Genomic DNA, 72,089 nt, shown 5'->3' on the forward strand with positions numbered 1-72,089 from the left:
TTATGATAATATATGAAGTTGGACATTTCTGTTGGACAGAAGAATAATAATCTCTTCGAACAGTCATTATCAATTCTAGAACTAATCCTTTATGGAATTTTTTTAATAAATATATCGAATTAAAAATAAAAACCCACCAATTCACCCACAGGTCCGACAAATTAATGGAATCGAAGGACCAATTAATTAAAGAGAATATTTTAATTCCATATGCAAAATTAATATATGTCAAAAATCGAATCATAATTGTAACAATGTTGTCAAGATTTTGATGAACATATTTATAAGAAAGGTTGAGGCCAAGTTGTTAAATGACGCTTAATTAACATTTAAGCTTTGTTTAGTTAATAATTAATCGAAATTAATAATTCCAAATATGGCTATTATTTGATAGCTCAAAGTCATACAAGTAAATTCGAGGATAATTAAGAAAATTAATTAGAGGTTAATTAATTGGTAAAATAAATTTAATTACGTGTCCTTGATCCTCCTTCACTTGTTTATATGGAATAATTAACAGTACAGCTGTCTAGAATTATCGTGTAATATAATTTAATTAAGAGGGAGAGGCATCCCTCAATTATTAGAGACTCATTAAATAAAAATAATAAATATCATATATTACTTAAAAATAATAGTAATTACAAGTGTTTGATTTATAAATAACATTACCCTTCACATTTAAAGCAACGAATATTTAATAAAATATTTCCTTCTTTAATTAATGTTATCAAATAAACAAACACTAATTTATAAAGAAATTGTAACTTTGGGGCAAACCATCAAGATAATCACCAAAGCAGGACCAAACATCATAAACTTTTCCACACACCATAAACTCCCCAAATCAGATTTCAAACAGTCATTTTCTTAATTAACCTGAAGTATTAAAAAGTTGAACCAAGCTGGATCTGGTGATGAGGGCTACTGACTTTTGGATATAGATCTTGTCTTTATGCTAGCATGATGGATCGTTATTTGTTGATAGATTATGAACAAATTAATGAATTAAATAATCAGTCGATTTAATTAGTTGATTTCGTCGTCATTAGAACACTACATCTTTCCAGGTAAAGGTCAAAATCGGTACACAATTATTGTATTTAGAAATGTTCTTGGCATTTTTTAAAACGTTAATTTTCAAAATGATTAAACATATTTTATTACAACACAACCTAGTAACATTCAACTACCCATATATAAAATAGTAACATTCAACTACCTATATATAAAATTGAAACTTGAAAGAATATAAAATAGTAACATTCAACTACCTATATATAAAATTGAAAATTGAAAGAATATAATGTTTTGTGTTTGTCACAACCAAACTGATTAATTATAACCACTATTGGGTGGTCTGATGATAAAAGAGCAAAGAATGATCTAATATGATTTCCTAAGTTCGAGTTCTTTTAATGGTAAAAAAGTGCAAGAAGATGATTTAACATTCTTTCTCTCTGTATATATATATATATATATATGGAGAGAGAGAGAGAGAATGTTAATATATATATATATATATATAAAATTGAATCGATGTAAACATTATGAATTGTCTCTAACCCAACTAATTTGACAAAGAATCAAAATTATTCCGTTTGAAAGCTATTCATCCTTCTTCACCACTGAATAACAACTCTCCTTTAATTTATCCTATACGTTCTCTAATTAAGCGTATTTGTTTTATTTATAAGTAATTTTTAATATATAAAATAAGTTTAAGGTTAGCTATTGTACTTTTTGTTCTTCTCTGGTTAATTAATAATAATGAAATAATGATAAATTTTGTCTTAAGTTTGACATTTAACAAAGAGATCAATAAATATGAAAGATTATACATCCTTCTTTCTAAAATCATATAGTTAAATTAATACCCTGATATATATATATATATATATATATAAGACACATGTTAATTTATGCTCCAAAAGCTCTTCTTCATCAAATTAAACAAGCTAATTAGTTACTACTCAAGAATAATTGAAGCACAAAGCATAATTAAAAGCAGAAGTATGTATGCAGGAGAAGAGTTAATTAAACCTCTCCCCAAACCCTAATTATAATAAATTACATATAATCAAGTAATTAAGTATATTATAATTAGATCAAATATAAGATTAAATAAACGGTAGAAGAAAAAGAAAATATATATATGATAGTTGTTGAATAAGCTCAGAAGTAAGGTAGCCCATAATTTAGTTAATTATGAGTTGGTGGTCTCTTTCTGGCTGGTGAATAATCCATGGAGACCAGATCTCCCTCTGCAAACTTTTCATCTTCTTTCTTGATGATAACAAAATGGTAGCCTTGAGCAGTACTCGAATCATCAGGAGCCTCCGCCCCGTAGATGCCTGTCGGCGTCCTCATGTTCCTTGCTGCTAATTTAAGCAAAAAGAATATGAGAAAATAGAATTGTAAATAATTACTATCTATCTAATCAATTTCTTCATAATTTAGCTACCTTTAGTGACAACTAAAAAGAAGCAGAAAAAGGAAAAAGCCAGCTGCAGAAGGATAAGCTTCAAAGGCACAGAATTATTAGCTTTCATTTTTGCTTCTCAGAAATAATTAGCCAACAATGGAAGCTGTATATGTTGGTTATAGATGTATGTTTTGTTTAAGATTCTTGTATTCTTATATATAGATGGAGAGGAATAGTGATGATGATTAGACGTGCAAACAAAATTTTTTGTAGTAATTTTACGTGAGTTAAAGACTCAAGAGGCATCATCAACTTTTTTTGTTCTAATTTTTTTTGCGTCATTTTAGCTTTCCAGAAGATATTTAAATATAAATTTTCATATTTGTTATGTACAGATATGCATATGATCATATTAAAAAAGTTAATATCATGAATATGAGATCATATTATAAAAGTTGATATTGTTTTGATAACTAAAAATGGTCTAATAAACTAATAAATTACCATAGAAATGTTATTTGAATTAATTGTACATATGTATGTATGGAATAATTATTTAATGATAATTAATAGATAAGTCTTGAATATAAGATGAAGAAAGGTTGATAAAAGGCCACGACATCGTAAAACAAGAGTCTGAAAGCATATATGGCATATAAAATTCAATAAAAAAAAAAAAAAAAAAATAGAGGAAACAAAGAAGAGGTTGAGGTTAGGTTGGTAGAAGTTATATATATATATATATATACAGATTGACAGTTAAGTAGAAGCATGAATGATTGATTTGGAATTAAATGAATCCAAAAGATTGAATAGAGAAGAAAACAGAGTTATGTCTATGGAAGCAGACATAATGGCTCCACTGAAGCAGAAGACTGTTGTGCATGGTGACCCAGTTGGGTGTGGCTAAGTCCCTCGTCGCCATGCATATATGCCTCATACATCCACCTCAGATGTTGTTATCTGGTAAGTCATCATCTATCGTGGCCATTAACTATATATTATCGGTTTATTATCGCTGGTAAACTATTAACTAATAATATTGATTTATTATCGCTGATTAATTATTGATGTTGGGGCGTCCCATTATAATCTCAATGACGGTTTTAAAACAACATAACTAATTAAATATATATTATCGGTTTGTGTCTTCCTCTTTATATATATATATACAAAAAAATCTAACAAATATCTTCGTATAAAGTGAGATGGCAAAAAATGAATAAAAGAATGAAACAAAAAGTTAAACTCACTGTATTCATTCTTTTATTTATTTTTTATCACATCATTTTGTATGAAAATTTTTATAAAATTTTTTTATAAATGTAGTATTACTCATATATATATATATATATATATATATATATAAACCAAAAATAAATAAATATTTTGTTGGTTATGTTACGCGGTTTTGAAGTGATTTAATGCAGGGAGGCAAGATAATAAATAATGGAAAGAGATGGGGAACAAGGCTTTGTTCTAGTTTTATTAATAGGACAGAACACGATGCGCAATCTCCGCACCAAGGCCCATTATATCTCTTCAAAGGAGTTGATTTAAGCCCAATTCTATTTCATATAACTAATAATATAACATTATTCTCAATACTTAAATAATTTCTTAAAATTTAATTTCACGATACTAATAATGGACAAACAACTATGGTTGTTATGAATAAAAACAAATGGGAAGGTCAAATGAGGCACATTTTAGGTGGTACGAAGATAGATTGTTCCACAAATTGCTTAAAATTTGAGACATAAAATCTTATCCAAATGCAAGCACAATGACCCACTTGGGAGCTTAATATTTCTTAGGCAATTAGAGATACCGACATCTCTATGATCTTCATTAATTTTCCATAACAAAATAATCCTCATTTTTTAGGGAATTAACTTAGAATAGATTCACAGAATTAAAGAAATTGTAAGATACCATTTTTTTTTCTTTTTTCTTTCTTTAAATAAAAATTCAAATCGCTGGTATATCTCATATTTTCGTTCAAAAATCTTGCCTGTTTGTAATGGCTGGATTCCTCCTTTTCTCACTTCATAAATATTGTAATGTTTAATTGAACTTAGTTTCCAACTCTGACTTATATAACCACGTAGGGAATTTCTGAATTTTAAAAGAAAGAGTGATGTTATTTAATTCTTATTCAAACTCTTTGTAATCATTTTTTATAATTTTGTATGTAATGGTTTTGGATCCTCTATTAATTTAATTTTACCTCATCTTTTAAAAAACTAAAGACATGTGACAATTCCATTATCTATCGTATATGATTTGTTTTTTTTTTTTTTTTTTAATCACTGTATGGGCAAAAAACCGTCTTGGGCTTTGCTAAACCCAAGTAACAAAGCACCTACTATATGGTTTAGGGTCATGGCCCAATTCTGGTTGGGTCTACACCAAGATCCATATTATGTGGTAGCCCATTTCACCAACCAGACGATTAACTAGAGGGATTCTCTAAACATTAAGGCCTTGCCACCAATTGGGCCTCATCACCAGTCCACTTGGGCCTAGGCCCATTGATCCAGGATCATTCTGAGAACCCAGAGTTCTACTTAAACCCTACTTCATCCACTTCTTGTTTTCATCTATATCCTAATTCATCTAAGATCCAGAATCTTGCATGAATTATGATTGTTACTCCTACGAAGGTAAGTAAATCAAGTCTTTTCTATTTACTAGCAATCAACTATTATGGACTTAGAATCCTACTAGGATTCGAAGATCCTATGTCCACTATACATGCAGAGGTCTTGCCTCTCATTAAGCATCCATTATTCAATACCACCTACTAACTCTAAGTTCTTGCTCCTAAGAACTATACATGCACCTTCGTCGTAGCTCTAGTCTCTGATCAGACTTTGGTAACCCTTCCTCCCCTTAGCCCTCACTAAATAGCCTCTTTTAGCGTTGTTGACTTAAGCGTTGGAGTGCCTACGACAGACATCACACCGGTGTTTTAAGTAAGCTTCATGCTTATTTCATTGTGTATGCAAGTTTAACAGATCGTCAGTGGTCTCAACCTCACAGATCAATCCTTTCCGTAACCGTAGATTTTTACCATCTACAATCACTAAAAAATATTGTTTTTAAACTCGTTTTTCGTAGTAATTTAATTAATTATTGTTCCTTTCGTATCGTGGTTGTGCATGTTTGGCTGGATCTAGCCTTACCAATTGTTGCACAACACCCCTTCTGTGAAACAACCACTGTGAAAATGCCCCTCCCTTGTGAGGGCTAACCACCGTGCAACACTCCCGCTCCCACCCTACTAAGCTAGCCGCTATGTAAACAATTATTATTATTATCATCATTATTATTATTATGTATTTAATCACTTGCAAAACAACAAATCTATTGTAACTACAACGTTTTAATAGACATGGATGTATGATCTTTCTTTTCTATTGTACAAATCATTCTCATCCTTTAATCTGAATTAAAGAAAATATTTTGACAAATTTATACTCCAATAAAATTCAAAATCCAAAACGTAGTTGAACTTGAATAGACGAAGAACAAGAAATCGCATATATGAACACAAGAACTGATCGACAACTAAATTAGAACCAGAGAGTTTTTTTTTTTTTTTTTTTTTAATCTTTTGTTTTATAGCCGGTAACATGTTCTTTGTTTATTAGATTTTGATGTTTGGATAGAAGTCTACAATTGTATGTTTTATATGAATTAATCTTTGCCGTTAGATATTGGAATTGCCACATGTTTTAGTCCTTCAATATATATATATAATCTTGAAGCACTTGCTATTTGAACACCACATAGGACTCTATAATTGTTGCAAGTGTCAACATGTTATTGGTTTAGGCTATTTTGTATTATTAATGTTGGGGATTGGTTAAACCACTTTGGTTTTGGATTACCCATTTTAAAGTGCAGCGAAATATTTACCAAGTAGATTAAGACATTTTTGGTTTTTAACCACATCAAACAAAGTAAAGAACACAACCATACACATGGTCCGGCTAAACCCACTTTTGGCCTACATCCATGGGACCTTGTCAAGATCGAAGCATTCTATTAAGTTAAAAACACATTACAAGATAACGTTCAAAGTTGATCTAAGTTACAGTAAAAAGAACTCCTCGTTCAACTTTACACTTAGCACCACACTCTAAATCCTCAACATGTAGCAACTTCTTCGGATCTTCTTCACTTTACATCGAGAACACACCCGAGAACAGCTTGTGAAACTCAAGCTTCAAGCAATGACGTCACGCACCAACATCATCAAAGGAACCACGTTCCAAGAGCCATTAAGTCTATATTTGATATGGTGAGGTTTTGGCAAAAAATAGAAAATGACCCTTTAACCTTGAACCTTAAGAGAAAGAATACTCTAAGAAATTCAGAGTAAGAATGAAATAAAAGATCAAAAGGTTAGATTCATTCATGCAAGAAAGAGTATTATATAATGAAAGGTTTCTTGCTCAACAATATAGTGCCACATCAGCCAACAACAGGCTGACCCATGTTTGTCCAAATAAGGAAAGTATTCATTCTTTTAGTTTGGACCACAAGGTAAATTGGGAAAGATAACTTTAATCCCTAAGACCACCTAAGCATATTGTGACATATGTAAAAAGGTCCTAAAAAGCAAGAGACAAAGATAACCAATATCTTTTTCCCTTTATTAGACATGCAACTCATGCTGGGTTGCAAACATCTGAAGCGAGAGTGTAAGCACAAACTGTTGTGCACACACACTCAAAACGAACCAAGCAAAGACAAAAGTCTGGCAAACTGTGTGCACGCAGAATTAATGTGCACACACACACAAATCATAAGTTTGACAAATATGAATATTTCACAATTAATAACAGATACATTCAATGTTTTGCGGATGTTAAATGTTTTATTATATTAGATTAGATCAAGAGAAACTTCACATTCATGATAAATGTTTTAATTGCTGCAAGTGTCTGCATGTTATTGATTTAAACTATTTTGTATTATTAATAATAGATACATTCAATATTTTGTGGATGTTAAATGTTTTATTATTATTAGATTAGATCAAGAGAAACTCTTCACATTCATGATAAATGTTTTATGATTATATGTTAGCTTCATTGCTTCTGTCTAATTGAATATGGAGGGGTGCAAAACGTGAAAGGCTAGATATATAGATAATATTCATGATAATTAATATGCATGAATAAATGTGAACATTAATGTATTGATAAGGTACTGTAATGTTGAATTTCGTGAATTTGAAGAGATGCGTTGTATCACTTAAAGGATTTGTTACTTTGAATCCTATATATATGCGGATATATTAACAGTTTGTTACATAATTTATCTGAAGAAAGAGAGGTAGTCAACTTTTAATTGTTATTTGTAATTGTTTTCTTTTGTTTGGCTAGTGAATTGTGTTAATGTAGGTATATACTTTTAGTTGAATCATAATATTTGTTGTCGTCGTTGTGAATTACGTGCTATTGAAGGTAATGTATTTTGTTACCTACGTCTCTGTAATTATGGTTTATTATTGCTATATATGTTTTGTTAGAAATGTAAAAATTTTAGGCGCTGTTGCAATTTGTTGACTATTGTGTTGTTATACTACTTTCCAATCGCTTATCATGTTTGCTATATAGTTTTTGTTAAAAGGTTATGTAAGTTATTATATGGTTTTCACTATTTGATTGCTTTAGTCCAGATAGTGAACCGTAAATTTTGCTACAGAATTGCCAGATCCATCTACCAAACCAGTAATTTTGTAATTCAATTATAAGAAGTTATAAGAAGACATAGGCGGACCATTCTGAACCATTTATTTGTCTACGTACTTAACAAATCCATGTGGCGAATTATGCGGATCAGTGGTTTTGGTGTTGTTTTCTTATGCCTTTGCCAAACCATTTTGATAACCAAGTTGTTGTCAATTGTATTACAGAATTGTAGGCAGTAGCCAAACCATATTGTTTTATCGTAAGAGGAAAGAGGTAACTCTATTTGGAATTTACTTTAGCATTACAAGAGTCCAGATGTCGAACCTTTATTCATTGTCCTGTAGCATTGTAGCAAGCAGCCGAAACATCTGTTTAATTGTAAGAGGAACGATGCAAATTGATTTAGATTGTACTATAGAATTACAAGAGACCAGATGTCGAACCATTATTCATTAACAATTGTAATTTTGTAATGTCTTTTTTAGTTAATACAATATCGTTTTGATCACAATTTCTTTATAGTTGTACTATAGAATTGTGGCCAGTAGCCAAATCATATTGTTTTATTGGGAGAGGAAAGATGTAACCCTATTTAGATTGTACTATAACATTACAAGAGACCAGATGTCGAACCATCATTCATTGTGCTATAGAATTGTAGCCAGTAGCTAAACCATATGTTTTGTAAATGTTAAATGTTTTATTGTTATTAGATTAGATTAGATCAAGAGAAACTCTTCACATTCCCGTTAATATGTCAGTTATAAGTCAAACGTTTCATGTACATCCCAATAATACAACCAAATGGCCTAATAGTTGCAATAAGTATGAATACTCATTCCACTGTACCTGGTATTATTGGAAAACACGTCCCACCAATACAACACAATGGCCGAACAATTAAAGTCTCCTCAACCATTACAACTACAAACACATCAATAATCGTTGATCTTACATCACATGTTAAAAAACCTGTTCCAAACAATAATTAATTGTAACAACCAACAGGTCGAATCATACCGTCGGGATAAAAAACTATGAACTTGGTAATGCAATAAATTTACTACTTATTTAGTATGATATTGCAAAAAAAAAAAAAAAAAGATTTCAATTTATTATAATGTCTTAAAAAAATTAACCTTTAACTTACTATTGATTGTTTAAAAAACATGCACACCAATGTTTAGTTGAAATAAAATTATCGCTGAACAAAAACTATGAATAAAATAAGAAAATTAATAAAACATAACAACACAAAATGCTGATGCTTCTTGATGTCATAAACATTACATTGTTCAACAAAAATATAACAATCATGTAATTACGACATGAGAAAAAATAATACTTCACCATAATTCGACATTCTTAAATCAATCAAATTATTCTAATTATTTTTTTATAATATAGATTTTATAACGTTTATAATTCACAATTAATAAGAAGTTATATATGACTAACTATATTGCATAAATTTTGTATACATATTCTTTAACAAACTGAAAAAAAAAAACTAAAAATTAAATATGGATAAATAGATAGACATAACTATAATAATTATGATATTAATTACAAAACAATTGCAATAAGTATTGGAAAACACGTCCCACCAATACAACACAACGGTCGAACAATTAAAGTCTCCACAACCATTACAACTACAAACACATCAGTAACAGTCGGTCTTACTTACGTGTTAAAAAACCCTTTCCGAACAATAATTAATTGTAACAAGCAATAGGCTGAACCATACTATTAGGGTAAAAAACTATGAATTTGGTAATGAAATAAATTTACTACTTATTTACTATAAGATTGCAAAAAAAAAAAAAAAAAAAAAGATTTCAAATTAGTATAATGTCTTAAAATAACTAACCTTTAACTTACTATTGATTGTTTAAAAAACATGATATATAGATAGACATAAATATAATAATTATGATATTAATTACGAATTTTAAACATGGCTAATACATTAGCATCCACATAACTACGAACTCTTCATATTCACTCCTACTTAAAATCACGTCTATTATAGTATATAGTTTTGATGTTTATTTTAACTTTTATATTAAATAAATAACTATTTTGATTCCCTTGCACAGTATCCAAAGAGTTGTTTTAAACATCATGAATAAGTGTGTTCTTTAATGAATAGTTGTTTGTTCGTATTTTGTCTGTTTATATTCTTTGGTTAGGGAAAGTTAGTTAATGATATTTATATCTATATAAGGATAACCAAATAGAATTTGTATTCCATTCAACAAGTCCTACACGTTCAAAAAAAATTCCTCCTTTCATTCACATATTCATTAACAATGGTAGACAGGAAACCAACTATGAACAATCCAGAAGTAAAGAAAGCAAGAGCATATGGTAGTTAACATTTAACAATTTCTGTTATATTCATTTCTATACATCTATTGTGATCTTCATTTATGTAACAGTTTAATAAATTAATACAATTTCATTATTTGTTTTCTACAGTTGAAGCGGCAATGTCGGATAGACAGGTGGATCTCAAAGATATTCTGAAAAATGTTAGCACCAATCTGAAAAATCTGAACACTGCTAGGAAAAAACCAAAAGATATTATCAATTATCAATTCAATACAAACAATATACATTTAACACCACAAGAAAAACAATAATAACGTAAAAAAAAAAAAAAAAATTGTATAAATATACCCGCACAACACATGGGCTTTAAGAATAGTATTAGATAAAATGATTTAAATTGTGTAAAATATGTTTTTAAAATTAAAATATTAATGATGGGGCTCAAACAAGTTAGGTTGGACTTAATTATTAGTTACCAAAAATAAAAAAAAAAAAAAAAAAAAAAAAAAAAAAAAAAAAAAAATTTAGCCCATAATCAATGATTTGGTTAAATTATTGGGCTCAATTGGTCTCTTAAAAAGATTGGGTCAGTTGTTCAGAATAAAAGGATTACACAAACCGAAATCAATTGTAACATTTTCACGCTTATAGTTGCCATCGCTGAAGTTCATAATTTTTTTTTTATTTTGTGTTAAATTTAAAAATTGCATCGGTTTAATTTGTTGGGGTCTAATATAACATAAGATTATTAGTAAAAACTTAAATCAATGAAATGTGTAAGATCAATAAAATAAAATCACTCAAAATCAATATGTATATGTTCATATCATTATTCATATGTATGTTCATACAACCATGGAGATTTGTGGAAGCGAAATAACTTAATCACTAACCTCCATCCATAGCAATTTGTTATTACTATCTTTTTCAAAGATTACAGACTCTTCCAATACGCTGCAATTCTCAGAACGATGGTTTTTGGGAAATCAGAATTAATTGTGTGTATTAGGGACCTGTAACTGTTCCCATTTTAAAGTATGTAGAAGTTTTTCCATCAAAGACAACTACTGGGGATAAGGCTAGGATTGACTAGGTCGAGTTGACCTATTGGGTCGTTAATCGAGCTTGACCGAGTCAACCCGACCCAATCAACGGGTTATTTAAACCCGATCTTGACCCGATGCATGTAGGCACATGGGGTTTTGTTTGGAGGTGTAGGAAACGTGTGAAAGCGCGTGGTGTCCTCTAGTGGCGCATGAGACGCTGTGTCGATGCGTGTTGGCGCGTGGAGGTGTTACAGTGGAGCTTGTAGGCGCGTGGGAGTCCGTGAGAGCGCGTGCGATGGTTTGTATGACATTTATTAGTCTGTTATGCATAAATTGTTAGTGTATGCCCTAGGAACCAATCGGGTCGTCGGTTCCAAGGCATTTTGTTTTGTATATATATGTTAATGTATATATATTTTGTATATACATTTTTATATTATCAATAAAAAAAAAAAATTCTTATTTCACATGTGGTTTATTGCTTCATTTATATATATGTGTTACATGTGAAATGTCCAAATGATACAAATCCTTAGAATATCAAAATCATCAAAGTATTCCCTACATAGGTAATATTAATTGGGCAATAATATTACATAGTATGCATGCTGAATGTCTCCATAGAATATCATGTGATGGTATTAGTGTGGGTGATTATAAAAGTTATATCACTAGGGCATTAGCATAGATAAGCGGTTAGTGAACTATTTATCGAATATGGTCATTTATGATGAATCACATGGACATTTAAAATGTGGTAAATGATTCATCATAAGATCATACTAGTGTATTATTAATCCTTAGACCTGAGATATCACGGTTGAATTCTACATAAACGCATATGATTCATACGGTGTATATACACAAGTCTAATGATGTCATGTGTTAATAAGCCGATTTAGCCATGTGTTGTTTATGTGTGAGGACAAGTGATAGTTAAGATGGGATCTGTTGACTTGGTATAGATTGATATCAAGTTCCTAGACAAATGTCAAGATACATTGGAAAAGGGAAATCTCCAGCCGGAGCTTATAAAATGTTACCTGAAAGGTTGTTTTATGGTGACACGTTCCATATGTATTGATTGTCAATTTGATACAAAATTAAGATAAAGATTTTGACATACCATGAATCCATTCTTAATTGGGATTAGACAACAGAAAGATTTGATTATACAATGCGTATGATTATAAAAAGGGTTCATTGGAGTATATCTTCATTATGACTCAGGGGTTATGGAGCATTGCTAGATGTCTGTCATAATCGGTGGGAGTTTTGTTCATAAAAAGTTATGACAAAACATATCAGAATAGACTATGATATTAGGCCCAGGTTAGGCCACAGTGAACCTAAAAGGTCACACATAAAAACTAAGGAGAATTGAGAAATAACCAAAGAGACATGATTATCCAATGTTGGCTAGTAGCTACCACGGGTAATAAAGTTATTTATATTATTATCATTGAAGTAGATTCAATGGAGGGTTATATTAGTTATTATAAATAATTTAAGAGTTAAACTGCTAATTGGAATTAAACGGAATTCCAATTCATAATTAATCATTTTATTTATATTAAATTGAATTTAACAATGGGTTGTAATTGTAAACATATGAACAATTTAAGGGTTAAATTGTTATGTAAACAATTTAAAAGTTAAATTGTTAACTGTGATTAAATGTTAATCCAATGTTATTATTTAAAGAAGTTTAACAACTTCATAATAATTATGGAATTATTTACAACTCCAAAACAATTATGGAATTGTTTAAGGAAGTCCAAAACAATTATTGAATTGTTTATAAGGCTACATATATAAAGAAAATGATATATCAATTTTGAGATAGAGATCAAAAAAATTTCTAAGAACCCTAAATGTCTCTCTTGGCCTAATTCTTCTTTTACCTTAGTGTGGATATTCTTTTGTTTAATTTCTCTTAAAATTAAAAGTCTTCAAGGTTGCTAAGGACTTAAGGTAACAAGTTATACCTTACTTGTTTTTAATTTGATTGAATTTTTTTGCAAAATATGAATATACATGTTATAGTATCACATGCATCATTCTCCATGCATTACATCTTTCAAATGGTATCAGAGTCAAGGATTTGATCCTTATTTGTCTAAAATTGGCCAAAAGGTTCATGTTCATATGTTGAATAATGTTGTATAATTTTACAAATTTTGATTTGTGAAGTTACATATTAACTTGCTTTGTAAGACTTGTAGATCCATGCATGTGTATCCTTTATATGCCATAAAAATTTGTTTTTGATTATGTTAGTTGACTTGCAAAATTCGGTCATGGCTTAAGTTTTTAAAATTTTTAATTACACTTTATGTTCTTATGATTTTTGTTTGAAAAACATGATGGTTATGGCACAAACATCAAGATTTATTTGAAATTTTAGTGTTTGATTGAAGTTTGCCAAATGAGTTTTAGGTTAAAATGTTGCTTGCTCAATATTTATGGCTTGAAGAATATGATTCTTGGTGATTAGGACATTGTATGGATGCTAATATGTCAATTTTGAATAAAATTGATGTTGTTCACATATTTTGATTATGTGAAATTTTGGCCATGGCAAGTTTGTAAATTAATTGTTGATTAATTAGCATACTTGTTTAGACAATTTAAAAGTTTTAATGTGTAACACTTGCTCTCAACTACTATTCTTATAGTTCATACTATGTAAAATATAGAGATGTATATCATACGAAAGATAGTGGGCTCAAATTTTTCTTTACTCATAAAATATAATTCTTTACAAATACAAAAGACTATGTATTTAAAAACTTTCTAATTAATACAAAATATCATGACTGGTAGACAGTGGTGCCAATACTCTTCGCTCCTCGACGTCCATCCGACCGTTGCTCCTATTTCCTGCAAAACAGAGAAGAACAACGGGGTGAGCACAACAATGCTCAGTAAGTAAATCCTCTACTACCTGTCCCCGCAACTCACTCTTTGGTTCTTTCCTCACTCTACTGTTCTTCTATTTCTATTTCTCACTGTCTTCCTTTTTCTTTCTAATACTGTTATTCTCCTTTAACTCTGCTCTGCTCTTTTTCTTTCTTTCTCTCTGTTCTTTTTCTCTTACTCTTACTCATCATGAAGGAAAATCATGGTTCTCTCTTATTCTCATCATACTCACCATGAAAGAAAAATCATGGTTCTCGCCTGTATAAGCTCTACATGCAATTAATACAAAAGAACTGCATGTTTCTTTCTTCTACTCTCTATTCTTATTAGCTCAAACTTCCGCATTCTTTCTCATACTCTCTCTCTCTTTCTATCTCATTCTTTCTCAAGCTTTCTCATTCCTTCTCATTCTTTAATTCTCTCTATTATCTCATTCTCATTTCTCATAATTCATTTATACTAACTCGCTCTTTAAATGTCACGGCCCCGTCTTATCGTAGTCACGGCCGGGACTTCTCTCGCTCTACGTGACTTCTACTGATTCTAGCCGATCGGACTCGGTTATGCATGGATTCGGAACCCTTGGCCACGTGAGTGTATAATCTCTCTCTCTGGTACTCGAGTATAGCCCTCATCCGCATGTACTCTCACGGGCTACACCACTTCTCTTTCTCATACTCATGCCGCTCTCTCAATGCGGCGTACATGCGAGAATACTCTACCCATTACTCACGGGTTCCCTATCGCATAACCTACTCTATGCTCTTATCTCTCTCTTATTCTTTCTCATGTTTCTCATCTCTTTCTCACGCTAGTACTCATACTCAAGCTAGTACTCATAATATAACTTAACTCTTAGCTTTTCTCATCTCTGTCCTTTCTATTTCTGTTCTTTCTCATTCTTACTCATTGGAATGTCACGACCTCATCTGACCGGAGGCACGGCTGGGCGCTACCACTCTACGGAACTTCCTCTCATTTCTCTACTGATCGGATTTAGTCATGTATGGATTCGGAACCTTTGGTCATGTGAGTGTACATGCTTTCTCTCTACCTCTCTCAAATGTCACGACCCCTTCTTACCGGAGGCACGGCTGGAATCTCATGTTCCACTCTACGTGACGGTCACGGCCTCATCTGACCGGAGGCACGGCTGGGGATCACAAAGCACCCACTCTCGTGACTCTACTCATCACTCACAGGTTCCCCATCGCACAACTTACTATATTCTCTTCTTTAGCACTTTTCTCTCTCTTATTCGCTAGTGCTCAATCTCTCTTTCTCTTTACTCTTAAGAATTGCTATTCTCAACATCCTTTACTCTTTCTCACTCAAACTATTACTCGAGATAGCTTATACTCAAAATTCTCTACTCTTAAGCTAGTACTCTAAGGTAGCTCATACTCAACATTCTCTATTCTTCCTCAAACTACTTCTCAATGCACAATTAATGCATATGGATGGTTTATACTCATTAATGCACTTATGAAATGCCAAATGCAATATTTCATCAAAACAGTCATCCTGCACAGGTCACACTAAAAAGGTCATAACTTGTGTTATATACCTCGGATTGCTACGGTATTAGTCTCGTTTTAAAGCTTAGAGACAGGGCTACAACTTTGATGTTTTGGTCTTAGCCCAGTTCAATCCGTAAATTCCCAAAAATCACTTAGAAAGTCACGGCTGTGACAGGGCAGATTTCACTTAGGTATTTCATCAAACAACTCATGTGCATACAAAAACTCTTCTCTAACTACCACTCTCCTTCTCTTTTTAACCATCCAAAATGGGAAGAAACTCCCTTCTATGGACATGGTTCCTATCATAAAAGAATACTCCAAATATCTACTCATCTCCTCCAACTTCATCTCAAACTCATCACACACTAACACTTCCCATAAAAGAAATATCCAACTCAAAACTCTCAAAAATCCCTTAGAAGATTGAGTGAGATTGAGAGAAATGGGAGATGAAGAGGCGGTGGAAATGGGTGCAATGAATGGGTTTAGAGACTCAACCCTTATTACTCATATAATATACACTCTTTCCCATTTTGCAATTCCTCTTTCTGAAAATTCCACCTTTATCCTTTAACTCTTATACAAACTCACCCCCATTTAACACTATTCTCCGAAATTTCCTTACATTTTACTCCCCACTTTTCCTGCTAATTAGGGGTAGAATGGTCATTTTACCCCTATGAAGAATTCTCTGAAAACTCAAGGAACTTTTCTGCGTCCTGTCGCCGCGGCAGAACTTCCTGTAGCCCCGGCGAAACATTCCAGAACCGACACTGCCAACACAGAACCAACGTCGCCGCGGCGAAGCTTCTTCCTCGCCCCGGCGAAGGCTGTAACTCCAAAATCCGCCAAGTCTTGATCAATTCCATGATACACACTCAATCAAACCCAAAACATCAACTCAACCAAAAGCCAACCAAACAACATGAGCAATATACAAACTCATTTAGGGGCAATTCAGTAATCCTTTAGGCCATACCATAAACAATGGCTACGTATTTCAAGTGGGGTGTTACATAATGTTTTGATAGTGATTAAAATGTTCATGGATGCATGGAGATGAATTTTGTTCATGTGAGAGATTATTGCATGTCTTTTAATTAGGTGCAAAAGGGTTGTTTGATCTTCTTTGGCGTAATTTGTCATACTACATTATGTTTGTTAAATATGTGATTTAATGGACATTAAAGGGTATTAAGATAATTTGCCTTAAAGAGTTAAGGGTAAAATGAACACAATTTAATTGTTCATTATGTCTTTGATAAGATTAATTGAATCAATCATTAATGTAAATTGATATTCCATGTGATAAGATAAGCATAAATTTACTGCACCAACTTTTCATTGCCAAATGTTGGTTGTATAATTGCTTATTTAATGTAAGTGTTACACTATCCCCTAAAGTTTCATTAATGATTATTAATGGGCAATTTATTATATATAATTGATATATGGGGTATATAGGTGTTATATTAATACAATGAATTTTTGTTATGTTTGATAACATGTGATGCCGTATTTAAGCATGTAATATGCTTGTATGATTTATGCATATTAATTATGCCATTGTTTATAGTTAAATTTTAATATTTATACGAAGTGTTGAAACTTAATTTTATGCCATGACATTTAGTTTTAGGTTTGCAGTTTGGGGTTTATGCTTTATATTTAGTAGATACATATGGTGGATATGTGTAGGATAGATATTAAAACATTATCCTAAAACAAAACCTAATCTTTAAATCTTCCCTACTTAAAATATTAAGTTTAAACCTTCCATTAAGAGTCAATTAATTCTTTGCCATAGAATTAGAGATCCTAGGATTTTTATTATGTGAGGGATGCTAATTTTATGACATAAAATTGATTGTCTTAGTTCTTAGATAGAAATTCTACATTGTACCCAAGATTTCTATTATGTGAGGATATAATAGGAATTCTATTTTAAGAAAGCCTAATGGGTCAGATTTAACTAGTCTAGAGTACCAAGATTTCTATTATGTGAGGTATCTGAAATTAGAGGCAAGGAAATGAATCATAAATTATGTGATGATATAAAGAAATAGTTTCCTACTTATTGAATTTAATGGACCAAGATTTCTATTATGTGAGGTTTATTAAATTTGATAAGAATTTGATCTTTATCCAGGGAAGTATACAATTTGAAATAGTGGGAACTAATTAGATTAGCTTAATAAAAGACATATGTGACAAAACACTCATAATTTTTAATTTCCTTGAAGCATCTCTCATAAAATATTAAACCGTAAAAGTTGAATAATCTACAGTTGAAAATCCTGAAAGAGAACAACAAGTTAGTTGGTCGTAGTAATTACAATGATTGGCTGAAGAAACTGATAATAATATTGAATTCAAAAAACGCAACCTACGTTTTAGAAACACCCATGCCTAAACCTCCTCCTTTTGATGCTCATTATGATGAGCATAATGAATATAAAAAATGGAAGAAAGATGAACTTAAAGCTCGCTCTTATATGATGGCATCGATGAGTGACGAGCTCCAGAGAAAGTGTGAAGAGATGAAAAGTGCTAATGAAATTTACCTCGCGTTACAAGAGTTGTACCGTGAAATTTCAAGGATAAGACAATATGAATTAAATTCAAATTTATTTGGAATGAAGTTGAAAGAGGGTGTGTCACCAGAAGAACATGTCATGAAAATGATTAATATTCTGAGGCAATTACACGCCATGAAAATTGAAATGCCAGACACCCTCAAGGTGGATTTAGTTCTCCAATCTCTACCTTCAAGTTTCACACCTTCATCAATAATTATAATCTCACTAGGATTGAGAGAAAACTTCATGATTTGTTGAATGAGATTCAATAGTTTTATGATCAGGAAAGAAAAGGGAAAAGGCAGAAGATTGTTAGTATGGTTTCTTCCAGTAAGACAAAGAAGAAAAAGTCGATGAAATCCCAAAAGAAATTGGGAACAAAACCCAGGGGAAAGGGGTTTAAGAAAAAGGTTGCACCTTAAGCCAATAAATCTAAAGAAAATGACCAATGATTTTGGTGCAAAGAAAAAGGGCATTGGAAGAGGGATTGTCCTCTCTATCTAGAAAGTCTTAAGAAGACTAAAGCTCTTCTCATTGAGACTACTGGATCAGGTATGTCCCAATGCTATGTCATTTAATTTGAATTAAATGTTAGTTCAAATAATTCATCCTGGATATTAGATTCAGCTGCTACTTCGCACATTTGTGTTTGTTTGCAGGATTTGCAGAATAGTTCTGCTCTAGCAAAAGATCTAGTCATGTTAAGAATGTCGAATGGAGCAAATGTTGCTGCCAAAGCCATGGGAACATGCAGTTTGATGCTTCCATCAGGACACCTTTTGTATTTGTACAATGTCTTGTATTTTGCTAAAGCCACTAGAAATATAATTTCTGTTTCTGTATTTATGTAAATATGGTTACAGTGTATAGTTCAATAGAAATGAATGTTTAGAGTTTATTTTGGAAATAAACTTGTTGGCAAAGCTATCAATACAAATGGTTTGTATGTGCTAGAATTAAATGGCCATAGCATATTGAATTCCATAAGTAATAAACGAACTCGAAGTGAAATTAATCATATATTACTTTGACATCATAGATTAGGTCATATAAGAGACAAAAGAGTAATCCAATTAAGAGAAAGAGAACTTTTAAGTTCATTGGGTTCAGAACCCTATCCGACCTATGAACCTTGTCTTTAAGGAAAAATGACCAAGTCACCCTTTAAGAGTAAAGGGGAAATGGCCAAAGAATTACTGGAATAAATACATATAGATGTATGTGGACCACTTAATGAAATGGCCAGAAGGGCTTTTCATTACTTCATTACCTTTACTGATGATTATTCAAGGTATGGGTATTTGTATTTAATGAAATACAAATTAGAATCTTTTGAAAAGTTCAAAGAATTCAAGAATGAAGTAGAGAAACAAACTGGAAAGAGTATTAAAATTCTATGATCAGATCGTGGAGGTGAATACCTAAGTATGGAATTTCAAGGTTTTTCTAAAAGAAAATGGAATTATATCACAATTAACTCTTCCATTTACACCACAACACAATGGTGTATCTGAAAGGAGAAATAGTACTATATTGGATATGGTACGATCGATGATGACTTTTACGGACTTGTCGATTTACTTGTGGGGGTATACCCTACAAACAACAGTGCATATTTTAAATAGAGCACTATCTAAATCAATTTAGAAAACACCATATTAAGTATGGTGTGGCAAACCACCTAGTCTTAACTATTTAAAGGTCTACGGTTGTCCAGCTTATGTCAAGACTGTCAAACAGATAAGTTGGACATAAGATCTAAAAAATGTCGGTTTATAGGGTATCCTAAAGAAAGTTTAGGATATTATTTTTACTTCCCTACTGATCAAAGAATCTCAATAAGTAGAAACGCACATTTCCTTGAGAAAGAATTCTTGGAAGAAGGAGGTGCAGGAAGAAAAATTGAACTCAAGGAATATTCCGAAGAGTCTCAAATCAATAATATTCAGATAGGTGAACCAGATCAAGAACTTTAACCCATGACACAACGGTTCTAGCCTGTAAATCTTCTAGAATATCTCGACCTCCAAAGAGATGTTATGGTTTCCACATGAAATTTTTTTTGAATCTTTTTCAGTTGGAGAAGTTGATCATGGAAATGATCCTAAAACTTATGAAGAAGCGATATTAGATATTGATTCTTAAAGATGGCTAGAAGCGATGAATTCTGAAATAGAATCCATGCACGCTAATCAAATTTGGACACTTGCTGACCCTCCAAAAGGAATAGTTCCTATTGGTTGTAAATGGGTCTTCAAGAGAAATGTTGGCAAAGATGGAAAGGTAGAGACCTATAAGGCTAGACTCGTCGCGAAAGGTTATACTAAAAAACAAGGGTTGGATTATGAGGAAACTTTTTCACTAATTGTAATGCTTAAATCCATCAAAATCTTGCTAGACATAGCAGCACACTATGATTATGAAATTTGGCAAATGGATGTCAAGACCGCGTTCCTCAATAGATTTGTTGAGGAAAACATATATATGCAACAACCTAAAGGTTTTGTATCCAGTACTAAAAGACATAAAGTGTGCAAATTACATAGATCAATTTATGGATTGAAGCAAGCTTCCAGAAGCTAGAATATCCGGTTTGATGAAACGATCAAGACTTTTGGTTTCATAAAGAATCCGGATGAACCGTGTGTATATAAGTGGGTAAAAGATCATGTCTCGATTTTCATCATATTATATGTAGATGACATATTGTTAATGGGAAATGATATTGGGATGATGATGATCGAAGTTAAGATGTGGTTGTCAAAGGCTTTCTCAATGAAAGATTTGGGAGAAGCAAATTACATTCTAGGAATTCGTATCTATGCAAATAGAGCGAAAGCATTGATAAGGTTATCTCAAAGCATGTATATAGAGAAAATGTTTAAAAAGTTTAACATGTAAGACTCCAAAAGAGGCTTTTTGCCTTGCGGTCATGGACTACATCTTTCTAAGGATACGAGTCCTAAGACTAATTAGAAGTGACAACGAATGCGTAATATACCTTACGCTTTAGCTGCAGGTAGTCTTATATACGCGATGCTATGTACAAGGCTTGATATAGCCTATGTTATAAGTGTTGCGAGCAGATATCAATCAAATCCAGGAAAGAAACACTGGTCAACAATTAAAACAATCTTTAAGTACTTGAGAAGGACTAAAGATTTAATACTGAGTTATGGAGGTTCAGAATTAAAAATCTAGGGATACTCAGATTCTTATTTTCAATCAGATTTGAATGATGAAAAGTCTACACCCGGATTCATCTTTACATGTAATGAAGAAGCAGTTAGTTGGAAAAGTTCCAAATAGTTGACCACTACCGACTCCACTACAGAAGCTGAATATATTGCCGCTTCAGAAGTAGCAAAAGAAGGTGTGTGGATACGCAAATTTGTAACTGAACTTGACGTGGTTCCGAACATGAGTTATCCAATAACCTTGTTTTGCAACAATAATGGTGCTATTGCGCAAGCAAAGGAACTAAGTGCACATAAAAAATCAAAACATATTCAGTGTAAATATCATATTTTGAGAGAGTTTGTTGAAGCTGGAGAAATTTTGGTATAGAAAACACCTTCAGCGGATAACGTAACTGACCCACTTACTAAAACGATGACACAAAAGCAATTAGATCATCATCTTGAGAAGATGGGTATTAGATACCACAACGATTGACTCTAGTGCAAGTGAGAGTTTTGTTAATGTACGCCCTAGGAACCAATCGTGTCATTGGTTCCAAGGCATTATGTTTTGTATATACATTTGTATATATATTTATGTATTACATGTGAAGTGTTCGAATGATACAAATCTTTAGAAGATCAAAATCATCAAAGTATTCCCTGCATAGGTAATATTAATTGGGCAATAATATTACATAGTAGGTATGCTGAATGCCTCCGTAAAATATCATGTGATGGTATTAGTGTGAGTGATTATAAAAGTTATATCACTAAGGCATTAGCATGGATAAGTGGCTAGTGAACTGTTTATCGAATATGACCATGTATGATGAATCACATGGACATTTAAAATGTAGTCAATGATTCATCATAAGATCGTACTAGTGTATTATTAATCCTTAAACCTGAGATATCACGGTTGGATTCTACATAAACGCATATGGTTCATACGGTGTATAAACACGAGGCTAATCATGTCATGTGTTAATAAGCCAATTTGGCCATGTGTTGTTTATGTGTGAGGACAAGTGATAGTCAAGATGGGATCCGTTGACTTAGTATAGATTGATATCAAGTTCCTAGACAAATATCAAGATACATTGGAAAATGGAAATCTCCAGCCGAGGTATATAAAATGTTACCTGAAAGGTTGTTTCATGGTGACACGTTCCATATGTATTGATTATCGGTATCCACACGAAGAAAGGACTACCGTCGTTGGGAGACTTCTAAGTGTTAGAATAGGTGCCCTAGAGCCAATCTATTATTGTGAGTTTGACTGTAATAAATGTTTATTCATAAATAAAAAAGCATATCCTTCTATATCGTGTAAATCGTAGTTATATGTGATGATATATGTCCTTAGAATGGTAGAACCATGACGAGAGTATCAAGAGTTTCAAATCTTGATAGTAAGAACCCTATGATCACATATGGTGGCCATTCTAAAAATGCTCATAGCCCTAGTATTATTCTGATCAAGGACACAAATAATATGGTAAGACTATCATAATGTTGAACGACCCTGTCGAAAGGCAGTGACTGATCTCACTTGTCAAAGTTGTTTGCCGACAACCTGGTGCAACTCATGGGTACTTGCTAAAGGCAAGTTTACTGGACAGACCCACCAGAGGATTCCATATGGATGGTAACAGTTCACTTGTCAAAGAATGAAAGTATTACTTCTCAAAATGACAAAGCAGGACGTAGTCCTATTTGAACTACATGATCTTTGAACGTCTTTGGTGGCATGCCTTTTGTTAGAGGATCAACAATCATCTGCTTGGTATGTATGTGTTCAATGAGCACTTCTTTGGCTTTAATGTGCTCCCTTATTGCTAAGTACTTAATGTCGATGTGTTTATTTTAAATTCCACTCTTATTATTCTTAGCAAAGAACACAACAACTGAATTGCCACAATACAACCTTATCGGTCTAGAGATAGACTCAACAACTCCAAGCCCTGAAATGAAACTTCTCAACCAAATACCCTATGTAGTAGCCTCAAAACAAGAAACAAACTCAGCTTCCATGGTAGAAGTGGCAACCAAATATTGTTTGGCACTTCTCCAAGATATAGCACCTCTGGCTAACATAAAAACATATCTGGATGTTGATTTCCAAGAATTAACATAGCCAACGAAGTCTGAGTCTGAATATCCGACGACCTCCAAAAAGTCGAACTGTCTATATGTAAGCATAAAACTTTTAGTTCATTGAAGATACCTCATGACCTTCTTTGTAGCTCTCTAATGATCTAAACCTAGATTACTTTGATATCTTCCTAACATGCCAACTACAAAAGCAATGTTAGGTCTAGTAAAGACTTGAGCATACATTAGGCCTCCAATAGCTGAAGCATAAGGAATGTTCTTCATTTCTTCCTTTTCAATCTCAAGCATGGGACATTGGCTCAGATTGAACTTGTCACCCTTAACAATGGGTGCAACACTAGGTGAACAATCCTTCATCCTAAATCTCTCAAGAATTTTATTAATATAGGCCTCTTGAGATAGTCCCAAAACATGTTGGGACCTATCCCTATGAATCTTAATGCCAATGACATAAGATGTCTCACCCATATCTTTCATACTAAAATGTTGAGAGAGAAATTCTTTCACCTCATACAACAAACCCAAATCATTGGTTGCAAGCAGAATATCATCTACATATAAGACAAGAAATATGATTTTGCTCCCACTAACCTTGTGGTATATACACTGATCCATGACATTATCTACAAAACCAAATGAAGAGATAATAGTGTGAAATCTTAAATACCACTGTCGGGAGGCTTGTTTAAGTCTATAAATGGACTTCTTAAGCTTGCAAACCAAATGTTCACCATCACTTGAAATGAATACATCAGGTTGTTTAATATAAACCTCCTCAATCTCCATTGAGGAAATCTATTTTCATATCCATTTGATGTAAATCTAAATTGAAATGGATTGAAATGGGCAACTAATGCCATGATGATGCATAAGGAATCCTTTTTAGAAACTGGAGAAAATGTTTCTTTTTACATAAGAAACACTTGGTGTTGTCCTTGTTTCCTTTGCTTGTAACCTCATGCAACTTGCCTTTTCCCTTCCACTTCTTATTCTTGTTTGAAGTGTGCTTGACATTTCCTATCACTAGATGTGTAGTTTCATTCACTTCCTAAAGCAATGTCTCCTCCTCTTGAACACACATGGTCAAAAGTTCATTAATTGACCATTTAGCCTTTTTGTGTATTATAGGATATCTTGAAAGTAGTATAATGAGATGAGAGAGAGTTCAGGGCATAATGCACCAAGAAATCATCATTAATCACCATCTGAAGAGATCTCAACTTAGCAGCAATGTTCCTCATTTTCATAATGTGCTCACGAACTCCTTTAATATCGGTGAACTTTATGGATGTCAATCTACTCATTAGGGTGCTGCCTTATCTGATGTTTCAAACTGAGTATGAATTGCATCCATTAGATCCTTGACATTCTCACACTTCGATATCGACCCACGAATACTACTCCTAATGTGAGATTTGATAAACATCATGCCTAAACGGTTGGATCGCTCCCACCATTCATAAAAAGCAATCTCAGCCTAAGTGCTAGTATCCGTAGGTATAGGTGGCTTTTCCTTATGAAGAGCATAGTCAAGATCAATGCATCCTAAATGAAGAAGGATAGCCTCCCCTCTTGTTTTTGTAGTTGTCATCATTTAAATAAGGAACTTTATCCTCAACCATCATCAAAGTTTGATCAATTGTAAGTATATCAACATATTTGCTTACTAAATAAATTATGAGGCACAAACCATCAACAACAATTATAAGTTTACCAATGTAAAACAAATAACAAATCATAAATGAATCGACATATCATAAAATCTCCCTATAGGTAAAGACATTACATATTATGATTCATTATCCTTTAATGATGAAATTAAAAATTATTAATATTTCATAATACCTGTGGCCTAATTAAGAAACAAGAATAATTTCTATTTCATCGTAATTAATCATGAAAATATAACTTTCTCTGTGGGTAAAATAATTATATTAACATGATTAACTACAAAATGATGTCATTAAATTTAATATGATCATAATTAATATTACTTAATGCATATATTATCATAACTTAGATGTTGTGACTACTCTAATTTAATCAAATATATATGATCATAAAACATCATATAGTTGTAACATGAAGTATTGCATATAACAAAACATAACATAAATCAAAACAAGAATATCACATTATTTATGCATAACAGACTAATAGATGTCATAAAAACCATCACATGCATTGTCACCGACTCCCATGCACCATTATGACTCAACCATGCGCAATCACATGTCTCCACATGCCATCACGTGCCTCCAGAAGACAACACAGGCTCGCACGCCCTGACATGGCCCTCCCTTGCACTACACGCACCAACACGGGCGCAAACACACCCCCACGAGCCGGCACGCGCTCACACGCACCTTCACGGGCGTACACGCGCCAACAATCAACGCAGGTCTATTTGACCCGTTTGACCAGGTCGGGTTGACCTTTTACCCAATTCGTTGGTTTTGACCCGCTAACCGGTTCGTTGACCCGGTTTGACCTGTTGACTGATTCGTTGACTTGGTTTGGCCTTTGGCCTATTTAATCGGATCGAGTTGACCTATTGGGTCATTGATAAGTTTGACCAGGTCAAAATGAACCAATTTGACCTTTGACTTTGACCAGGTCAGTTTGACCGGTTTAGCCTTGACCGGGTCGATTTGACCTGGTTTGACTAGTTCTTCTTAACCCGGTTTTTGCAAATCTTTAACCCATTTTTGGCAATTTTTAATAGCCCAATTGTAGCCATTTTTCCAGCATTTTAGAGGGGAAACTTGAACATGGACATATGGCCTATGTCGATGACATCCCAAATGATGTTTTCGTCCCAAATCGATGTCGTAAATGGCTGTCGAAATCACCCAAACGATAATTTTTACTGAAATTTTAAACTAGCATAACTTTGCAACCACAACTCGGTTTTTGACAAATAATATATCGTTGGAAAGCTCTTTCAACAAGGATTCCAATGATATCAAAATCGAAAACAAATATGATTTATAGAAGAAATTATGTCCTATTAAATTTACGGGTATTAATATAAAAAGTCCAAATTTTATGCAATATACTCTAATTTGCAACAAACAATTACATGTCAAGTAGAGATTAAAAGAAAGGCTCTGATACCACATGTAAGATCAATAAAATAAAATCACTCAGACTCAACATGTATATATTCATATCATTATTCATATACATGTTCATACAATCATGGAGATCTGCATAAGCGAAATAACTTAATCAGTAACCTCCAGCCATAGTAATCTGTTGTTGCGGTATTCTTCAAAGATTACAGACTCTTCCAATGCACTGCAATTCTCAGAAAGATGGTTTTTGAGAAATCAGAATTAATTGCATATATTGGGGACCTATAATTGTTCCCTTTTTAAAGTATGTAAAAGTTTTTCCATCAATGACAACTGTTTGGGATAACTGCTAAGAAACTTCTTAGCAGTTAAATTTTATTTAAAACTAATATATAAAAGTGAATGACCAAATAGTAATTTTAGGCAATAAATTTTAATTAATTAAATTCTAACAATATGTCTTTTAATATTTTGATGTTAATAAACATTTACTTATACTATTGGTTAATGAGATCCGTATTTTTAATAAGACGAGGATGTTCGCATCCGAGATTGAAAAGTGAGATAATGAATATGGAAGCATATCAACCGTAATTTATATATTTATCTGTGCTGAAATAATGGAGGAGATCCCATTTGCTTAATCTTTATGCATGAAAAATGTTGGGTAATACTAATGGGTTAAGATTCGGTCGTTGGACATTCTTTGAAAACTCCTGAACAAATCGAATTCTGCAAGCAGGAAGAATATGTTCTTATAAATGCATGTTGTCTCAAAGTTGTACAAGAATTTATTCATCTTATCTTCCTCCATAAACTCATCAATAAGATACCACTTAATTCCTCCCTTTTTTTTATGAATAATCAATCCTTTTAGCACATTCATTTATTTGTAAAGTGCCTTTTCATTCCATCATTTCTAAATTTTTTATCATAAATTTCTTGAATTTGTTTGAACCTTTTCGTTAACTCTTACATATAAGATTTTTGTATTTTATTATGTACGAGAGTTTTAATTTGTATATTAGTTTAATCCAATAATGTGTTAGGCTTGTCACTAGCCCCATAATATATTTAATTATCGAAACAATGAAATCTATGATAAAACTACCTCTGGGTGGCCTAGTGGTTCGATATGGACTTTTAGGTATACTACTCAAGAGGTCATGAGTTCAAGTCTCTCCTCGGTTGTTAATAGGGGTAGTCATTAGAGCTCTTACCCTGCTGATAGTTTCAGGTCCTAGGGGATTAGTTGAGGTGTGCGTAAGCTGGCCCAGACACCCCTGCTCATTAAAAAAAAAAAATCTATGATAAAGTGTTAGTTGCACATAAAACTTTTATTTTAAACTTGCCTTTAAATCTCCAAGGATTTTGAGACAATAATGGAGATATTGGAGGATGATATATTTCAATTATGCATGTGAGAGATTAGATGTTATGCATAAATGTTGTGGCAATCCTATGATCAATGCTAATAAAAATGTAAATATTCTGGAGATTCGAAAAGAATATTTGAGAGAGTACTGGAATTTATATTTGATGAACAGTTGTTAGTAGCTAGATCTTGTTTGTATTAATGATAGAGGATTAAATTAATTGTTATTGTTAGGCCTTGTTTTTATTGATAATAGCAACATAGTGGATTACCAAATGAATAATATATTTAGCACTTCTATTTGGTGGATAATTAATTGTTGAATCCTTACCAAAAACTTTAAATATTTTTACCATCACAATTAAAAAATTCGTGCTCAAATCCTTCACATATCACTAATAATTTATTCTCTTTTTTCTCTCTATGTAGTGGACCATAATTAATTCTGAATCTGAAAATTGTATCTTCTAATGTGAAATTATAAATCCAATTTTATAGAACTTGAAAACTTTGGTGAGTTTGGTGGGTGTCACCTAAAACTTGTCTTTTATAATAATCAATAGCCCCACCATAATCACCACTTGAGTGAGTTCTATTTGCATTATTAAGTATAGAACAAAAACATGCAATGAATCAATGATATTGCGAGGTCAGCAAGGAAACAAAAGCAAAACACCTGTCGACTCTTTGCATGCAATAATACACAAAATCGTGGTCTTCATTTAATGATATCAAACTTTAACCTCACTGGGTTTCTGCATGCATGCATGTATAATCATATTAGTGATTGGTTGGTGAGAAAATTTCATTTAGTGAAAATATATGGATTGTTTTATTTCTAAATATCTTTAATTATTAACAACAATAATATTATATTGTCTTGTACTATATAAAGGACCTTAAATTCCAAGCATTTTATATATCTTCAATAATTAACCATCATTATGAATTTTTTCATTATTATCAACTATTATTTTATTTTTTTTTAACCGAGGATGTCCTAGCCATCTTTCATACATCTCGATTATTCTCCTATGACTTTAGAATTATCGGTTGGTAACTATTAAATTAAATTAATATGCATGCTATTGAAAAATATTAATTTATTGTTGCGTGTAGAAATATATCGAAAACATACCTTTCTATTATCTCAAAAATGTTGAAGTTGTCTTAAACATGGTATACAGTCAACTTAACCTTAATATGCAATTGATTTTTCAATCCTTTGATCAAGATGATTAGGAATTCAATCCATGATGAAAAATCAAAGGGTTGTGAACCTTGGACAAAGATGTATGGTGTCACACTAGATGATGACTAACACAATTGGAGTTTGAAATCGGGAAAAGAAGATTTTATGATAAAGTGGGAATGAATGAGGGTCGTCAAGATAATAAACACAAAAGGCCCACAAAGCATTAACCCACCAACATTAGTATAAAGTGGAAGATGACTCCCATTAACTTTGCATAAAGTTAAGGTAAGGCTGCGTTTGGTTGAGCCTTTTAAAAATGACTAGACAATCATCATCACCTTTACCAAACAAACAGGCCCTAATTTTTTATTTTATTTATCAATTCTTAAAATTAAACCCTCATCTGGGTCCCCAATTCTATTGTTTGTAATTCACCATGTGATTTCATTTTAATGATGCCACCCTCGACTTGGCCCCATCACCATCACCACCACCCACACTCCCTCTCATCATTTTCCCCACCACACTCTCCAACATCACACATGCTCTGCCACCACACTCGATCATCCACTCCAAAATTCTCTACTTTTTCTTCTTTATTTTCAATAATCTCGTGATATATGATCCTTAAGATTATTATATATATTTGAAGATTGTTCCAAACTTAAACATAAATAAATAACTCTTTATCATAAAAAAAAATCCCATAACTGAAAAATAAATATTTTTTTTATTTGAATCGTTAAATAACATCTTCTCATTTTAGAAATAGTCACAAAACCTTTTACAATTACTCTTTTTTGTTTAAAATCACCGCTTTTTAATGTCATATTGTAAAGTAAAAACTTTCATTGATATACGATAGTAATTCTCTATATTAAGACTATACTTAAGTATGATCTTAACATAGTAACGTCCTAACTTAAATAAAATCCAAATATTCGCCAATTTTTTGCTAATATTGAATCACAACCGTCCATTCTTTGTCCAATCAAACATTTTAGAAGTGCATGTAGACTAAAACTCAACAGTTTCATCCCACTCCCAGCTATATAAATATATAAACAAAACCTAAATCCCATGAAGAGAAACAAAAGTTGGAGCTGCAAAGTTCAAGTTGTGATGGAGAAGAGCAAGTCATTTCCAGAATACTCATCGTCTTTTTCAGGCGAATTCGGGTTCCAAGATCGATCAAATTCATACACCTTCAACGGCCCATACAGCAAAGGAAATGGATTCGCCTCATCAACTGATCCAGAGCTTAAAAGGAAGAAAAGAATAGCCTCCTATAACGTTTTCACCATGGAAGGTAAGGTTAAATCCAGCGTCAGAAACAGCTTCAAGTGGATCAAGAACAAGGTCACTGATGTTCGTTATAGCAGTGTTTGATACTTTGATACTTCATTGTTTTGCCAGGTCATGAATTGTATACAGTTTTTTTTTTTTTTTTTGGTGTGTTTTCTTCTTGGTTTATTTTCTTGGAAAATTTTATTTTCTCAGGAAATCAACACAAAGAGATGTTTAAAGTTCTCTTCGCACGGATACTTATTGGGGTGTAAGTGTATTTGGGTTTAATGAAAATATAACTGATCACGAGTTTTTTCTTATTTCTCTGTCTACCCTTATCTTGTTTATTATTTCAGAGTATTTTTTTTTTCCTATTATTTTTCAAAAATCAAGCTCTGGATTAATTTTTTATGGTAAGGGTATGCTAAAAATCATCAAACTAATCAATCTCTCAACCTTTTGATTAAGATGATCATGTAATGGATTTGGAATTTCATCAAATAATACCAATTCAAATCCCATTCATTTCGACTTTTAATCTCTTACATCTCAAATCACTTAATCAATCATCTCAGTTTCTCAAATTCTGATCCATGTTTNTATTTTCTCGGGAAATCAACACAAAGAGATGTTTAAAGTTCTCTTCGCATGGATACTTATTGGGGTGTAAGTGTATTTGGGTTTAATGAAAATATAACTGATCATGAGTTTTTTCTTATTTCTCTATCTACCCTTATCTTGTTTATTATTTCAGGTTTTTTTTTTTTTTTTTCCCTATTATTTTTCAAAAATCAAGCTCTGGATTAATTTTTTATGGTAAGGGTATGCTAAAAATCATCAAACTAATCAATCTCTCAACCTTTTGATTAAGATGATCATGTAATGGATTTGGAATTTCATCAAACAATACCAATTCAAATCCCATTCGTTTCGACTTTTAATCTCTTACATCTTAATTCACTTAATCAATCATCTCAGTTTCTCAAATTTTGATCCATGTTTCACATGAAAAGACTTGTTTAAATAATCGATAGAAACTCTTGAGTGTATTACTCAAAATGTCACGAGTTTGAGTCTCTCCTCGATTGTTAATAGGAGTAGTCACTGGAGCTTTTACCTGATCAGTAATTCCAAGGTTTCAGAGATTAGCTGAGGTACGCGTAAACTGGCCCGAACATCTCCAGTCATCAAAAACAAAAAGAACCCTTAACAAGTAAGAACCATTCTAGGTTGCTTGTCTCGCTACCCAAATTCTATTTGATTAGTTGAAATTAATCCTAAATTTATGAGCTTACACTTGATCAAGTTCAATTAATTAGCATGAGGCTTAACTTAACATTAATAAGTTAGGTTTAGGCTTGACCGACCAACAAAGTCAGCTAATGAAGTGCATGCATTACTTAAATAATTATTGCAATATTGAACAATTAATTAGAAAGGAATATCAAAACCACAAATTTTGTTTAATTGTAATCCGCATGGAAAGAGAAGGAGATAATTCAAGATGATTATTGATTGAAATTGACACCCCACCTGAATCTAACCAAATCTTCTATTTTCTAATGCATAATTAATTAAGCTTTGAACAATAAAATATAGATTTATTTTCTTTTTAAAACTTAAATTTTTTATTTTTTTATTTTATTTTATTCTGTGAAATGCTTTCAACGCATGCATGGCTTAATGGGCCATGCTTGGCCCATTATGTCCGTGTTAAGTTTCCAGGATGAGTACAACACTTGATTCTTCTTTGACTTTAATCAGTACAGAAAAGTGATGAATTCTGAAATGACTTTAATGGCATCTTCCTCAATGATACAAACTGAAATCTTTGACAATCCATTGATTGTCAAGAGTATTAGGGAAAAAACGTTTACTAGCTAATAGCGAGTTACAATATAAAATTCCGGACAATCTGAAGCACAAATTGGAGTAGTTGCGCAAAGTATGGTGTATTTATTACTTTTACTTAGTGTAAAGAGGAAAAAAATGTTAAAAACAATATGGAAATGAGAAAATAAAACTGAAAAAAAAAAAAAAAAAAAAAAAAAAAAAAAAGAAGAGAAAATATTTCTCATTTCTAATAATCAAATGCATAGAGTTTCCAAGTTATTGTTGTGACTCAATTTCCTGAATTCTCTGGTGGATGCAGACCTATGGACTTGATTTAATCTGTATTTGTTATCAGCATTGTCATTATAATTGTTAGAACGCGTTCTGGAGGGGGGTAATGGAGGCCGGTTTTTTATGTTCTTGCCTGCATTAGGATGATCATGTGTTCCTGGTGACATCTTTTGACGCGAATCCGTGGGTCCGGAGAGCAGGAAAGGCAAGGTATCCGTCTGGTTGCTTTGCTTTGCGCTGGATGAGGTGCTGCTGGTGCTGCTACTGGGCTCGTGGCGTTGCACATCTAGCTCTACAATCTTCTCCTCCGGCTCCTGAAATGAAATGGGATGTAATAACCATAGTCATTCAATTACTTTTAAACTCTATGATCTTCTGATAGAGCTTGCATTCGACAATATAAGGTAACGCTAATGTACATTGTTATGTTTTCTGTTTCATTTATAGAAGGGATTGCTCATGAATAATTAAATGTCAAAGCTTACCTCATTATTTGATTCATTTTCTGGTTTTGGTAATTCAGTGGCTTGATCTTTAATTCTGCGCTCGCGATGTGTTTTAGACCGATGCTTCATTCTAGATCTCCTGTTCCTAAAAGTTGAGAAAAGTAATCAGAACAAGTTACAGAATAACTAAACAGAGATGAAACCATAGCAAATTTAAAATATGAAGTACAGAAACAGAAGGCCTTGACTTACTTTCTATGTTCGATCGCAGTGGTTGAGTCGTCATCCTTGTTATAAATTACAGGCAGACCTGAAAGATCACATGCCAATGGACTTGTGGAAAAGAACTGCAAGCAGAAGGAACTTATTAGCTTGAAATTGGGCAATAATAGTATTTGCAAATCTCAAGACCACTATGATGAATTACATATATAAATCAAAGAAGTTTCCATTTTATAAAGTCTTTAACGTCAACATTTTACTTGCCTCATTTTGGAGAGCTGAAGATGCTGAGCCACGATATGCGGGGTCTAATGCGAGAAGAGTGCTCAAGAGACCCAAAGAAGATTCGGGAAAATCATGGAAGACTTCGAAAAGACAAGGTTTGTATGGTGGTGGCCTGAAAGTTGTGGACAGCTTCAATTTTTTCCAGTAGTCCTCTGATGGTGCACCACATAGCTTGAAAATCCTGTGAAGTTGCTCAACCTGAGTGCATTAAAATTTGATGTCATCAGAAACTTACAACCAATAGAAAGATTTATTGAACCTCTAATCGAAAAAACTGAAGCGATTCAGTGACTGTGATCGATGATTGCAAGGTTTTACCTCGGTTCTACCAGGCATAATTGGCCTGCCTGCAATCATTTCTGCCAAGAGGCATCCAGCACTCCATAAATCAATACCAACACCATAATTTGTGGTGCCCAACAACAGTTCAGGGGCTCTATACCAAAGTGTCACAACTCGGCTTGTGAGGGGGCGCTTTTGGTTTGGAGAAAAGTAATTTGCAAGTCCAAAATCTGCGATCTTTAGCATCCCATTTTTATCAATCAACAGGTTTGATCCCTTGATGTCGCGATGTAAAATCCCTCTTTCATGACAATGCTGCAGACCTGAAAGCAGTTGATGCATATAACACTTCACCTGCGTCCAAAAAAAACTGAAATTTTAGCTACAAATCAAACTGAAACCGCCAATTTCAGTCATGAAATAACCATCATTTGCACCTGAGGTTCAGTGAGTCTCCCATCAGGCCGGGAGATGACTCTTGTTAAATCTGACTGCATGAAATCAAAAACAAGATAAAGACTGTATTGCATTCTTGATGTTGCCAATCCTTCAAGCTTTACTACATTGGGATGATCCAACTTCCGCAAAATCATAATTTCTCTTGCCATAAATTTCACACTCTCAGGTTCTGATGTATCGAATCGAACCTTCTTCAGGGCAACAATTTTTCCAGTGTCTCTATCTCGAGCTTTATACACATTGCTGTAAGTACCCTGCCCAACCTGTTCACAAACAGTCCAACCCGATTCAGCAAAATTAGCTAAACAATTACCTTTTCTTTCTGAAAAACTTAAGAAAAACAACAATATCCATTACCAAAATAAAGCTAATCACAACTCAACTAGAGCTAATTCAATAAATTGGCCCAAGCATAAAACATAACATCAAAAACCCTTTTTCGGATTAACAAAATTTGCACAAAATCATTCATTCCAATCAATTAAAGGAAGCTCCATGAAATTAAAACAAAGTGAACTTCAAAAAGAAAAAGAAAAAATCAGTTCTACCTTGTCAAGTTTATCATAGGACTCGGCACTTTTCGGAATTAAACCAGCCAAAGCCTCTCTAGGAACATTATCAATGAGCCATTTAGGCCATCCATCAACCACCTCACCATCCTCATTATTTCCACTCTGCAAATCTCTTTTCACTCCACTATTAATCGCTTTCCCTTCACCACTACTTTCAGGAACAACAGGCAAGTCCGGCCTAAGAATCCGGCCGCCGCCCAGTTCCCTCTCATTGTATCTCTGACCCGTGGATCTCCTGTGGCCCATCATGTCTTTCCCCACGTAACCATTTTCCATTTTCAACTTGTTCAACCCTTTAGCCGGTGAGTTCATCGAGTTCTTGGCCTGTACACATCCCATGACTTTTTTTATCCAGTCCATTTTCAGTTTTTAAAGATTCTTGATGAATTGCATAATAAAGGGAGAAGAAGAAGAGAGAAAGAGAGACACTTGGTGGAGTTTGAGAAGGGAAAGAGATGGGAGAAGAAGAAGATGATAAAGAAGTGCCGGCCATTGCCATTGGCAAAGGCCGGCACTTTTGTATTGTTGTGGAAAAGTACATTTTGGGGGTCTTGTTCTTTGCTTTTTCCGCTAAAAATAACAGAGAAAAAGAGTGAAAGACACATTGAACATCACATTTTCTTTTCACCTCATTTGGGTTTTTGTTTCAACTTTCAACTGTTCTTGGCGGGAGGGAACATGAAGAGAGTACTAGGAGCAAAAGCGGTTTGAACGAGTCCCACCAGAAAAAAGGGTTTCAATGTACCACGATTTATGTAATAAAAATATAAATTGTTATAACGATTTTTAAATATTATTAAAAAAAATTATAGGTTTATTAATTGGCATCAAATATTCATGAGGATTTAGTGTATGATAAAGCTTGTGATTTGTTCCAACAAGATTTAAAGTTCGAGACATTTTCACAATTAAACTCGAGTTTGCGAAGTAAGTCAAGTATGGAAGATTTTTGGATTATATATATATTCTAACCATTTTTTTAATTATTAAATATTCTTATTAGGTTGTTACAAAGAAATAACCCTAAGAGGTTGGTCTAGTAGTTAATAAAGTTTACTCTCTTCATTGATTTATTGGGTTTAAACCACCTTGAGGTCACTTATCATATTTGTGGTTTACTTGAAACATTAGTCTTGAAAGCTATTCAATGGATCTCAAAGATTAGTTGAAATGCATGCTGGTTCGAACACTCTGATTAACAAAAAAAAAAAAAAATTTACGAAGAAATTATGAGTCATTAAACTATAATTTAGGAATATTGTTGAGACATTTAATACTTACCGAAGTATTATAGATGGATGAAATTAACCTTAAAAGCATAAACATTCATATTATCTTTGGTTTAATTAATTTATGAGTGAATTTTTAAATAAATGCACATAAAGAATTACACTTTCTGGTGTAATAAACATTTTCAGTTCAACCAATCATATAATGTTGTATATGATATTATGATATGTGCTAATTTAGTACATTTCAATGGTGAGATGCATGGCAAGTCAATATCAGTTCAACATTGTCGAAGCATGATCGTAGTATCAACTATCAACTATCAATCCTTACAAGAGTAAACGACTTCCCACCCAAAGAATGGCTTCATAACACTTTTTTATCAACAGATTTTTATAATACTATTTTATTACTTAAATTTATATTTCGTTTCTGATTCTATCATCGTCACTCTCCCATACTATTATAATTCGTTTCCTCCATCATCACTTACTAAAACTCTTCAAACTCTACTCTCGTCAATCACGGGCAATCAAACGATTAGGGTTTATACAATCGACTTTCTCAAGTCAAATTCTGATTAATTTCAATCACCAAAAGACTCATTGGCCTCCCCTCTTCAAAAGATCTAACAACCTAAACCGAGATTATTCTCTATTCGTCGTTGGAATATAAATTTGTATAATAAAATGGTATTTTAAAAGTTTGTGAGGGAGAAAGTTTTATTAAATCATTATTTGGGTAGAAAAAAAGTCTTTAACTCATCCTTACCATGTGAAAAAAATAATATTTATTAATCAAACTTTATAAATTTTGGTAATGTTATCAGATTAATATCATAGAATTGTTTTTTTTTTTTTTTTTTTTTAAATTATTTTCGAAGAAATCTTGGCCTTGGATTTGGGCCACTTGGTAAACTTACAAATATATAACGCTCCAATTTCAGTAAGTTACCAAATCAAAATTCAAGAAAAGAGAATTTGTAAGGAATTTTACATCCTGGCAAAAGAAGACAAAAAAACAGTCCACTATGATTTGCCACGTCATCAAATCATAGGTCAGGTCTACCCTGAAGTGGTGAGTTTCTGTTCCTCTAGGCTCTAGTTTCAGGCTACCAGCCAATTCACATACGCTGTTTTTTTCTACTCTCGGGGCTGGCCTTTGAATAATTTTCAATGCCCTTTTCCCACCCATGAAAAATCCATTAAAGTCTTATGAAACTTGGAGCTTTTGAGTTCAGTTTCAGTCTTGCCCTCTTCTCACTTTANATAAAATGGTATTTTAAAAGTTTGTGAGGGAGAAAGTTTTATTAAATCATTATTTGGGTAGAAAAAAAGTCTTTAACTCATCCTTACCATGTGAAAAAAATAATATTTATTAATCAAACTTTATAAATTTTGGTATTGTTATCAGATTAATATCATAGAATTGTTTTTTTTTTTTTTTAAATTATTTTCGAAGAAATCTTGGCCTTGGATTTGGGCCATTTGGTAAACTTACAAATATATAACGCTCCAATTTCATTGAAGTTACCAAATCAAAATTCAAGAAAAGAGAATTTGTAAGGAATTTTACATCCTGGCAAAAGAAGACAAAAAAACAGTCCACTATGATTTGCCACGTCATCAAATCATAGGTCAGGTCTACCCTGAAGTGGTGAGTTTCTGTTCCTCTAGGCTCTAGTTTCAGGCTACCAGCCAATTCACATACGCTGTTTTTCTCTACTCTCGAGGCTGGCCTTTGAATAATTTTCAATGCTCTTTTCCCACCCATGAAAAATCCATTAAAGTCTTATGAAACTTGGAGCTTTTGAGTTCAGTTTCAGTCTTGCCCTCTTCTCACTTTAAGGTAAATGCTTTACTAGTCAAAGCTGATAAAAACTTAGTCTTTTTAAGCTTGTTTGATGTTCTTTAGCTATAACCCAAGATTTCCCTTGTTGAAAAGTTTGTTTCTTGAGTTTATCGTGTGTTAAATCTTTGTTTTTTTGCATGTGGGATGAACAGAGAAAGTGATTTAACTTTTGTGTTTTGTGGACCACACAATATGGATTATTGTTCTTGATCGAATTTTAACTGATTATTTTGCTTTAATTTCGTCTTAATATAGAAGTCGAGCACTGTGTTAGCACCAGTTTCAATGTGAAAATGATGTTATTCTAATGATCTTGTGTAACATTTCATGTTCTTGTGTTAATTTGGTGTAAAAATGTTCCAATTGTGACATTGTGTGTTATTAATATGACTTTTTACGTTACCAGAATATGTTGATCTTGATAACGGTAGGATACTTTTATCCCTGTGTTGTAGTATTGCCCGGATAACATGGTCATTTTTTTTTTTTCTTTTTTTTTTTTTTTGTTAACTCTTTTGCGAGAAGAGGATGAATTTGAAACAAGTGCTGAAAATATTTTGTGGTTTGGCTAGGTGAGTAATGTGCTGTTTTGTGTAAGGTTTGGTTTGTAAAAGTATGATTTTTTGTAGGATGGAAGGAAAGCAGTTGTGAGAGGTAAGAAAAAGGCGGTAATGGTAAATCAAATTTTAGGTTCAAGAAGATATGATATACTAAAAATTTTCATCTCTTTAACAACTTTTAATTTGTCGTTTTTCTTTCCATTTCTATCCACATTGAAGCAGAGATTCTTGCGAATTGACACACGCACACGTGCTCTCACACGCTTATACATATATATACTTAATTTGTACGTGTAGTTGCTCTTATACTTCTATCTTTCAATGTGCATTGTGATATGTGTTGGCCAAGTCCATTCATGGCATTATTGGAAATAGATTTTGTTGTCAAAATAGAATGTTTGGATTATACATTTTGAATCATTACTGGCACAACAAAGCTATAATGCCAAAATAAGCATGGTTCGGGTAATAATTAAAACATGAGGAGAACATTACTTCTTGTCTATCTTTATAACAGAATTATGTGAGGATTCATGTATTGATTGGCATTATTTGACCAGAAATTGTTGAGTTGAAACTTCAACAAAGTTAAGGTTGAGGTTAGCCGAAATATGAAAATGCTGTAATGATTACCGCTTTATCAAAGTTTATCTGTTTTTGCAGTAAGCTTCAACAAGTGAAAATGTGTTGCTATCAGGCATGGGAAGGCGATTCACCTCAGGATGAAGATTCTCCACCAAGTATGGGAGATGGCGTCGACAATGTAACATCTTGGGAAAGGAGGTTGGAAATGTTGGCAGCGCGTGTAGCAAGGATTGAAGCTCATGTGCTAGGACTAGAGGCAAGGTTGTTGTTTCTCCGAAGGGCATTGCGTCTTGTAACTGCGATGTTTCTTCTTACTCTTGTCTATGCTATAATCAAATGAATGCTTAGATGACAAATCCATCTGTTGTAGCTCTATTGCTCTCAGGCTGTAAGCTGTCAATTTTCAGAAATTCGGTGAAAAGAGAAAGAAAATTGTCGTTTAAAGGGTTTTACAACTTTAATTTGTCTCTCTAATACTAATGATGATCAATACCATGCTTTGTCTGTCTTTATGAGTGACAATCACTAATTATCAACTTACTGTGCCAGAACTTTTTATTCTTCTTTGGTTGTTTCCTTTTTTTTCCCTTATCCAGAACTTCACTTCGCATTAAGAATAAAACCTTTTAAAAGGGTTCATGAGTAATTGCATTGAATTGAGATTCTACTTTGAGAATGTACTTTGGTGAAAATGTTTTCAGAACCAAGATTGTTGTTACAGCAATTGGTTTAAGATGTTGGATAGCTAACACTGTAACATTATCCAATAAACTGCACCGTGTTTGTGACATCAAACAGTTGATTTTGAGATAAATTGACAAAGACTCACTTGTTCATTTGAAAAAGAGGTTTTTCTAGTGTTCCAAAATTAATTTCCAGAAATGTGATTTATGGTTTTACCTCCAAGATTGAGATTTTTTTTTTTTTCACTTATCATTTTACATAATGATCTATAAATACCCAGTTGCCATATCTCAGTGCAGAAAAAAAGTTTCATCTCTCCAAACATTTAACATAAGAATATTTCTTTTTCTTTTCTCTCTCTTTATGCTGTTTCAAGACTTCAGATCTTTTTATGTAGCCTTTATAATTTCAATGGATTTAATTTTCCAGTTCAACATGAACAACACAAAGCAATTTGTTAAAAGAAAACAAGAAAGAAAGGTAACAACTCAACCAATTTCGCTCCCTGCTCAAATATATAACCAAAAGGAAAAACTGTGTACTTGTGAATCAAGTGAATTCTGAAATTACATCTTTTGATTATCAATTGATAAACCAAGAGAAAATGAAACAAGTTACAGAAGAAGTTTCGGATGGAAAACGTTGGATATAACTACAACAATTACAGAAACCAAAAAGTATACATGGTTTAAGGGGTCACGCAGAAAACTCATTCCAGATCTACTATCCCGAAATTCGAGAGAAGGATCTTCACTTGATCAACAAAGTCCGAGCCTGTTGCATACTCTGTTAGCATTCCAACTGCGAAACCAAACATTGCCCACCTGCCAACCAACACAAATAAAGATCAGAGATGGGACTAAATAAGAACCCAAATTATTTCTCACAGAATTTAGTTCATCTAGAAGTTGTTATGAGTTCAGGATAACAGAATGTTAATAAAATTCCAGTTCTTTCACACAACAGCTAAAGGCAAACCAACATGATTGAACATTCATCGAGTCCAAATGTAAATGTCAGGACTTTCAAGTTATATTGATGCACAGCTAGAGGCAGATCCAGAGTTTAGGGACTCCCTAGTCCTCAACAATTTGATGCTTTCTTTTGCTTTGCATCAAACGTTTAAAAGTAAGAAAAAAGAGGTTCTAACATTCTCCTGCCCTCAGAAAAGAATGCTGATATTGTTTACTTGGGTTAGATTGATAGGAATTTGCAGGTGCTATACATGAGCTTAACTGAGAAATTACAACTACTTTGTAAAACCAGTGGTCTACTATCAGAGGTTGAAAAAGAAAAGGCCTACTAAAAAGAAACACCAAACATCTACTCCAGTATATAAAGAAATAGTAATGAATCAAGATGCTTCACTACTAAAAAATATAGCTCATAGTAACTAACCCTTTCTTTAAAAGTACAATAGCATCAGCTAAGTAAGCTTCGATGCATCGATTTTATGGAAACATGAAACTCCAGTCATGTCAAAAGCACTAGATTTTACACACAATTTTCTTCTAAACCAGTCTAAACATAATTACACTGAACTTCTTGGTCCAACGGAAGTGAAAACATATGCAAAATGGATGCTTTCTCTCGGCGCATAATAAAATGCAAAGACCTTAAAAGTAATTTTACTGGGAACTTGAAGGAAACATCAACATCAAAGCAAAGAAATTTGACTCCTTAATTGAACTTTAAATTGAAGGAAATACACAAATTTTCCATTGACTTCTACACAATCCATCTACCTTTTTCTCTTTGTTCTTTGCTCTTTTGCACTACACAGATTTCCATAGCGAAATCTCTTCATACCTCTCATGAATCACTATCCACTTCCATCAAATTCAGTAATTCAATTTCAACACAAAAATGAGTTAATTCACACAAACCCAGATACCCATTTGACCTTCCTAAATCCCAACTCAAATAAATTAATTAATAAAAATTAAACAAAAAATTACCTGCCATTGGCAATCTCATTCTTTCCAATGAACCCAAAGAATGGCCCTGCATTAGCTTCCTCAAGCTTCTTCTGCTTAAAATATTCCTGAAGCTCCTTAGCCTTCTGCCTCTGAAACTCCAAGGTAATCACATTCTGATCCACCCCACTTGCCGCCACAGCCGGCTTAGGCGAAGACGACGACGGTGGTGTAGGCGGCGGCGGTGATGGAGGGACAGGCTGTTTGAGTGTAGAGGGCGGAGAGGGCTCTCTCACAGGAGGCGCCACAGGTCTCCTTATAGGCCCTTCAGCCTGAGAACAATTTACAGAAAATGCCCCACCTCCAAGCTGCGGTTTTGTTCTTGAAAATCTATAAAAAGAGGAACTTGGTATTGAAAGTGATGAGCTTGAAGATGACGAAGGACAAGAAGAGCAACAGGTTGATGGACTTGGGATTTTGATACATGGGATTGAAGAAGCTACTGACATGCTTTTTTTTTTTTTTTTTTTTTTTTTTGCGACTTATCTGTACTTTGTGTTCTTGATTTTACTTCTGTTTTTGTTGTTTTTGTGTTTTGTTTTCAGGAAATTGAAAGAAAAGATGGTGTAGAAGAGTGTGGGTGTGTGTGGATAAGGAGTGGCAGTTTTCAAAGGAGAGATGGATGGTTCGGTTCGTATGGTGAAAGAGAAAGGGACAATTTTGTTGAGACCCCTAATTATTACTTTTGTAAAAGTCCTTATAGTTTGAAATTTATCACAAAGATTTCTAAGTGGGAGCTTGATTAAAAAGACAAAATAAGAAGGATATGAAAAGTTAGATTGATGGAATGGTAAAATCCATCACCACTGGATGGTTGATGGTAAAGAGAAAAAATATTTCATGACTCTTGAGTTCAAATCTCCCCAACACTAATAAGGGGGGACCATGTGATTTTTACTCCGTCGACAGTTCTAACTCTCGAGAGATTAATTAAAGTGTGCGCAACTGATCAAAACACCCCGGTGATTAAAAAAAAAAAAAAGAATTGTGTAAATTACGATCAAATGTATAAGAATTCTTCTCACTGTTTTTTCTTTTTTTTACTATTTCTTAGACATTTCGTTAATGGACTACAATGTCAGTTTTTTAGTGAAGGAAAAGTTTATAGAATATATTTTCAAAGAATTATTTCATTTTTTCGAAATTTGTCATCTCAAATGATTTATGTTCTTAATTGGCATTTAATATGTTATGATGTGCTAATATGATATCTAATATAACATTGTACACAAAATTAACATTTATTTAGGATAAAAATTTACAAAAAAAAAAAAAAAAAGACAAAAGAACCTTGTGATGATTTATGACATTACAATATTAAAAGGATGTTTGTGTTTTTAAACTAAAGTTTAGGGACCTCAGAAACTTACCCTTAAGAGAAACTAACTGTTGGTCGCTTGGCGCCAACTGCTTTTCAGAGTACGTGGACGGCACGTGCAAATTTTAAAAGGCTGTTTACGATTGACGCGCTCTTAGTGCGACTGGCTGCGAATTTCCTTTTCGCGGTAATGCTACAATATGGTGGCTCTCCCATGATAAATTTTTTTTAAATATATTCTTTAGAAAAATTATTAAATATCTATAAAAATTTAACAAAATTCTCTAAAATATTCAAAAAAAAATCCTCTAAAAATATTAAAAATTATATGTTAAAATAAAAAAGACGAATTTAGTAATAATATGACATTGATTTGGAGCAAATGAAATTATGAAACATTACTTACCATGAAACAATAAACAGTACAAAAAAGAAAAAAAGGCATAACAAAAATAATATAACAAAACAAAGTGAATCCGAGTGACAAAATTGAAAACCTCAACAATTAAATATAGACACAAATGATAAAATCCAACAAAAGTGACCAGAAATGAAGCTCCTATCCTTTATGCATTCTTTTTGTAGAGATCAAAAACTTGCTTTCCTTTCTCCAGAAATCAGTCAAAGCAGGCGTAAACCAGACGAATGGCGTTAGTAGTAATTTTATCCGATGCGTCACTGCGTTTTAAGAAACGTCAAAGTCCACAAAAGCTGTTGGCAAGAACAAAATCACATGATTGTGCATGAACAACTTCTTTCAATTCCATGGTCAAATTCATCATCTGATCCGCCCAGTTCACTGCCATAACAAAAAGTTTCTTTCTAAGCCAATCCACAATCATGAGAAACAGCAAGTTCTAAATAACAGTGGAAAGTGTAACACTCAGAAGAACAGGAAAAGCAAGAATATGGAAGTGAGAAGCTTTACCTTCAGCGCATAAACAAGCATATGCTCCGCATGAGTTTAAAAATAAACATGTTGAACAAGGATGTTTTACATATAAAATATATATGATCTAATCTGTTACCAATTTGAACAGGTAAACGACTGTGTAAAGAATTTTTTTAAATGCATTGTGACACTGAGAATTGGGAGTAATGAACAAGCGGGACGTCAATTTTTCAGTATCAGTTTATATGGTAACACAGACAAATGGACACTGCCAACATAATATGTGTGCAAGACAAAAAGAAACAAACATTTAAAAACATATCTAAACCCATCCTTCAGATACACAGAAAGGATTGCAGGAGAGAGACCTGAATCCATATAATAGAATTGAGATCAACTTTGAATAGTGCAGTATATTTGAGAAGTGGCAAAACTAGATCCTACTTAAGAGGTTTAATCTTATTAGAACACATGGAGAAAGGTGGTAAATTTCTAGGTATCCTATCCCTTAACAGCCAACAAGCACCAAAGATAATCTGTACAAGGTTGGTGGGTATGATCAAAGACTTGAACCTTGTCAAGACCTCATAGAGATAGGACTAAATATAGAGACCGAAATACATGCTAGCTTTTGGTTGATATGGTAAGGCTAATCATATACTATAAATTTCATTGAACAGGGGGAGTAGCACTAAAACGTCATTGTATGCTCATTCATATTTTACAAAATATTTTACTCCAGCAGCTCAAATCTAAAGTCTTAACAAGGGACATGAGAAATACGAAGTTTATGGCTCTAGTCTTCTCTGTCCAAATAACCCAAAAGATTGTAATCACAATAAAATTCCACAAAACAGAAGCCATTTTCCCTCCTTCAAAAGCACTATTCTCAATGAACAAAGAAATGCATGAATGCAGAATAAACTACTTATTCTTGCTACCCAAAAGAACACTATACAAGAATCTCAAAGCAAGGGAGCAGAGAAGAAAAAGAGAATTTACAATTTCTGACTCCTCATGCATGATAAACCAATGTTACGACATACGAATATATGGCCTTCTGTTTTAACACTGACCAGATCTATTAATCCTTCCATGTTCATGGATCTTAGCAAGAACTTGTCTTTAAGGTACTTAAGCATTCAAAAATCACCCGGTGGTGTTAAAAAATAAGGCAATGCAATATAGGGAAAAATCAAATAGTGATGAAAAATAGACCAAGTGGGAAGAAAATTACCAAGAAAAAAATTTGGAGGAAAAAAATGGTAAGACAATTTTGTGTTTAATAACAACGTTTATTAAATTAAGTGCACATAAGATAACAACAGGAATAGATTATGAATTATAGCCTTCCAACTTTCACTTTAATCACTTGGCATTAACTACAAATAAGTTCACATATTTCTCTGATAATGACCAAGTGACTATCAATCCCGGGGTTCCAACCCCAATTATGCATTTACTGACAGCTCTAGATTTTTTTATTTGCTAGGAGAGAATCAAGAAAACTAACCTCTACTGAGTATTAAATCAAACCTTCTTTTCATACTGTCAGAATTATTCCTACATAATGCAAACTTGTAAGCAAATTCTAATTCTCATTCTCAAGAACATCACTGTTGATCTTGTTCATACTGGTTATGGAATGTCAACAATGATGGGTCTACCTTGTGTAAAACTATATAATATCTGTAATATATTCTGTCGGCATCCCCTATAGGTTAGGCAAGAATGGAAGATTTGCCAACTTCAAACCCTTAAATAAATAACACAGAGAACTCCATAAAGTTTTATATGCAACCATCAAATCATTATTAGTATATATCCTGCTTGTTATTTTGCACGCCAACTTAAAACCATCAAGTAACCATATATATCAAACACTATGCCCTTATAATCACATCATTACAATCACCATGTCCTGCGTTAGGAAGTTTGTGCTGCAGCACTTTAGTCTATTCCAATCATATTGGTGATTTCTTCTGACCTTTCCAACAATGAATGTATTAATATGGTCTCCAGGTTACTATTTTAACAAAGCACCCAGTTCTTGCATATTTGTTAAACAGCAATAAATGGTTTCACATAACTAACAAGCGTTGTACATACTTCCCATTGATTGACTACTGCCATTGTTCATCAGAATATAACTGACAGGCCAACCTCCGACACAGTTCCAGTTTTATTGTAGTCATTTTTCATCACAACATCATTAAAATTCTAAATTCCGACCTTACTTTAAGCATTTCAAAATGGATGAAGCACTCAGAATAAGATAGCAATGATATTGAGAGTATAAAAATTTAAGTTAAAAGACTTGGATTAGCATGGCATATCCTGTAACATGTTTTGAATCACCATATATTGCAACAGGGTGGATAGAACTTATTCAACAGCTTTGATGTATTTTCCTTAGCAGGCAAAATGAACTGTTACAATAAAAAATCTATGAAAAGCATATTTCCTGACTCCTCCGTATATTTTACATAACAGTCTTGAAAGTAGTAACACCAACTCTATAAAGTTCACTTCAGAGAATAATCAGGCCATAACTAGCTCGATGGGAACTGCTACAAGCATGACAACTATTATGCATAAGTAACTGATAGTAAGACACAGATGTATCAAATTGAGCCCGTCATGCACAAAGATAAAACCATGAGTAGAGACATAAAAACAGTACTTCTACACAAACTATAAATAAAAACATATATGTGCAGTCAAAATATTTCATCTAGGGATGAAAAAATTCCCTTACCTGGCCTCAAATTCCCTAACTTCAGCAAGTTCACTGCCACAAGCATCAGTCCACTGAACTTTCCTCCTTTCAGTGTGACCAGGGATATCACTACCTTTTTCACTCACTTCCTCATGTTCATTAACATTTTGAACAGGAACTGTAATGCTATTTGATGGCTTCTTTAAACTACTCCTAAGAGAAACCTTTCTTACAATACCATCTTCATCCTCAAGATCAACTGTTTGATCCTTTCCCTGTTCAGAAGCAAGAGGCCCTGGCAAACCATCTTGGTGCTGGGTAGGGCCTACTTTGAGAGGTGATGGGGTGTCAAGTCCTGCGGAAGCGCGACCAAAGCAGACAAAGGAGGCGCAGCCGCGGGAAAGCCTATTCTTGGTGGCGGAAGCCAGCTGGAGGTCAGGGTCAGGTTCTTGGTCCACCAACTGGTACTGATTCCACGGGGAAACTCTCATGGGTTTGTCGTCTTCGTTCTTCTGACCCAATAGAAGAAGGGTCAGGCCCTTACTATACCCAGATGCCGAAGAAGAGAAGAACCCTCCTCCTTCCACTGCCAATAGCATCAGTTCTGCTCATCTGGGCACCCAATAAGCTATATTTTCCCTATTGCCACCCACTCTCACAATAATTTCAAATCCACCAGCCCTTCATACACAAACACTTCAAAGTCAGTGACAGCATCATAAACATCATTATCATCATCAACAAACAATAAAGAAAAATCCCACAACTTGAAATTCACCACTTCAATTTCTCATTACAAGTTCACAAAACTCTATAAACAGAAACCCCCATTTGAATAAAATAAATTTTATTTGAAGTCCTAAAAAAATTGAAACAAATTCATTAAAAATTGTAATAAAATAACAACTTGACCACGACTTAAAACCCATAAATAATACTCTTATCATACCACATCATTTATAAGTCATCCAATAAGTAAAATAAATAAAAATTTCTGGATACACCCGTCCAACAACAAAACAACAAATTTAATATTTTAATTTCAATAAGACTTACACATAAACAAAACACAGTAAAGAAATGTGAGATCACTTGAATTCATAATTACTACTAAACATTACAATTGAAGATCTGTTTAACTCGAAAGCAACCAAGCAAGAACTGAAACAAATCAAATCAGCCACCATAATATGTACCACTTTCAAAGCTAAATAAACGAGAGCTCACTGGTCAGCGCAATGTTCAAAACTAAGAATTTTATCTTTTCATTTTCCCGGGAACCAAACGGAATTTTTTCAGATCAAAACGTGGAGGAAGAGAGCAAAGGCACTACCTGACAGGAGAAATGACGGATCTGAGAGAGAAATCTAGTGAAGTAAGTAAATCGGCGGCGCCGGCATGTTGGAATGGGAATTAATCGGCGAGGAATTGAAAATGGGAAGAAAAGAAAAATAAAAATAAAAATTTTGGGTTTTCAAATGGTTGAAATTATTTAAAGAAGGATAGGGACAGTGACTTCTTGGTACATGATAGCAAAATGGGCCCTCCCCTCTTTTTTTATAATTTTTTTTTTAATTTCCTTTTTTATTTTAATTTTTCTACTTTTGGGAAAGTGTTGAAAGATATATAAAATTGTGGTAATTATATAAAGAGAAAGCTTGCTTTTGTTTGCTTGCCTATGCCTTACTCTTTTTAAATTTTATTTATAATTTTACAACTAAAGGTTTTACTTCCATACTATTAATAGAGTAATAAAATATGGGTAATGCTGATGCAAATGATTTTATGAGAATATCAAAGTTTTTAAGTGGGATGTTTTATTTCAAACTCTATTAACCTTTTAAAAACAAAATTGGAAGTGGAAACAATTATTGAAAGTTCAAAATGGAAAATCATTCCCTAGATGGTCAAATGGCTCGATAGATACTTAAGAGGTCTTAAGTTCGAATTTCTCTTCAGTTGCTAATAAAGGTGACTACTATAACTTTTATCCGACCGATAATTTTATGGTCTTTAAAGATTAGTTAAGGTGTACGTAAATTAGTCCGGATACCCTGATAAAAAAAAAAAAAAAAAAAAATTCAAAGTGGAAGTCTTCATTGAAGACTACAATCTGTGTGCTAACCTCTTATAGATGAAAAATGTAGTGATTAATCATCTTCTTAAAAAATTTCGGTTAAATTTTGGACACACATATATTAAATTAAATTGAGTTAACTAATTCTACATTATCCATATATTGGAATTCATAACTCATCCAACTTTAGTGGGATTTTATTTTTATTCCTCTATAGGATATTCCAAAATATATGTATGAAATAAAAGTCATGAGTTAGTTTGTAGTAACAATAAAAAGAAGCATTAAATGAGACAAGTAAAAATAAGAAGAGTAGTAATTTAATGAAGAAGAAATTGAATGAGGAAAGAATTGTAAAGCAGTTATGGCCTCATAAATAAATAACTCATGACATGACCCATCCCAATCATATCCCTATGACGTGGGAGAGATTGTCTCACTCTCACTCCCAAATTGGGCCTGGTAAAAACTAAAAACCCATTAATTCATTACTGGTCCTTGGACTTTGCCCTAATTTCTTTATCTTCAGCATTTAATCAAGTCCTCCTCGGTCTTCGATGGAGTTGTTATCCGGTTACGTATTGACTTATCTCAAAAGACTTTTACTCAAAACCACAACCAGTAAAATAAGAGACACGAACACAATCAATCCATTAACAAATGTTAAAAAACACCCTAATGGTTGCTTTATAAACTACAATGTCTCTTTTTCCTTTTCAATCAATACAATTATACTTACAAACCTGATAGAACTCGAACCCAACAAAAAAAAAGGGCTTGATAGAAAGAAGAATCCCTTAAGCTTAAATATCACACTTAGTGGATGTGAGATCCCAATGTGGGATCATAACATTGTACCTCTTTTCAAGAACCAATTTTCAAGAGGGTTGTTGTTCTATTGACATTGACTTGACGATAACCTTTTCTTCTTTGGACGACTTCACTCACCTATCAGTTATTCAATGCAGCACCCTCTCCCAAGGAAAGTACACTACACCTAAATCTAGTACCTAATTCTCAACGAAAAGCATCAATGTTAGAACTTAAGCCCAAAAATCAACCTGATAGGTAGAAGAACCCACAGGCTTAAGTACCACACTTAATAGGTGTAAAATCCCGATGTATAATCCTAACAAAACTTGTAACTCTTCGTATCTAGTTATACACTATTACACTCTAGTTTCCTCATTAATGACATGAAATAGAAGGGTAATATTGACTAGCATATATAGAGTAAATAAAGGACCACTAGGAGTTCTTAAGAATGGGAAGGGGAAAAGGAAATGTAAGAGATTATTGAAAGCAAAAGATCATGAGAAAAGCTAGTAAATGTCACAGAGAGATACTGTCTTAAGCTTTCCTCAATTATTTACAAAAAAAATTACCCTACATAGAGCTTCATGCAACTTTTTCTTTTTAATAGTCATCTGTCTGTTTTGCAAGTCATACTCTAAAATAGTTGAGAAACAAGAAATAATAATCTTTGATCGTGCATTTTAAATAAAACGTGAACACTCTCTCTAATATGAGAATTTATCAGAAATCTCCATTAATAATAACCACGTCTTTTTGCCTATATTAATTTAATCTCCATTAATCTTGTATAATTTTTTTCTTTCCTCTGCCATTGTGAAGCGTTTGAACTTGACTTATCAATTTGATTATTTAATGGGGTCTATGGCAATCAGGTTTTGTAGGTCATACAATGATGTGATTCATTCCATATATGTCAATCTTGTTTATGGTTCATTGTCTTTAATCACATACTGTTTTTTTCCTTAAACCCAAAAAAAATAAAAAATAATAATAGTGGTCCCCATCTTTATATGAACAAGATTTGGTCACAAAAGTAGTCTAGAAGATGCTTAAAGTTTTGTTAATTTGAGGTGCATGTTTGTCAACTTTGTACTTAAAATGATCATGCCATTCCAGCCCACTAATTGAAGACATTATAGTATTAATTAACCCTAACCCTAACCCTAAGCATGCATGGATATATTAATTAATTAAGCTTTAATTTTGCAAGTGAACTTTGTGAAATGCAAATAAATAAAGAAAGGGAATTAATTCCCTGTTGGATCAATGATTGAGTAGTCAAAAAGTGAAGGTACTAACCTTTTGATGTATAAAAATTTGGGTAAAATTGAGTGAGTTTTTATCAAAGTGTTATGCATATGGGGCCTTTGGGCTAAAAGTTGGGGTTGTAGGGTCAAATTAAACTAAGCTATAATCAACTTTTTACTACAGAAAATTATAGGGACTTGACAAAAAGAAAAAAAAGTAGAAATACAAAACCTTACATGCTGTCAAGACAGTTGTAACATATACCACCCATGACCCATGTCAATGCAATCAAACTAAATTGATCTATATACAAAGGAATGAAAGCCTTCTGACAAAGGTAATTCCTGTAGTATTATCAATTGTGGTAAACAACAACCCAATAACCTAAAGAGAGTAAAAGCATCAACCAAAAAAAGTAAGCTAAAGCAAATGCAAATGGTGGCTGGTAGGTAAGCTGCATATTCATTCTTTGACAAAGCCAATCCAACAGGGACTAAAGCTCTGGCTTTACAAATTGTTGGACCCCATATATTTTCTCTGCTACAAAAAATATATTCAATCACACCGACAACTCTCCTGCTTGAGCACCCATTTAGGTTTCCATCTTCTTTCACTCACAGTTTATCTTAGGCATTTGGCTTAAACACTGATAAATTTATCGTTGAATGTTACAAGTGTACAGAAAAATACTAATGCAAGGAAGAACAAACTAGTAAATTAATGCAAGCAAGTTTGTCGTCTGCACAAAACTTCTCCAGTAGTGTGAAGTAAAATAACTTGAGCAGTAAGTAACATAAATCAGAAATAATGTTGATCTTCTTTACATAAATCTAACTCACATTTCCAACGGTGAATCAACCTAACAAATAACCACTATTTGTTATTAAAATATTCCACGTCGGCGTTTCTCCTTCGACCTAATATTTTCTTGGCTATTTAAATGAATCTGCAAGTGAATTAGAACATGCTATATGAAGCAGATATGCAGAACTATACATTCACATAATAAACTTGAAAATAAATAAGCTAAAAAGATGCATGGTTAGGGAAGCGATGTTTCATATGATAAACAGCACTGGTTAATAAGTTGCAGAGTCAGATTCAAGAAAAATCTTGCTTTACATATGGCTTAAGAGACTCAACACTACTAGACTCAAATGAGAACAAAATGATTTAACTGATAGGTGATGGCGTTCATCACATTGCCTTTTACCTCAGAGAACACACACAATTCATCTTCACACGCTTCAAGAAGTCACCAGCATCATGTGTTTATTCTTGTCTGCAGTAATCACTTCCATGATCTAAAAACGATGAAGAAAATAGCATCCTAATTGCAACAGCCTGTCCAAGCCCTTTTCTGGCAAGATGCTACTGGATTTGGTCACATAGCAATTTTAGTCGGCATGCATGTCCATTGAAGAATCATTGGAACTGTTTGAATCCCTGTTTTGGTGCTGAAGAAAGTTGGGATCATTGTTCCGGCCTCCAGTGGCAGGAGGCAGACCACCAAAGCCTCCTCCTTGTGCTATGTGATAATGCTGAAGGCTCCGACGAATGGGGCTAGATAAAGCATTAGAGAAAACTGAATTCCTGGATTGTTGATCACAGTGCTCAGTGCGAGTTCCCTGCCCAGTGATTTGGCCAGATGAACCCGAAGAGACAGGGAAGCCAGAACTCATTAACTGAGTTGTGGGTTGGGTATGCTGATGTCGAACTTGTGCTCTAGGGGACATTGATGGCTCTTTTCCACTGTAATCTAGCTCATTCTGCAAAGAACTCATATTACTTGTATATCCCAAATAAATTTTAAAAAACAAAAAAAATGTACAAATTTAAGCTCATTTGATTTTGAATCTTTCCCAATCCATTGAAGTGCTGACAAGAATGTCATCAATGTTGCATATTCAAATTCTAACATATCTGATGAAGAAAATTTGCAACCACCTTTCAAAGTCCACAAATGCGGAAAATAAAAAATTCTACTAACAAACTTTGATTTGGAAGAATCGTACATAATGGAAAATATTAAACAATAGTTCTGCCACAACAGCCCAAAAGCACATAACACTTCTAATTAAAAGTCAAGAAGGCAGTCCCAAGAGTCTTAAATGTCAGTAAAAAGTTGGTCTTTTCTTATTTTACAACCGTATTGCATGTAAAGTAAAAATTAGTTTTTCTTACTGTGCAAGATTCTTAAATGTGCAATTAGAAGTCCCAAAAGGGGTCTTTATTGTTCTTATTTTAACAGTCATTTATTGCGTTATTACATCCAAAAATCATATCACTCTAACCATAAGCGAAAACGGGTCACCGATCAAAGAATGCAAATACCGAGATCTAAGTATAGCCACACAAAATCTATTATGCTTAACATAGTAACTACTTGCACAAAAACCTAATTTTTCAACTATTTACTGTTCCTAATAAATCATATTTACTAAAATTTCCTTGTATATGTCAGATACCCTTAAAAATGCCAAAAGTTGTTCCATGCAGCAATGCAGGATTTTCACAATGAAGCTTACCTATCGAAGTTACAAAGACCATGACCTGCAATAAGGTGCAAGCACGGTTTTAACACAAATGTTTCAGAAACACACCCTTAAGAAGATTGTTTACGATCACTTCTTAATGCATTACGGAACCGTACATCAGTAATAGCCAGTTGTTGTTTGATACATATTTGAAGCCTCAATCAGCATTATACTTCTCTGCAGCACCATTGTGTGTATGGTGTTGTAGAGGAGAGAGAGAGAGAGAGAGAGAGAGTTGATGTGCAGGGGTTGTCCAATTTGTTTGCATTTAAACACATTCAAGAAAGAATGACATAAACACTATAATATCAGGCACAAGAACAAATCAACATCAACCTGAAGGTAATTGAGAATATCAACGTTTTCACTCTTGAGCCTCCTTCTTCTTGTCTCCAGATCCACTGATAAAATTTTTCCTATAACAGTAACCAGGTTGATGCTCCGAGCTATTTACAAATTAGTTTTTTTTTTTTTTTAAATAGCAAATAAACAGATTAAGGCCAAACATAAGTGACACAAATATTTATGTAACCACATGGCGCACACGCTAGTTATATCGAGTTTGGATGTGAACAATTTCTTAAACTTCATTAGTAAGTACACGAGCAAAAAGAATATAAAACCAAAAAAGAGAAAAATGATCAACCAAAAATTTTCAGTCTTTCCACCAGATAATCTCCCCCCTCTCATTATCAACTCATTAACCATTAACAGCTAGATTTCAACTTAAAAACAAAATTCCTTTTCAGTGAAAACGTCCAAATTTTTTAACCTTCTGCAAACCAAAATTCCTCAAACTCGAGTCCAATGTTAGGGTTCCAGAAACGCTACAATCTCTTAAAAACAAAAGTCTCATGGCTTTTCACCAAATAAAATAGCATTGAGGAATCAAACCACACAACTAACCCACAACTTTCAATTCATTAAATCAAACACGATTCACTGTAATCAGTACACTCAAAACCACATCCAATATTATATAATCAACAAATAAACTAATGTGTTAAACATATACATCCATCTATCTATGCACCAATTAAAAAACAGACCCACAAAATACAACACACACAAAAAAGAAAAGGAAAAAACAAATCTTTCGTCTTAAAAGGAATAGAAATGAAGAAAAAACTCACAAGGCCGTGGCGTTCACCAGCTTGGAAAGAGTGTTTCTGATGGTTCATGGCTTGGGTGTAAAGTTGCGAGAGTGAATTCGCCGCGCTGCAAAACGACGCATACATGCTCTGATCCACCTCGTCGAGGCTTGTGGCGATTGACTTTCTCTTCTTGCCCATGGCGAGAGATTGATTGTAGGATAATTTACGAGAGTTTGATTCAGAGATGATTTATTTATTTATTTTTATTTTTGTGGGTGATTGATTGTTGAAATGAAACGGAGGTTTAGAGAAAAGGGCAGCTTCTTATACGGTGATAAAGAGAGAGCAATTAGGTGACCACTTAGTTCAAGTTGTATGGTAAAATGGCCCCATACCTTTGCAATTTGGACATATCATGATTTAAAGTCTTTGTTTTGATACTTTTTTTAAATAAATTTTAAATTTTTAAATAAAAATCATTTTATGTTTATAAGAATCCAGAGTGTTATATCTTATACGTTATCTGAAAAGATATTGAACATCCTTATGTAGATGTGCGAGGCACATCTACCATTATTAATGTTTCGTGTTTTTGTTTTGATACTAATGATAATAACCTTTGTTTCAAGTACCTTTTACATTATCTTAAAAGACTCGTAAAAGTAATTCTCGAGATATTGAATGTTCTTATGTAGATGTGCGAGGCACATCTACCATATTACCATTATTAATATTTCATGTTTTTGTTTTGATACTAATGGTAATGACCCTTGTTTCCGGTAATCCTTAATTTTGTTTTTGGACTTTTCAATTCAACTCTCTTAAAGAATTTGTTAACTCAAGGGCATTATGGTGAAGTCATCTATGTGACATCAATGTTTAATCGTTAAACGCATTGGTCTGTTTATTTATGCATTGCAAAGCCCCTTTAAGACATTACAGGGGAACTTGTCCATATGATATTATAGACATTTATATGAACTCGACTCAATTTGATTCGATTTCACCTCTAATTCTGATACTAAATGTTTGATCCAAAACTCATAAGAGGTTGAAGATCAAAATGTCTAGGAATGGGAGATCGCTTCACTTGGCATCGATCCTTAATTTTGCTATCTAAACTCTAAAGACGCATTCACATGTAATTTAAAGCCAATAAAGATATTATGTGGAGACTCATTTATACAAAAACGGTGCTTCATTGTGGATGGGTGAATCCTTTTATAATATCTTTTAAAGGTGGCACTAAGAAGCCCCACCTTTAATATTTTTTATAATCTTTAATTTTTTATTAGACACACCATTTCTATTTTATAAACCCTAATTCTTATATAATATTCAAATTATTCTTAAACTAAGAAATTGTTTACTATACGAAGAAGGTTTGTAGTGGGATTTGTTATATTACAAGCAATACAAAATAACATTTTTATGTTATTTTTTATTTTGCATTAGTATTTTGTTCTTAAGTTTATTATTTGTAAGGATTTCATTTTTTAGCTTTAATTTTTATTGAACTTTTATTTTAAATATTAAAAATTTTGTTTTATAAATGATGATAGAGGGAATTAAGTGTTTACTCTTTTAAAACTTTTTTTTTTTTTAAAAGGAATAAATTATATTTATGGAATTTATGGGCGTAATAAATTATTAAATTGACTAGTGAAATGGGCCGAAGCCCACTATGTGGTTAACAAATCACCCTGCTGGTGAAGTCGTCATAACTTGCTACATGGGCTTATTATTTATAGTCCAAATTTGGTCTTGATCCATGAATAAGAACTCTGGGCTTGAGGATCCATAGCCAATACTACGAATATGTTCTGTTATGTTACACAAGCGTTAAAAAAAAAAAAAACATAAAAAAACCTTCTATCTTAACTATTGGATCATGATCGATTCTACTTTTGAATCATGATCCAAGAGTCGACATTCAAGAATAACATCAAGTGTTTTCGGTGGACCCTTTTTTTTATTATTATTTTTTTTATTTTTTATTTTTAATAGCCTGTGATGTTTGGACCAGTTTACGCACATCTTAATTAATTCCTTAAAATCTTGGAACTACCGACCAGGTAAAAACTCCAGTGGCTACCCCAATTAGCAACTAAGGAGGGACTCGAACTTAAGATTTCTTGAATAATACACTTAATAGTTTTTATCGAACCACTCAGTTACCGAAAGGTAGTTTTAATGGATTTATTCTACTATGTATCATTGCTTAGGAATTGAAAGTGCCACATATATGCATAGTTTGTTACTCTAATCTTGATCTATAAATCAACATTAAAAAGTGATTTAAAAATTGTGTAGGATAGATTAAGGAGATATAGTCCCACGGAAAAGAACTTGAATATCATAAGATGTCATATCAATCGTACCTTTAACCAAATAATTTATTTCATCTCTAAATTTGTTTTTTCACTCATCTATCCTTACGGTAAATGCAATTGGTGGTTTTTGGATTTAGAGCTTTCATGAAGGAGCCGAGAAGCTTCTACTCGATAGGTCAAACTGTAACGGTCAATGAATGAGAACCAGGAGGGGAAAGAATACTATTAGGAAGTTTACAATTGCAGAGGGCAATGATTATGTTTGCGGGGGCCAATGTTACTATCAGGAAGTTTACAATTACAGCGGGCGATGATTAAGTTTGAGGGGGCTAAAGAGGAAAAATTGAATTTATAGGGACGAAATTGATAGACTTCTATTCAATTTTTTGTGGGTACATCATGAGCCTGACATGTGTTCAATGATTTGTGATACCATTTATGTCACTATAGTTTTGAAGACTTTCTCATTCTCTGTAACAAGTTTTGCAATCAACGCAATAAAATCAGGTCATTTGTCATCATATCATTTTTATTTCAATTAAATCTAGTAACATAAAACTAGGGGTGAGCAAGAATTTAAAGTAGAACGGGAACCAATGGGTACTTGGGGTGCCGATTCCGATTCCTAACTGGAACCGACCCACACAGGGTCAATTCTGGTTCTAAAAAATTGGTATCGGGGCTCCTTGGTTTCGGTTTCGATTCCCGAAGTGGTGGAACTGGAACCGAAATCGGCGGTTAGTTAGTGAGGTTTTGAATGGGAGATGCTGGTGGTTCAGTTGGTGGTGTCAAGGGTGATTTCCAGTGTCAAGATTGACCGAAATTAGGCTAGGAAGGCACAATAATGGCACAAAATATTAAAGGGGTGGTGGCAGTGATTGGTGGGCTATTGTGGTGGGCGAGGTTGGGGGTTTTGGTGGGGGGATGCTAGTGAGTCGATTGGTGGAGTCAAAGGCGATTTTCAGCGTCGTGATCAATTGGAAAAGCTTGAAACGCGTGGGCCAAAACAGTGGGCAATGATCAATCATTGGTGGTCCAATCAAGTTAGGGGTGATAGGGGTTTTGTTGTGTGGCTGAGTAGAGAGTGTTGGTGGTGTCGGGGGCGACCGAAAATGCCAGAGTCAGGCCGGGTTGGCTTGAGATGGTAGTAACTACAAGGTGTATTTGCAAACAGATTGGGGGTGTATTGTCATTTTTATGAATAATAGGGATGCATTTGTAATTTTGCTAGATACCCTGAATCGGAACCTGCATTTTAGGTTCCAATTCAGCTAGTTAGGAACTAAAACTGACCGATTCTGATTCAAATTCCATGAGATTTGGGTGAGTAACGGAACCTACTCACCCCTAAATAAAACCAAGACTAACATGAAATATAGAATGTAAGATGCTGTAATATTATTCTTTAAATTTTACTAAACTAATCTTACATTTGATATTTTTAATCTATTATTTGTATTACATCACCTCTTATCTTTACACGTTTCATTATTTACATAAAACCTTATTTTATCAATAATATTTTGGGTACTAACAGATTTTACTAATTAGTGTACTAACCTAAATCATAGTACGGGTACCATATGCATAGTATGAATACCATATGTAATTTTAACAAAATTTAGTATATTAATTAGTAAAATCCGTTAGCACGTATAGCATTACCCTTATTTTATATAATTGAATTGAATTGAGATTTTGTCACAAAAGCATCTAATCACAATTTTGTACACAAGAAATGTCAATAGTACCTAATATTCACATCTCTAAAAATCGCAATGTAGTACACAACATAAAAACAAGAACTCGTGTAAGAATCAATTACCTTCCTTGGATTATTCTTTTCATTTTCCTCGAAGCTTTCAATCTCAAACCGTCCTAACCATATTTTAATCACTAATTAATCAAAGTTTAATTTATCCATCTCAGCCGTCCAATATTAATCAAAGTGGTTTAATCATTGTCAGGAAGACCATGATGAAAGTTGGATGGGACCCATGAAGAGAAAAGTTTATGCAACGTGGAGATAAGTTAGAAGAAAGGATGATTCGGAGCGTTCGATTGGGTCCTCGTTTCAACCAATTTTTGCCAAAAGGATACCGATAATGGAGACTTTGTAGTTTTTTATTATAAGTGCGTAACCGACATTCACCTCATTTATGTTACTTTATGTCAGTATTAAGGTGGTTGTCGTTCTAGATTGTTCTATTATACCATCAAATTCTCAGATCAAATCACTAATTATATGATCAACCTATTGCTTGATTGATTCAAATATTCTTGATGATTTAAGTAAATTATGTTTAATTTTTTTTTTTATTAGGTTCAATTTTATCTTATTATTTGAAGTTACTTGTACAAATAATTGTTGCACAAATTAGTAAGAACAGTTTGGATAGGTTTAATTTATGAAAGAAAATACAAATTATGCAATGTATTAAATATTATTTGTTATTGTTAGATATTGTCATAAGAAAATGCAAAAATACCTTTTCATTCCTAACATAAATTGTATTATTTTTATGAATTGGCTTTAAGAGAAAACAAAATAATTAAGAGGGGAAACTGACAAATATTATATCATATATAACTAAATAATTTAAAAAAAAAAAACCACCACTAAGTGATTTGATAGTAAAAAAATAAAAGAAAGTTCTATGAGTTACTAAGTTTAAATCTCAAGATAATAATAGAGTATATGCCTCGAAAGATTAATTGAAGTATACACAAACTAATTCAGACATCCTTAATATGAAAAATAAAAATTAAAATTAAAAAAACCATTGTAAAATTTGAAATTGAAATATACATTTTATTTATTTCGTGTATCTAGTTATAACATCTTGAAATTAATTTTACTTGTATCATATTTAAACATAATTAGATTTATCTTATTAGACTAAAATAATATAGATAAATCATATATATACATATATGAATCTGATAAAATTATTGTTAAAAGGTTCTAATCGAAGAATTATTATATTGTTGTTGAATAGTTTTCATATCTTATTATCTAATTTAATTTACACAATTAAAAAATATTACTAACTTTACAGACATAATTTTATACATAAGAAAAAAATTGATATATCTTAGAATAGATCATTTAAAAATAATATAGTATCTGAATTTACACATTTGTATGTATGTATTAGTGAAATAATTAAGGGGCACGAACGGTACAGACATGGTCTCGCTCAAAACGTAAATAATGATTTGTGGGTCACGCCGGAGATGTCAATTTTCAGCTGTCACCAATTAGAAAACGGAACGTGTTCACTACTATGACATGATGTATGGCCATGCGAGTGCCCTTCAATACATACATACACACAGATGGAAGCATGCATGGTGGAGCATTGAAATGGAGGGATCCACACAGAAATCACGTGGGCGAAACGCGAAGATCAGAAGATATATTCCTACGACGGCATTGAGCCACGTATACGTTACTATGTTAGGCCAGATCTAAGTTGTATATATCCGTAACAGGGCCGTCATTGGTCCACGTAACATCACGAAAATATCTTGGGAGTGGTGGTGCGCTTACGACCAGATATTTTTGAGCGGCTGCCCGTGAATTCATAGCCATTGAATTCGCTACGTGTAGACGTAAGCGTGGTTCGATTCCTTTTGGGCAGCCCCTGACCGTTGCCTTGGGTCCCACGCGTACAAGAATATAATGAGTAATGTGCGTTTTTTTTTTTTTTAACCTTGTACAGTTGTCTCCACCATTTTCAACTGTGCAATAACTCGAGTTTTGTGCAATTAATTCGTAATTTAAATTTTGTAATTTTTTTTTATATCTATTATTAAAAAAAGGAAATGTTTTTCTTATATAATAAATTTTTATATATTGAATAATATTGACAAATTTCAATTATTTAAAATTTTGAAGACCTAGCATACTAAGAAGAATATGCCTTTAATATTTTTTTCAAAAAAAAAGAATTTTGCATTCCCTTTGTATGTATAAGCAACTAAGAAGAACTTATGGTATATGATTTTATATAAATATGTCACAATTTTGTTTGATTCTTATATGATAAGGAGGCTTTTGTTGCTTTATATTATAGTTAGAAGGATATTAATATGGCCAAAATTTGATTACCTGTATTTAAAAAAAAAAAAAAAAAAACTATCTTTACAAAGATTTTATACAAAGTAATATATCACAATATAATTGAATGAATTAATATAAAAATTTAAATTTAAATGACCTTGAAAATTTTAATAATTTAAGAGTATTGTCATGTTATTTTTTTTTTAATTATCAAATATGTCTAGAATAGCTTCAAGATCGGATAATAATCCTCTAATAGCCACCGCTACTAAAATTTGGGGTACTTGAACTCAGGAGTTTGAGAAATCTTTTTTTGTCATTTTATCATCAAGCCCATAATTGTTATTGTCATGTTATTTTATATAAAATGTAATATTACTCTTAAAACACAGATGACAATAGATGAGATAAATAAATTATTCTGACACTAAACATAAAATTAACTTTGGTAGATATTAAAGTCATTTTACAAATAACATTTGTATGTAATAAATTATTTATTTTTCTCCCATAATATCAACGTCAATTCCTCTTTTACAACACTAGACAAGTCAAAACAATATTAAATTTAAAACTGCGTGTTTCACTGTTTTCTCCACCTCAAAGTTGGAAAAATGATTGTGTTATTTCGTAGTTTATCTTAATTTTGAGAAAGTCAACCACTCTACGCCAAAATAAAATAAAATTATTAATTTCCTCCATTGGCAATAATTTAGTGAAAGTCAAATTAATATTCGTCATCTTTTGTGTCTATCTTTCAACCCACCATGACAATAATTGTATAATAATCAAAGTTATAAGCCCATTGATTTGGCCCTTTAATTCACATGATTACGTATTAAGATTTAATTAATTTAAAGTTAAAATTAGGTTTAGTGGTTGTCTATTTGCAGTTTATATGCGTTACACATCATATGAATCACTTCCATCTTTAACANCTAAACATAAAATTAACTTTGGTAGATATTAAAGTCATTTTACAAATAACATTTGTATGTAATAAATTATTTATTTTTCTCCCATAATATCAACGTCAATTCCTCTTTTACAACACTAGACAAGTCAAAACAATATTAAATTTAAAACTGCGTGTTTCACTGTTTTCTCCACCTCAAAGTTGGAAAAATGATTGTGTTATTTCGTAGTTTATCTTAATTTTGAGAAAGTCAACCACTCTACGCCAAAATAAAATAAAATTATTAATTTCCTCCATTGGCAATAATTTAGTGAAAGTCAAATTAATATTCGTCATCTTTTGTGTCTATCTTTCAACCCACCATGACAATAATAATTGTATAATAATCAAAGTTATAAGCCCATTGATTTGTCCCTTTAATTCACATGATTACGTATTAAGATTTAATTAATTTAAAGTTAAAATTAGGTTTAGTGGTTGTCTATTTGCAGTTTATATGCGTTACACATCATATGAATCACTTCCATCTTTAACATTATATTAACATATCTTTAAATATTAGTTTTACTTATAGACAATCACAACTTTGTGATCAATAGTTAACAAAAAGGAGTAAGAAAAAGTTTGAATCGAAACTAGTACCCCATCGATAGTTTCAAGATTCTGGAGAATCAGTTGAGGTGTGCGTAAGCTGAGCTAAACACCTCTGAACATTAAAAAAAAAAAAAAAAATTCCATATGAAACCGACATATGGATGATATGTACTTTGTAATTTCCATAATGGTTCCTTATACATCTGTGGTTCAACAAATTCATTCTCTTTCTTTTGACTAATTGTTAGTATAATTGATTGACTTTTGGCCCTACCATATGCAACTTTCTCCCCTCCAAAATCAATTTTCAGGTTCCACTCCTAGGCCAACTCTTCCAAAACTCTCTCTCTCTCTCTCTCTATATATATATATATAATGAATATTTATTATAAAATCTTTTAAAATTCGTGTAAAATCAAATCAAAAGAGGATCTCGAGTCGCAAAAGCCAAACATATTTTGTAGATAGATTATGTATACCAGAGAAGTTTGTGGGAAGATATGTTTTGAAAAATGTGGTTGAAATTGATCCATCCATATAAGTAATCAAGGTGTTTCTAGCCTAGCGCATTTTAAGTAGCAATGAGTGTTAAAGATAAGTTGAAAATTAAAGTTTATGACATTACCAAAGCAAAGCATGCCATGCCAATTTGAAGTCACAATTGCTTTCAACTTCAAAACAAGAGGTTCTAAAATGAATGCCTAGATGAGATACAATGTTTGCTGCCTTTTTTGATATCAAGGCAATTTAGACATCAAGTTTTTATGTTTAAGGGGCACAAAATTCATGCAAAATGTTGGCAATGGAAAAAGAAATTCATATTAGAATTAAGATTCTGTCACTTTTCATCCGTTTCAGAAAAGTGTTTTCTAATTGATAATACTAGATTTTTAAATGAAAATAAATTCAAAGAACATTAGACTTGTGGTTGTTCAATGGGCCCTAGGGATTAGTCAAGGTATGCACAAATTAGCCCGAACCCCGATCATTAAAAAAAAAAAAAAAAAAAAAAGAGTAAACGACATGTTCCCACCCAAAGATTAGCGAAATGGCAAGCTTCCACACCTAGTTTCATTTATTCTAGATTCTCACCCTTAAAGTAACCGAAAATTGGCTAATGTAACGGTCAAAGGGTAAAGCGGTCATTTTACACTACATTAAATATGAACTGAAAATGAAAATTTTAAAATAGCCATCCACATCTCAAATTTCTCTCACAACCAAAACTTCCCATTTCTCTCAAATCACCACCCTCCGATTTGGCCTTTTCCGGCATCGCCAATCTCCCTCACCACCACCAAAATACTCACCTCACTCCCTTCATCAAAACCCAATGTCGTCTGACCCCTGCCTGGACACCGTTCATCGACCACCTTCTTAATTGGTTTTTTGCACGCCATTTGCTTTTCCGATTGATTCTTTCATCGAAAATTTATGCTGTCACCACCAATCGACCCATTGACCCTTCCTCTCTAAAAGCCCTAACAATCCCATTCCCATTCGCTCATTGTTCACTGGCAATTGAAGCTCCCCTACCCTAGGGTTTTCTGAGTGTGAAAGATGAATTAGGTTTGATTTGTTCGAATGTTTTGTTTGTTTCGATTAGAGGACGGTTGAGGAAGGTTTTTTGAAGTGTTTTGAGGTTGTCTTGTTGAATTATGGTTACTTACGCTCCCTAAAACCCTCACCTTTAACTTTTTCACGATTGCACATAAAGTGTTCGAAGAAAGGGCTTTTTGTTGTGTTCTATGTTGATGATATGTGTGGTGGGACTGTAACAGTTGGCTATTGGGGATTGGAGGCTGTTGCACTAGATGGATGGAAGGTAGGTCGGGTGGAGTTGTTGGCCATGGGGGAGGGGGCGTGCTTTGTGGGCGGAAGGAAGGTGAGAGAGCTTTGACAAGTACTGTTGGTGGGTGGGGGAGATGGGTAGAGAAAAAAGTAAAAAAATAAAAGAGAGAAAAACAAGTTCTTGCCGTTGTTGCCATAGCAGTCATAGAAGCTGCAACAACAATTGCAGGGGTGTGTTTGTTAGGTTTTTAAATACGAGTTTTCAAATATGTAAATGCTTAGAAAATCTGAGGGGCATGTTTGTCTGATTGTCAAGGATAGTATAGTAATAACACCTTTACATATGTGTCATAACCTAATAGCATTACTTTAAGGGTGAGAATCTAGAATAAATGAAACCAGGGGTGGAAACTTGCCATTTGGCTAATCTTTGGGTGGGAACATGTCGTTTACTTTTAAAAGGTGAAAATTAAAGTTTCTAGCATTACAAAGCCAAAGCATGCCATGCCAATTTGAAGTCACAATTGCTTTCACCTTCAAAACAAGAGGTTCTAAAATCAATGCCTAAATGGGGTACAATGTTTGCTACCTCTTTTGATATCAAGGCAATTTAGACACCATGTTTTTATGCTTAAGGGGTACAAAATTCATGCGAAATGTTGGCAATAGAAAAATCAAAATGTAAATCATGTTAAGATTTTGTCACTTTTCATCTGTTTCAGAAAAATTGTTTTCTAATTGATAATACTGGATTCGTAAATGAAAATAAATTCAAAGTAGTATTGGTACAATGAAGTAGGCCATTGCGACTAAGCTAGATCATTAATTTCATGTAGCAACTAGCAAGTAGAAACCAATAGAAAATCGAAGTGGGTGACATTTCAAAAAGGGAATGCAAACAAGCCAGTGACATTATTAAGATCAAACAACAAGTCAAAATAAACACCTAAGATATTTTGGTACCCGATCCTTGTTAAGAAATTTCCTTTATTAATAATTCTTTAGTAAATTAGTTTTACTAAGATTATAGTTAAATATTATTAGATTTATTTGTAAAATATTGTTTTAGTGATAAATCTAGAAATATTTAAACATGACTTTCACAAAACTAATTTAAGACATCTTTATTAATGACGTATTATACATTTATTTGTTATGTTTTATATGCTAATTAATTTAAAGTGTTAGCGTCTTATTAAATCCCTTCACTGCCACGGTGCCACCTGGGTTTGTAATAACTCCTTTTTACTCATATACTTATAAAATATACATAATGAAAATACAAGTAAGATAACATAAATTGTTGGGCCCAAATTTTTCTTTTATTACATATATACATTCTTTATACAAAGTGAAGTATCTTAGACAAAAGTCATAAAAAATGTGGTGGACAGTGTAGCTATTTCTCCTCGCTTGCCGACGTTCATTCGACCGCGTCCTCACCTAGATCCTGCAAAACACACAGAAAACAACGGGGTGAGCACAAAGAGGCTCAGTAAGTAAATCCTCTACTCGTCTATCCCCATAACTCTTTCTCTTAATTCTTTCCTTACACTATTCTCTTCTCATTCATTTTCTATTTTCGTTTCTCTTTCTCATAGCTCTTTTCTATTAACTTTCTCACTTGAATGTCACGGCCTTATCTTGCCGGAGGCACGGCCGGGTGGAGTTCACAAAGCACCGACCCACTCTTCTTGACTTCTACTCATTCTCTGCCGATTGGACTCGGTTATGCACGAATTCGGAACCCTTGGCCACGTGAGTGTATATTTTATCTCTCTCGAGTGTCACGGCCTCATCTTACCGGAGGCACAGTTGGGAGATTACAAAGCACCCACTACTTGTGACGATTCTACTCATCACTCACGGGTTCCCCATCATACAACCTACTATATTCTCTTGTTTAGCACTGCTCTCTCTTTTCTTTTATTCTCTAGTGCTAAATCTCTCTTTCTCTTCACTCTTAGAGTTTTTTCTCATTCTCTTTACTATTAGAGTGTTCTCATTCTTTTTACTCTTAAAGTAGCTTATTCTCAAAATTCTCTACTCTTTCTCAAGCTACTTCTCAATGCACAATTAATGCATATGGATGGTTCATATTCATTAATGCACTCATGAAATGCCAATATGCAATGTTGCAAGAATTAAGGTTTACTACTCATGCTCATACATCTCTTAGGCATTTCATCAAATAACTAATGTGCATACACAAACTCTACTTTATCTATAACTCCACTCCTCTCTTTCACCATCCAAAAATGGGAGGAAACTCCCTCACATAGCTATAATTCATGACATAAAAGAACACTCCCAAAGAAATTACTCAATCTCCTCCAACTTCATCTCAAACTACCCCAAAGAAATTACCCAATCTCCTCCAACTTCATCTCAAACTACGTCATCATGCAATCTCAACATCATGCAATCTCAACACTTCTCATAATTCAATTATATTCAATAACAACATAGATAAATACTCATAACATCTCAATCTCTCAACAAGCATAATACAGACATGCATAAAGAAATTTCAACTCAAAAGATTTCTTGAATCCCAACTTGGTTGGATTTACTTACTTTGTGGTGAAGTGATTCCACTAGCACTTCTCTTTCCTTTGGTAGATGGTATTTTCTCTACAACTTTAAACAACATACTCTAAGACTTCAACACATCTAGAGATAAATTTCACATCTAAAGCAAGAATCCTTACCTTAGGATGATTTAGATTAAGTCTCTACCAAGATCCAACTAAAAGCCCTCAAAGATTCTTGAAAGATTGAAGGAAGGGTTGAGAGAAAATGGTGAAAGGGTATGGCGGTGGAAGAAGAATGAATGAAGGGTTTACTAAGCTTAACCCCTTTTTAGTTTAAAATATCTACATTCATTCCCATATTGCCCTTATTCTTTCTTGGAAATTTCATCCTTATCCTTTGATTCATACAATCACACCCCCACACTAACATATTTTCCATAAAATTTCCTTACATTTCACTCCCCACTTTTCCTGCTAATTAGAGGTAGAATGGTCATTTTGCCCTTAGGAAGAAAATATCTCGAAGCTTTAACAAAAATCTCAGCCGGCTCTTCGCCCCGGCGAAGAAATCCAGGGCATATGTAGCCCCGGCGAAGACCATGACCTAAAAATTTGCCAAGTCTCAACCAATTTCAGGGCAAACACTCAACCAAACCAACCCATCACTTCAACCAAGGGCCAACCAAATAATATTAACATTATAACAACCCAAATAAGGGCAAAAACAAAGAACATTCAAGCAATACACCATAAACTAGCTACGTATCTCAAATGGGGCGTTACAGGGTTGGTAATGTTTTCCATGTGTTTCTTCTTCCTTTCTAACGTTATTGAGATTTCATTCCCACCCCTTTTTAACATATGTGTTGTGCGGGAAATCCGGAGAGAATAATTCCCTATTAGGAGAGAATATATTTAGATTGACTTAATTTGGAAGGAAGATATTCAGATTGACTTAGATTCCAACTAGGGTAGCCAAAATCATGCAACTTTCTAATCCTATGTATTTGATTCTTACCTCAACTCTATCATGTAAATTGGTGCTACATAAACCCGTCATAACTTGTTTTTTAAGGGGTTGGGCAATTGCTCTAAGAAAGGATCTATCATTTGTAATTCTCATTCAATAAGAGAAACAATGAACGTAGGCTCAAGATTCAAACTTGTCAAACCACCTTAAAAATTGGCTCTTGTCATTACTTGAATTTTCTCTTTAATTGTTCAATTGTTGGTTTTCATTAAATTACGCAGACATCTGTTTCGATTCTATCAGGGTCAATCAGAACACTATGGCTGGTGTGAATTTTAGTATTAACATTTTGGTGCTAGAACGAGGGCTTGAAAACTCTGACTCTCTCTGTTTTCCAACAGTTTATTTTCCATCTTCCAACTGCAAAAAACCAGCCATGGCTTCAACCCATGTCACCAAATCTAACTTTGGAATCAAAGCCGCTGCCAAATAGGGAGTATTGAGCGTGATAAGTATGAGTCTAGCAAAGTGGTAAACATAACAATTGTAGATCTTTGAGTAAGCTTTCCAACGGTTTGAGAATCCTCCAAATCCGAGGTTTGCAGCTCAAGTTATCGTCAAATTATTGAAGCATGTTCCAAACTCACCATAACTCGTTAATAAGAGCGCAAACTCGCCATAACTCATTAATGAGAATGCAAACTTGCCATAACTCGTCAATGAGAGTGCAAACTCACCATAACTAGTTAATGAGAGCGCGAACTCGCCATAACTCGTAAATGAGAGAGCAAACTCGTCATAACTCGTTAATGAGAGTGCGAACTTGCCATAACTCGTTAATGAGAGAGCGAACTCGCCATAACTCGTTAATGAGAGAGCGAACTTGTCATAATTCGTTAATGAGAGCGTGAACTCAAGCATGATATAGTCTGAATATGGCAAAATGTTAAACATAAGAGTTGTAGCCATTCAAGTAAGCTTTCCAATGGTCCAAGAATCGTCCAAACCTAAGGTCTACAGCTCAAGTTATCATTACAATATTGAGGTATGTTCCAAACTCGTTAACAAAAGTGCGAAGCTCGTCATTTCAAAGCTCATTTTGAGAGCCCGTCATTTTAGAGCACATTATTTAAGAGCTTGTTTTGAAAGCTCGTCATTTTAGAGCTTGCTGTTTTATAGCTCGTCATTTCAGAGCTCACCATTTTATAGCTCGTCATTTCAAAGCTCGCTGTTTTATAGCTCGTCATTTCAGAGCTCATCGTTTTATAGCTCGCCATTTTAGAGCTCGTCATTTTATAACTCATCATTTTAGAGCTCGTTTTTAGAGCTCGTCGCTCCATAGCTTGTTTTTCTTGAATCGTCGTTTTTTAAGCTCATAGTTTTTTAAGTCTGAACTCGCACTCTAAAAACCAGGGGGTTATTGTTGTGCAGGAAATCCAGAGAGGATAATTCCCTATTAGGAGAAAAGATATTTAGATTTGCTCAATTTCGAAGGAAGATATTCAAATTGACTTAGATTCCAATTAGGGTAGTCGAAATCATGCAACTTTCTAATCCTACGTATTTGAATCTTACCTCAACTCTATCATGTAAATGGGTGCTATATAAACCCATCATAACTTGTTTTTTAAGGGGTTAGGCAATTGTTCTAAGAAATGATTCATCATTTGTAATTCTCATTCAATAAGAGAAACAGTGGACGTAGGCTCAAGATTCAAACTTGCCGAACCACTTTAAAAATTGCCTCTTGTCATGGTTTGTAATACTCCTTTTACTCATATACTTATAAATATACATAATGAAAATACAAGTAAGATAACATATTGTTGGGCCCAAATTTTTCTTTTATTCCATTAATACATTCTTTATACAAAGTGAAGTATCTTAGCAAAAGTCAAAAAAATGTGGTGGACAGTGTAGCTATTTCTCCTCCTTGCCGACGTTCATTCGACCGCGTCCTCACCTAGATCCTGCAAAACACACAGAAAAACGGGGTGAGCACAAAGAGGCTCAGTAGTAAATCCTCTACCGTCTATCCCCATACTCTTTCCTCTAATTCTTTCCTTACACTATTCTCTTCTCATTCATTTTCTATTTTCGTTTCTCTTTCTCATAGCTCTTTTCTATTACCTTTCTCACTTGAATGTCACGGCCTATCTTGCCGGAGGCACGGCCGGGTGGAGTTCACAAAGCACCGACCCACTCTCTTGACTTCTACTCATTCTCTGCCGATTGGACTCGGTTATGCACGAATTCGGAACCCTTGGCCACGTGAGTGTATATTATCTCTCTCGAGTGTCACGGCCTCATCTTACCGGAGGCCCAGTTGGGAATTAACACACCCACTATTTTGACGATTCTACTCTCACTCACGGGTTCCCCATCATACAACCTACTATACTCTTGTTAGCACTGCTCTCTCTTTTCTTTTATTCTCTAGTGCTAAATCTCTCTTTCTCTTCACTCTTAGAGTTTTTTCTCATTCTCTTTACTATTGAGTGTTCTCATCTTTTTACTCTTAAAGTAGTTATTCCAAAATTCTCTACTCTTTCTCAAGCAACTTCTCAATGCACAATTAATGCTTGATGTTTCATATCTAATGCACTCATGAAATGCCAATTGCAATGTTGCAAGAATTAGGTTTACTACTCATGCTCATACATCTCTTAGCATTTCATCAAATAACTAATGTGCATACACAAACTCTACTTTATCTATAACTCCACTCCTCCTTTTCACCATCCAAAATGGGAAAACTCCCTCACATAGCTATAATTCATGACATAAAAGAACACTCCCAAAGAAATTACTCAATCTCCTCCAACTTCATCTCAAACTACCCCAAAGAAATTACCCAATCTCCTCCAACTTCATCTCAAACTACGTCATCATGCAATCTCAACATCATGCAATCTCAACATTCTCATAACAATTATATTCAATAACAACATAGATAAATACTCATCACTCTCAATCTCTCAACAGCATAATACGACATGCATAAAGAAATTTCAACTCAAAAGATTTCTTGAATCCCAACTTGGTTGGATTTACTTACTTTGTGGTGGAAGTGATTCCACTAGCACTTCTCTTTCCTTTGGTAGATGGTATTTTCTCTACAACTTTAAACAACATACTCTAAGACTTCACACATCTAGAGATAAATTTCACATCTAAGCAGAATCCTTACCTTAGGATGATTTAGATTAAGTCTCTACCAAGATCCAACTAAAAGCCCTCAAGATTTTCAGAAAAGTGTTTTCTAATTGATAGTACTAGATTTTTAGATGAAAATAAATTCAAAGAACATTAGACTTGTAGGTTGTTTAATGAGTCATATGAATTAGTCAAGGTGCGTACAAGTTGGCCTGAACGCCGATCATAAAAAAAAAAAAGAGTAAATGACATGTTCCCACCCAAAGATTAGCGAAATGGCAAGCTTCCACCCTAATTTCATTTATTCTAGATTTCCACCCTTAAAGTAACCGAAAATTGGCTAATGTAACGGTCAAAGGGTAAAGTTGTCATTTTATCCTACATTAAATCTAAACTGAAAATGAAAATTTCAAAATAGCCCTCCACATCTCAAATTTCTCTCACAACCAAAACTTCCCATTTCTCTCAAATCACCACCCTCCGATTTGGCCTTTTCCGGTATCGTCAATCTCCCTCACCACCACCAAAATACTCACCTCACTCCCCTCATCAAAACCCAATGCCGTCCGACCCCTGCCTAGACACCGTTCATCGACCACTTTCTTAATTGGTTTTTTGCACGCCGTTTGCTTTTCCGATTGATTCTTTCACCGAAAATTTATGTTGTCACCACCAATCGACCCATTGACCCTTCCTCTCTAAAAGCCCTAACAATCCCATTCCCATTTGCTCATTGTTTGCTAGCGATTGAAGCTCCCCTACCCTAGGGTTTTCTGAGTGTGAAAGATGAATTAGGTTTGATTTGTTCGAATGTTTTGTTTGTTTCGATTGGAGGACAGTTGAGGAAGGTTTTTTGAAGTGTTTTGAGGTTGTGTTGTTGAATTCTGGTTACTGACGCTCCCCAAAACCCTCACCTTTAACTTTTTCCCGATTGCACATAAAGTGTTCGAAGAAAAGGCCTTTTGTTGTGTTCTATGTCGA

At 33.4% G+C, this 72,089-nt stretch overlaps 6 protein-coding genes across 7 annotated transcripts; 2 read left to right on the forward strand and 4 right to left on the reverse strand.

Moving 5' to 3' along the window:
* Positions 1-18,366: 18,366 nt before the first annotated feature.
* Positions 18,367-20,685, forward strand: LOC116108915. The gene is made up of 4 exons (XM_031395162.1): positions 18,367-18,702; positions 18,825-18,950; positions 19,200-19,293; positions 20,618-20,685. The coding sequence occupies exons 1-4, from the start codon at positions 18,367-18,369 to the stop codon at positions 20,683-20,685; spliced, it is 624 nt and encodes a 207-aa protein (XP_031251022.1).
* Positions 20,686-30,549: 9,864 nt separating this feature from the next.
* Positions 30,550-31,093, forward strand: LOC116109371. Its single transcript, XM_031395603.1, has one exon. It carries the CDS (start codon positions 30,565-30,567, stop codon positions 30,871-30,873), a length of 309 nt encoding a protein of 102 aa, XP_031251463.1. The 5' UTR covers positions 30,550-30,564; the 3' UTR covers positions 30,874-31,093.
* Positions 31,094-32,858: 1,765 nt separating this feature from the next.
* Positions 32,859-35,562, reverse strand: LOC116108926 (probable serine/threonine-protein kinase At1g54610). Its single transcript, XM_031395165.1, has 7 exons — positions 35,138-35,562; positions 34,568-34,852; positions 34,167-34,484; positions 33,828-34,046; positions 33,594-33,688; positions 33,381-33,486; positions 32,859-33,209 (listed from the first exon to the last, which is right to left on the reverse strand). Exons 1-7 carry the CDS (start codon positions 35,519-35,521, stop codon positions 32,859-32,861), a joined length of 1,758 nt encoding a protein of 585 aa, XP_031251025.1. The 5' UTR covers positions 35,522-35,562.
* Positions 35,563-40,552: 4,990 nt separating this feature from the next.
* On the reverse strand, positions 40,553-42,587 carry LOC116109604 (light-harvesting complex-like protein OHP2, chloroplastic). The gene is made up of 2 exons (XM_031395839.1): positions 42,030-42,587; positions 40,553-40,895 (listed from the first exon to the last, which is right to left on the reverse strand). Exons 1-2 carry the CDS (start codon positions 42,494-42,496, stop codon positions 40,781-40,783), a joined length of 582 nt encoding a protein of 193 aa, XP_031251699.1. The 5' UTR covers positions 42,497-42,587; the 3' UTR covers positions 40,553-40,780.
* Positions 42,588-43,994: 1,407 nt separating this feature from the next.
* Positions 43,995-48,450, reverse strand: LOC116109847. 2 transcript variants are annotated; one of them, XM_031396093.1, is made up of 3 exons: positions 48,310-48,450; positions 47,016-47,657; positions 43,995-44,164 (listed from the first exon to the last, which is right to left on the reverse strand). In XM_031396093.1, the coding sequence occupies exons 2-3, from the start codon at positions 47,573-47,575 to the stop codon at positions 44,095-44,097; spliced, it is 630 nt and encodes a 209-aa protein (XP_031251953.1). In that variant the 5' UTR covers positions 47,576-47,657; positions 48,310-48,450; the 3' UTR covers positions 43,995-44,094. The 2 variants fall into 2 exon arrangements, with proteins under 2 accessions (XP_031251953.1, XP_031251958.1); XM_031396098.1 differs by lacking the exon at positions 48,310-48,450 and adding an exon at positions 48,173-48,303.
* Positions 48,451-51,880: 3,430 nt separating this feature from the next.
* On the reverse strand, positions 51,881-55,144 carry LOC116109363. The gene is given in 4 exon segments (XM_031395593.1): positions 51,881-52,886; positions 53,991-54,016; positions 54,019-54,070; positions 54,788-55,144. Coding segments are annotated over 4 exon segments (609 nt in total). The 5' UTR covers positions 54,947-55,144; the 3' UTR covers positions 51,881-52,514.
* Positions 55,145-72,089: the final 16,945 nt, after the last annotated feature.

The sequence above is a fragment of the Pistacia vera genome, unplaced genomic scaffold (genome assembly GCF_008641045.1).
Source record: "Pistacia vera cultivar Batoury unplaced genomic scaffold, PisVer_v2 Contig118, whole genome shotgun sequence".
NCBI classification, from domain to species: Eukaryota; Viridiplantae; Streptophyta; class Magnoliopsida; order Sapindales; family Anacardiaceae; genus Pistacia; species Pistacia vera.

Coding starts and splice junctions, on each gene's coding strand:
- LOC116108915 (XM_031395162.1), top strand. CDS start 18,367: ATGCCTAAACCTCCTCCTTTTGATGCTCATTATGATGAGCATAATGAA. Junction 18,703..18,824: donor AAATGCCAGACACCCTCAAG/GTGGATTTAGTT, acceptor TTTTATGATCAG/GAAAGAAAAGGGAAAAGGCA. Junction 18,951..19,199: donor GAAAGGGGTTTAAGAAAAAG/GTTGCACCTTAA, acceptor GTTTGTTTGCAG/GATTTGCAGAATAGTTCTGC.
- LOC116109371 (XM_031395603.1), top strand. CDS start 30,565: ATGAAGAGAAACAAAAGTTGGAGCTGCAAAGTTCAAGTTGTGATGGAG.
- LOC116108926 (XM_031395165.1), bottom strand. CDS start 35,521: ATGGACTGGATAAAAAAAGTCATGGGATGTGTACAGGCCAAGAACTCG. Junction 34,485..34,567: donor GGAGACTCACTGAACCTCAG/GTGCAAATGATG, acceptor TTTTGGACGCAG/GTGAAGTGTTATATGCATCA. Junction 34,047..34,166: donor TTATGCCTGGTAGAACCGAG/GTAAAACCTTGC, acceptor TAATGCACTCAG/GTTGAGCAACTTCACAGGAT.
- LOC116109604 (XM_031395839.1), bottom strand. CDS start 42,496: ATGTCAGTAGCTTCTTCAATCCCATGTATCAAAATCCCAAGTCCATCA. Junction 40,896..42,029: donor AATGAGATTGCCAATGGCAG/GTAATTTTTTGT, acceptor GTTGGTTGGCAG/GTGGGCAATGTTTGGTTTCG.
- LOC116109847 (XM_031396093.1), bottom strand. CDS start 47,575: ATGCTATTGGCAGTGGAAGGAGGAGGGTTCTTCTCTTCTTCGGCATCT. Junction 44,165..47,015: donor GTTAGGGAATTTGAGGCCAG/GTAAGGGAATTT, acceptor TTGTTATGGCAG/TGAACTGGGCGGATCAGATG.